The following is a 70,928-nucleotide window of genomic DNA, read 5'->3' on the forward strand; positions in this document are numbered from 1 at the left end:
ATAGAGGTTCGCAGTGCTCCTTCAGAATTATGTTACTCTTGCTTGCTTGTGTTTCTATTTATGCTTATATTTGCTTCCCTGTTAAACAGAGTCTATACCACACCATGGCCCTCTGCGCCACTGCTGAAGCTCAATCCCTCTCCATCAAGAAGTTGGAAAAGGATCTTGACAATGCAGAGAAGAGAGCCACTACTGCCTCTACCAATCTGAAGATAGCTTCTGAAGCCAAGGATGCGTATAAGAGGCAGTTGTCAGCCTCTGAGGCTAAGGTGGATTCTCTTCAGGCCGAGGTTCAACGCCTGACCGAGGCTCTTACTACTTGCTTCAAGGCGGGGAAGCAAATGCAGGGGCGCTACTCCTGTCTGGCGCACCTGGCTAGTGCTAAAGCGTTCCGATCTGGCTATAATCAGGGCTCAGGCCCTAAGACGATGGATCCGGACGCCTTTGACAAGCAGGTGGGGGTGCATTTCCCATACGATGAAGGGCCAGAGGCTTTGGAAGCTGAAATCCGCTTTGCAGAGATGGTGAAGGCACACCTGAAGGGTACTCCTAGCTCCCCTGCTCCTGCGGCTTCAACTCCTCCTACCTCAAGTCCTAATGTAGTGGATGCTTTTGAATCTACTCCCTTCGATCCGAAGAGGAAGTAGAACCATGTATTTTGTTTTTAAGAACAGCCTGTTTTGGGATAATGAATATAACTTTTTGTTTTAGGCTTGCCTGACTTGTTTTTACTGTATGTTTTTGATACTGTTCATATTTCTCTGACTGGTAATGTGTTTAAACACTAAACATTGTCTTTATGTTTCGGATTTATGCTATCCGTGAAAATGCAAGGATTGTGGGAAGAAGGAGATCCTTTTAACAGTTTAGTTGATATCGCAGGATGATTCATATGGACAATGATTTAACTGTTAAATGAACCCTCCTTGCCTTTTACTTGCCTGCAGTAGACGTATACATACTCTTTCCTTCTCGTGTGTTCCTGATGTGGGGTGGAGTATGATGAACTTATGATATATCCGCATCCACTGGGTATTAAACACTTGGAGTCCGGAGGAAAGAGTTCTAATCCGGGTACCAGAGGTCTAAAGCGAATTACTCCTCGGCACTGAGTGTGGAGGAATATTGCTGAATAAGACACTTAGGGTCCAAATCTTTCTCGGATACTTAGGATTCGAGGCGAATTATCCCTCGGCACTGAGTCGTGGAGGACTAGTGCTGAATAGGACACTGAGGGTCCGAAGCTGTCTCGGATACTTAGGATCCGAGGCGAATTATACATTCCCTGGCGTGGTGCCGGAAGGGGGTTTTGCCAAGCCGAACACTTAGGGTCCGAGGCGAGATTTTCGCCGAGCCGAACACTTAGGGTCCGAGGCGAGATTTTTGTCGAGCCGAACACTTAGGGTCCGAGGCGAGATTTTTGCCGAGCCGAACACTTAGGGTCCGAGGCGAGATTTTTGCCGAGCCAGACACCTAGGGTCTGAGGCGAAATTTTTGCCGAGCCAGACACCTAAGGTCTGTGGCGAATGACCTACTCTCCGGCGCTGAGCCTGAGGGGAGGTTTAAATGAATCACTCCTCGGCGCTGAGCCAGAGGGAAGGTTTTGCCGAGCCGAACACTTAGGGTCCGAGGCGAAAGAACTACTCCCAGGCGCTGAGCCTGAGGGGAGGTTAAATGAATTACTCCCCGGCACACCTAGGGTCTGTGGCGAATGACCTACTCTCCGGCGCTGAGCCTAAAGGGAGGTTTAAATGAATCACTCCCCGGCGCTGAGCCAGAGGGGAGGTTTTGCCGAGCCGGACACTTAGGGTCCGAGGCGAGAGAACTACTCCCCGGCGCTGAGCCTAAGGGGAGGTAAAATGAATTACTCCCCGGCGCTGAGCCTGAGGGGAGGTTGTGCCGAACCGGACACTTAAGGTCCGAGGCGAATGAATTACTCCCCGGCGCTGAGCCTGAGGGGAGGTTTGTTTTATATTTTTCCTCAAACCACTTATCATGAGGCCGAGGACTCAAAAATGATAGGAGGCCAAGAAAGCGAGTAACAGTGGCTGTGAAGTTTTCCATTTGTTGACTTTAGAGACCTGCCTCCACTGATACTCCCTTCTTGGCAACCAAATATTGTGGACCACGCATATATGAACCGCATTTCTTTTCTATTTTTATCCGATGTGGGACATAGACTAAATTTTGTCAAAAAGGTCGGTGTAAGGAATGCCTCTGGTATTGAGCTTGACAGCCTTAAATACCAGTGGGCCCTCCTTACACCGTGATTAACTATTTGAATATTTCCATATATAACAGAATGTGGCACATACTTTTTTGTCGATGTGGGATAGACAGGTTTAAGCACAGGCCATAACTCATGTTTTGTTGCTTTTTGCTTTTTTTTTTGTTTTGTTTTTGTGAAAAAATCAGACGAATGCCATGCATAGTATGGCCCCCCATTTTTATAAAAAGAAACAAAAATAGAGGAAAGTGGTACTGAATATAGAAGCAAAATAAAGAAAAGCTTGGCTGACTGTGGACATACGCAGCTTTATTTGTGAAGAAGTTGTAGCAAAATGGACAAACTTAACTAATGGAAATACCTTTTCAGGTGTATTGCGTTCCAAGTACGCGCAATGGGACGTCCGCCAGCTTCGGCCAAACGATATGCTCCTTTCCCCACTACTTCGATAACCCTGTAGGGTCCGGTCCAATTAGGTTCCAGTTTCTTTACATGAGCTGTCTCCTGCTTCAAAACCCAATCGCCTACCACAAAGCTCCTGAATCTGACGCGTTTGTTATAACTGTTACACACCTGCTGTTGGTATGCCGCGAGACGAATTGCTGCTGCATCTCTCCTTTCGTCCACCAAATTAAGGCTATGTTCGAGTTGTTGCTCATTGTTCCCCTCCAGTACCAAGGATGTCCGAAGGGTTGGGATTATGGACTCGGTAGGAATGACAGCTTCGGATCCATATGCCATAGCAAATGGGCTTTCTCCCGTGGGACGTCTTGGAGTGGTTCGATAGGCCCAAAGCACTTGAGGGAGATTCTCGTACCACTTTGTCTTCAATTTCTCCAATTTTTTCTTTAAGCACCCGAATATCGTGCGATTAGTTATTTCAGCTTGCCCATTACCTTGTGGATGACTAACTGCAGCCAATTTTTGCAGGATTCCATGTTCGCTAAAGAATTTCCTTGTACTTCTGTTATCGAGGTTCTTACTATTGTCCATTACGATGACTTTTGGTACCCCAAACCGGCAAATAATATTGCTCCAAATGAAATGCTTTACTTCTTCGTGGGTGACGCTAGAGAAGGCTTCAGCTTTCACCCACTTGGTGAAGTAATCCGTAGCCAGAAGCACATGTTCCTTTTTTTCCATGGTTTTGGGTAATGGTCCTACTATATCAATCCCCCATTGGGCGAATGGCCATGGATTAGCCATGGCGTGCAAACCTTCGGCAGGTTGGTACTTTATTGGACCATGGCACTGACACTTGTCACATCGTCTTGAGTATTCCTCGGCATTCCGAGCCAAGTATGGCCAGAAATAACCTTGGGTTAGAATTTTGTGTGCAAGGGATCTTCCTCCGGAGTGGTTTCCACAATCTCCTTCATGAACTTGTTTTAGAATTGTGAGAGCCTCAGTAGGGGTTAAACACTTGAGATAGGGACCGGAGAATGGCCTTCGGTACAACTGGTTATTGATGATTGCGTACTTAGCCGCGGTAAGCCTAAGCTTCCTTGCCTCATCTTTCTGATTCGGGAGAACCCCTTCCTTGAGGTAGGCCTCGATTGGATCAATCCAGCAGGGCTCGCGTGGTACTTCCGGGATCACCATCACCTCTTGCGGGGATTAATGCTGGGTTCTTCGAGAACATCGATTGGAACAAGCCGAATCAACTATTCATCTGAAGATGATGCGGCTGCGGCCAATCGATCTGCTTCGGCATTTTCATCTCGTGGTACCTGATGGAACTCGATTTGATCGAACTCCCGAATAGCACTCTCTACAGCATCTTTGTACGACTTCATACGTTCCTCCTGTAGCTGTTTAGCTAGCCAAAGTCCGGCGAGCATCGCCTCATACTCGGCCTCGTTATTAGTAGATGGGAAATCTAGCAAAATTGACTGCTGCAGCTTGGTACCCTCGGGTGTTGTGATGTCAATCCCGGCCCCTGCCCTTTTCCGGTTGGAAGAGCCATCAACTCGTAACTCCCAGTATGGCTCTTGAAGTGTCGGTTCCTCAGGTTGATCTTCGTACTCTAGTAGGAAATCCGCTACCGACTGCCCCTTGTGAGATACCTTCGGTGCATAGGTGATGTCAAAAGAGCTAAGTTCAATAGCCCATTTTGTAATTCGACCAGACAGGTCTGGTTTAGCTAGGATAGCCCGTATAGGGTGATTTGCAAGTACTACTATGCTGTGAGACTCGAAGTAATGTCGAAGTTTCCTCTTGGCATAAATTAACGCTAGGATTACCTTTTCTGTCTTGCTGTACCGTGTCTCGGCATCCGTCATCGTTTTGCTTGTGTAAAAGATTGGGTGTTGAACCTTGCCTCCTTCTTTGATCAACACTGCGCTTGTTGCTACAACTGATACTGCCAGGTACAGGATGAGAGTGTCTCTGGGCGTTGGAGCAGAAAGGATTGGGGGTTTTGTCATGTAGCTTTTCAATTGATTAAGAGCTTCCTGCTGCTGAGGTCCCCACATATCTTTGTTTTTAGATCGAATAGCATCAAAGAAAGGTTTATACTTATCAGATAATCGGGATATGAACCGGCTGAGAGCCGCAATTCGGCCGGTTAGAACTTGCACTTCCCTGCGGGTTTTCGGCTCCTGGTTCTGTATGAGTGCCTTTGCCTGAGCTGGGCTTACTTCTATTCCTCTTTTATTTACGACGTACCCAAGGAACTGTCCTGACGAGACGGCGAAGGAGCACTTGGTGGGGTTCAGCTTCATATTGTATCTCTTGAGAGTATCAAAGACCTCCTGGAGGTGCTTCGGGTGGTCATCTTTCCGTATACTTTTGACCACCATATCATCGATATAGGCTTCAACTGTATTTCCCAGCAGGTTATTGAAAATTTTATTGACAAGTCGCTGGTAGGTGGCTCTGGCATTCTTTAGATCGAAGGGCATCACTCTGTAGTAGTAAGTGCCCGTTTCTGTGATGAAAGCGGTTTTCTCCTCATCTTCAGGATTCATGGGAATCTGATTATAGCAGGAATATGCATCGAGGAATGTGAGCATTTCATAACCCGTCGTAGCATCCACCATTTGATCAATCTTGGGCAGAGGAAAGCTATCTTTTGGGCAAGCTTTGTTAAGGTTGGTATAATCTACGCATACCCTCCATTTCCCATTCTTCTTTTGAACGACTACTACATTTGAGAGCCATTGTGGGTATTGCACCTCTCGAATGAATCCTGCTTGTAATAGTTTATTTACTTCCTCGGCTATTATGCGATTCCGTTCTGGTGCGAACCGTCGGTGCCTCTGCTTGACTGGCCTGAACTCTGGGTTAACCCTCAGACTATGGCATGAGACTGTAGGATCGATCCCCACCATGTCCGAGTGATCCTAGGCAAAGACATCCGAATTGCACCGAATGACCCTGATCAATGCTTCCTTCTCTTCGGCTGTGCAAGATGAGCCAATGTAGGTGATCTTCTGAGGGTCTCCGAGGACTACCTCTATAGCTTCGAGGGACTCCTCGGTAGGTGCTTCAGCTTCGGCTTCTTCCTCTGCCTTGAGATACTTGGGCAGAAGATACTGTAACTGCTATTTGATTGCGTCTTTGGGATTCGCCTCTGACTGAGGTGATTTCGACGCTTTCTTTGCTTCATGTAGCGTTAGCATGTAACATTCTTTTACAGCAACCTGGTCTCCCCAGAGGTCGATGACCTCCCTGCCATCCGGGGATAAACACCTCATTACTTGATGATGTATAGAGGGGACTCCGTTCATACGATGGATCCAACCTCTCCCCATAATGAGGTTATAAGATGGATGAATCTCTGTCACGACGAAGTTTTCCTTCAGAGTCCTCTTTGCTGCAGTAACGGATAGATCGATCACCCCAAGCGGATTCACCTTAGTACCATCAAATCCCATTAGGGGGCTGGAAGTTGGCCTGATGGACGATGGTGAAACCCTCAACTGATCAAAAGCTATTTTTGTAATGATGTTGGCGTTACTTCCCGGATCTATCAGCACTCTCCTGATCATATAATTCGCTACCAGGAGGCTGATGACCAAGGGGTCCTCATGCGGGCGCTGGACTCTAGAAAGATCATTGTTACCGAATCCAATGTTGATGTTGCCTGGTGCAACCGTGTTTACCGAAGACAATCTTCGTAACTTATGAGCCTCTCTCAGCCTGGATCTGTACAACTCTTCAGACTTTTCATCATCCTCTGACCTTCCGTGTATAGCATGGATAACCTTTACCTGACCGCCCTCTACCCGTCGAGGGTTAACCTCCCGAGGTTTTACGTGCTCCTTCGTGGCGAGATACTCCACCAATTCTCCTCTCGCTATCATGCTTTCTACCTGTCGCTGTAGGGACCTGCAGTCATTGGTGGTATGCCCATAATCTCTATGGTAGGCACAATGTTTGCTTTTGTCCCTCTGCTCCAAGGGTTATTTCATGGGCTGAGGAGTCGCGAACCTCGTCTTATTCTCTTGGAATAGGCGCGCCAAGGTAGTACGGAGAGGGGTAAGCCTGTCCTCTATCCTTCGCTTTTTCTCAGACGCTTGGGTGACTTGTGTGGCGGTATGAGGAACCTTCTGCATCCTTGTGCTCACAGCTTTCTCTCGAGACTTGTTTTCCACTGTGACGAGGGTAGCGTGCTGTGCACGGTGGGCTACGTTTTCCTCCAACCGAATGTAGATTTGTGCCCTAGTGTTCAAAGTCTGCATATCGGGGGAGGGGGGGGAATATTTGACTAAGGATGTGTGAAACTTGGTTCCCTGGATCATTGCCAACTTAAATGTTTCGATTGCCGTGGCAGGGTGGCAATCTGCTATCTCCGAGGCCTCCATGTTAAACCTGGATAAAAAATCTTGCAGAGTTTCTCCCTTCCTTTGCCTTATGGTGAAAAGGCTGGCGATACTTTTCTTCTGCTTCTTATTTCCACAATACTGGGCTAAGAACATAGTGCACAAGGTCTCATAGTCAGGGATAGACTTGTGTGGCCTATTCCTGAACCATTCTAACGCTGCTCCGGTTAAACTGGTAGGAAAAACCTTACACATCCACGGATTGTTATGATCGTCCAGTGCCATCTTTTGCGCATAATGATCGAGATGCCGAGAGGGGTCTCCTGCCCCATCAAACTGGGTGAAGGATGGCATAGTGAACTTCTTCGGCCTCTCCACAAGGTACACCTCGTCAGTAAAGGGGGTCTTGACCAAGGAGTTTTTGTGCTCTCTAGCTATCTCGGCTGGTGTCTGGACTCTCAAGAGCTTCTTTTCGTCAAAGGCATCTTGTACGCGTGCGCCATCTGGAACGCCATTGGACCATACTGTAAGCCTATGGCTGGACTCGGCCTGTTCGTCCTGTGTGCGATGCGAGAGATTATCCGAAGCAACCGCCTCGGACCTCGTCCCTTGCTTTTGCTGAACCTCACTAGGTCGAGCCCCGTTGGGTGGTGTCTCGTTGGCTGGAGGCTCGTGAACCGGAGGTAAATTCCGGGTGGGGGGTGGTGCCGCAGCATCGCCTGGTGGTGGTTGTGGCGTTAGCCTGGCCATGGCCGTGTGCAGCGTATAAGTCTGCTGCTGAAGCGCAGCTATCTGGGCGACACTCGTATCGTTTGCTTGCCGGAGTGTCTCAAATTGGTGCAAGAACTCTTCTCGCATCTTTTGCATCAATTCTATCTGTTGATTCATTGCTGACTCTCTGTTTGACATTCCAGACACGACTAAAGGATTTAATTTGAAGAACAAGTGGGAGTATATTTTTATACGATTCCCACAGACAGCGCCAAAGTGTAGGTGCAAAATTTCGCTCAACCAATAATGATTGAAAAAAATAAAACAACTCACTCAAAAACAATAAAAATAAATAAGAACAGTGTATAGAGAAGCGTAGAATTGCTTGATCCTTTATTGGAGGTCTTAGCCTCTATTTATATACAAAAGATTGCAAAATTATGGTAGGACTCGCGTTGCTTACCCTCCAATTCTTTCTATATAACCATTCTTTTCTAATAGAGTTCTTTCCATTGTCGAATTTTCCATACATAGAACTTGCCTTGTACAGAACTTCCTATCAGAATTTTCCTTCTACAGTAAATCCTTCAAATGGTAGGACTTGTGCATTCTTGGGCTGAATATATTTTGATCCGACTGGGCTTGAGTAACAGGCCGGATGTTAAATACTCATAAGCTGGGCTGATGACTTCTTGATTCGGCCTTGATGGAAGTTGGAGGACAAATAACAATAGTCTTGGGCTGTAAATACCCTCAACTTGGGCTTGAGCATGATGGGCCTTATATGTCCTTGGAATGTAGATATGGGTAGTGGTGACGTGTGCGCTTTTTATTGGAGGGAGTTTTTTTCCCTCCACAGTGACCTTGTGGGCATGTACAAGACCCTAACATGCTACCATGTTACAAATGCATCAATGCACAATTACACTGCGTGAGTAAGGTTGGTGTCATAATAAGATATGTGGTATAAAAATAGAGGATCTATTCTGGTAATTTTTTTTTTTTTTTAATCCAAAAAATTATTTGGATATTGTGTAATGCCTACTCTCAAACTCTTTATTTACACAATAGTGATATTCTTTGTTTCTCTTTTCATTTTTGAATTCCTATCTAATGATTCGTAATCCTGGAAGTGAAGAATAAAATAAAAGGACTTTTTGTTTTCCTTACTTTATTATTTTTTTTTTCCCAAAAAATGACTTGGAGATTGTGTAATGCTTACTCTCAAACTCTTTATTCATACAATAGTGATATTCTTTGTTTCTCTTTTCATTTTTGGATTCCTATCTAATGATTCTGGACATAATCCTGAATGTGAAAGAATAAAATAAAAATGCCTTTATCGTTTTCCCTACTTAATTTTTCAAATTTCATAGGAATTTTATCTATTCCACGCTTAACCAAGGGTTGGGGAAATTGGACGGTGAAAGTGATGTACTTATATGTACTAAGGGTTGGAGAAATTGGACTGTGAAAGTGATGTACTTACTTGTACTAATGATATCTCAAAATGGTAGGAGGTCTTTTGAGTTAAAACTAAACTAAAGAATAAAAACTGTGCTAGCTAAGCTTAAAACTGACAATATAATACCATGTGGTGGAGTGAGTTGTTACAAATTAGTATTGGAATCGAAACTCGGTCTAAAGTGCGGCCAACAAGGACGTAGGGCCTATAAGAGGGGTAATTGTAGAGACCACTGTTGGCAAGTGTAAGAGACTGACATTTTAGAGGCTCCAAACCCAACTGAAATTGTGGTCAACAAAAACATTAGAGAGCACATTGGGTCCCTGAGAGGGTAATTGTGAACAAACATTTGTGAGTGGGTAAAAGACACTGGCATGCTGAGTGCTGGAACTAGAATGTGACCAGCGACGACATTGGAGGCATGCATGGGCGGATTGGAACTTTTATTTAATTTTTTTTTATTTGCTAATTATTATTATTATCCGTTTCCTAAGAAAAAAAAATTGAAATTCAAAACTAGTCTTGGGTCAAACAGATTTAATTCAAGCCAAAAGGGTAATATAGAAAATTTAAGCATAAAACGTGAAGAGAAATACGAAGACAAAGCGAATATCGAAGCTTTGTTGCTCTTGTTTGCAGGTGAGAACTCGAAAGAGGAAAACACGAGAAAGAGCGACCCTCACTCAGTCTACTCCTTCAACCATCTCGTACACAGCTATTCTTCACTCTTTCATGCACAGAGTACGATCCTTCTTTACATTTATTGCTTTATTTTTTTTCCAACAAATTTATATTCGTTTTTCAATCTGTACGCTGTGTCATTCGTTATTGATCTGGGTCTTCCTACCATTTATGGTAATTCCCAAACCTTGATAACAACTGGGTTTTTGTAAATTGAAATGGTTTAGTTACACAAAGATCGTGCGTGATCTCCTTTCGTGCTATTGGGTTGAGATCTTGAACGTATTTTGGTTGCTAGATTTGATTTGATTCTTCTTTTTTATCTATTTTTGAAATTTGATTGTGGTCTGCATTTTTTGTTTGTTTAGCATCAATGAATTGACAACTAGATTTTTATGTGTGATTAGTTGTTCTGAAAGATCATCTGAAACACATCTGATTATAAAGCCATTGATTGGGAAGTGAATAGATGTTATTTGGTTGAATTGTCAAGCTCATGGAGGCAACAAAATTGGTTTTGATGGCAAATAGATCGCACTGCCCCATTGTGAAATATGCAAATTCTGTAGTTTTATCAGGAAGAACTAAGAAGTAGGATGCAGATGTATAATTTTGTTGTTTAATAGAATCCTATTTTCTGTTTTAGTAATAATGATTCAAGCTGATAAGATGATACCCAATAAAGTATGGCGCACCCTGCAGTGTTGCCTTACCAGACTACTAGAAGATGTGGCTTTAGAAGACGGACAGGAGAACATTTTGTTTTGCCAGTTCCTTACAGTTGGGATGGATTTCAATGGTGATGATATTTTGATGATAATCATGAGTTTCATAGCCCAAATTAGTTTATAAACGCATTGATTATGTTGTGTAGTAGATGCAAGTCAGTAAGTGTTCTTATTTGGCAGATTCTTTGCCACCCCGTGATGTTAGTATGTACTTTTTAGTACCATCCTTATATATGTTACTTCTCTAATTCAGTTTTGATGACAAAATATCTTCAAGCAAAAAATTTGTGTCATGTATCATGGCATAATCATCCTTTTAAAAATCTGAAGTCAGAGATCAAGAAAGATGTTGCCACAAATTGAACTGGTGCCGAAGTTTTGATCTATGTATGTGGTTGTACCATATTACCATGCTTATATATCTTAATTAAACTAAGGGTAGAAAATTAGAAAAGGTAACAGGATCTATACATAGGCAACTAAATCGTAGCAGCAAGGAAAGGTCATAATTATCATATGAGGTGTAGTTTGATGCTGGTTGCATTATGCCATTTCATGATGAAAGCAGTGCACTGTATAGTATAGTCGTTGCATACTTTTTGTGTTAATATATGAATGTAGTTCTGGCAATATAAATGTCTCCCTTAATGTGCTGCAGTTGGGGAGTGTTTTGAAGTTAATAAATCTGCTTTTACCATCATCAGTAAGTGTTTATTGTCCTTACCAATTGCTTGTAACAACTTATATCAGTGTTGAAATATTCAATTGAAATAAATGAGTGAATTTTGAAGCACTTCAACTTCAATTACAACTCATCATGGATTTCGTTTACTCTTTTGGTCGGAGTGCATCTAAAAGAATACATTAGTCAGTTGTGAAATGGGATGATAGAGTGGATTTCAACGAGACTGAACCTTGAAAATTATAGTGGTGTTGTGTTATAAAAATTAAAGTATTTGATTTCAAACTTAATTGCAGTCTTTGTTTCTTTTTCCTTTTTTTTCCCTTCGCAATGTCCATGTCATCTTTTAGCTTTGAAATTTTGATCACTCATTTGTGTGTTTCAGGATTTTAACACCATGAGCGCAAGAGAGATAAGGTTAGAAATATGAGGCCTTTCTCTTTTTCCTTTTGAAGGTTACAGAGGACAAATAATAGAAAAGACAAAACAATACAAAGATGTTTTCATTGTTTTATGGACTTTGGAAATACATCTTTAGTAAGACGGAGCTTCATGTTCTTATTCTTGGCATCGACAAGGCTGGGAAAACGGTAATGCTTTCATTAATCGTCTTTTTAATTATTTCATTTTTTGAGGTAGTTTCTGAGGTTTTATCACTGACTCTATTTCATACTGAATTCATTTCAGTTCATTTCATGATCTGCGATCTGCTTGTGCCTATATATCTATCTCCTTCTGTTACACTGTTAGAAACGTTGATTTTAATATTGATTCCAAAATTCATTGATATAACTATAACATACGTTGAACCATAGCCCATCTATTGGTCCTTTAATTTAACCAACTCAATGAACTCATTTCTTTTTTTTTTTAAAATCTTAATCTTCACCATGGTTTCCTAATAATTCTTATTAAATTACTCGTGTATCGCTCTTTTATTGGCAAGAAGAAGGCAAAGTTGCTAATAACTTATTTGTTATTGTGGCGCATTTGATGGATGAAAGTTGGGAGGGATGGACTTGCTAGTCATCACTCACTCATTGACACCACTCTTCCTTTTGCAATTATACTTCATTATGTTGTACCTTATGCTTCAGTGAAATGTTTTAAGGAATGTTTGATGCCTTCCAATTAATCAGGGTTGGTAAGGAGAAAGAGTGACCTTCTAATTTCCAAACACGTTTAACTTCACTGATGATGATCATGGCAATCACGTTTTTTTTGGGAGCATCTGATCTTTCTGAGACAGTAGGTTTGTGACGTTAAGATTACATACCTTCATTTAATATTTCAAATCCACTGAAGTAGGTAGCGCTTGTGAGGGTGGCTAAATCAAACTAAATAGAACGAAAATACCTGCTACTCTTCTAGTTACTTGATCAATGTTAGTATACAAGAATCTCTGTGATCACCTTGAACAATACAAGAATCTCTGAGATCTATGTGCCAAAAGCCAAGGGCTTGATCAGTTCAAGAAAGGAAACGATATACTAAATTCCAAATGTACTGTATGAATCTTGGTGAGAAATAGCTGATTAAATGCCTTTTTCTAGTCTCAATTCATGATGTATTGAGATGCAAAATTCAATGACACATTGATTTAGGAACCTTTCTATTAATGTGTTTCTCATAGACAATATGAAAATATCAACTTAAGTACAGTTTTAGGTACTCAAAAAATATGTCCACCAAGTAGTAGTAGTAGGTGAATGTATTTTTAAAATTCAAATTCACTGGGCATGTCAATGACGAGAGCTATGTTTTTTTTTTCCTTCTCTTTCTATTTTTATGATAGGTAAATATATCATAGAAAGGCGCTCAAAATGACAAGAGCTATGTTAAGTGAAACCATATAATCTTTAATGATATATGAGAGGTTCTGGTTTGGTCTGCTTTGGTGGTTATGACCACACTCAGGACCACGAGACAAATTTTGGTCAGTGGAGAATTGAAGTTGATAGTGGGGAATAACCATCGACTACACCTTTAGGCCTAATCTTAGGCCTTGATTCACCCTCCGTAGACGAACCTTGTGGAGGAACCCTTAGGTTTTTAGGGCACTGGATTCTCAAGCCGACATTCTCACTTCCGCTTCGTCCACCGCTGCTCGCGCAGGTGCTTCCCTGTAGGCGGAACGCTCCCCTACTGATGTATTTTTACATCCCACAGCTTCGGCAGATCGCTTAGCCGTGTTCATCTTCGGCTCAAGAGCGCTCGATCAGTGAGCTATTACGCACTCTTTCAGGGGTGGCTGCTTCTAGGCAAGCCTCCTGGCTGTCTCTGAATGGAGAGGAGGGATAGATTACTTGTATGGAGCACACATGTAGCACATCAACTCTTGTAGTTACCTGTTGAAAGATATACATTTCTTCAACTTGAAAAAGATATTTTGCGTAGTTGATAAATATTGTATAACATGGCTTTATACTTTTTCATAATTATTCCATGGCTGCATCATTTGGTTTGGAGAAGGTTGAATTTGACGTTTGGTGATTTGTTTGCTTCTTTAACAAGTTACTGCAACAAGAAAAAATATGTTGAACAGTTGAAGTGAAATCTTATAGAAAAAACTTGTGGATGTGTTCGATGGTCACAATCTTGTGAATCCTTCTCATGAATCCAAACATTTACAAATGATAATTATTATTCTTTGTGGGAGTCAACTTCTTGTGATTGTATAGAGGACCAACGGGAAATTAACACTGTTCGGTGTAGGTCTTCACCATCAACTATCAAGTGGAAACCTAACACATTTAGAGTTTTATGTAAGCAGCATAGATATTCCATTTTGGTCAGTTCCATTGAAGAGATGAAGCTTGTTGTTAACACCCTTGGTCAGGTTTGTTAAGAAGCTAAGGCCAAGTTTGCACATGCTTTGTTTTGTTTTGTTACAAAACATGGAAATGGCAACAAAAATATGTTTGGATACACCTTTTTGTTTTGTTTTGGTCCAAAACAACCCAAAACACATTCAAAACACATAGGCTAAAACTAAGTAAAAAAAAAGAAGATGTTTTCTGGTGTTTTTAGGCACACCTCCAAAACACGGAGCGAGGTTTGTTTGCGGTTACTGTACACTTAAAGAGTGGCGGTATATAAACCTTTTATCCGTCAAATTCACCTCGCATATTTTGTTTTCGGCAACCCTCTCTCTCTCTACGTCCAACGACAAAGGTGACGGATTGGAGGAGCTTGTGCCGGTGACTTTCTAAAGACCTTCTGGAGCCCAACGGACGGTCTCTCTGGTGAACTTCCACCACAGAGTAAGATATTTCTCACATAGAATCGTTGGATCTACGATCTCTATGGCGAGGAGGCCCTCAAGTTCGGTCAGGTCCCACTGCCACCCACCTCCGCCGGAATGAGTCTCAAGAATGGGTATTTTAGGACCTTGAATGGGGAATTCAGTGATTCACCATCTGTGGCAGCACAGACGAAGGCCCTGCTGTGGAGATTTTGTAGTCGTGTAGTGTCGAGGAGCTCTATAAAGGGGCGATTAATAAAATGAAGATTTCGTTGTGGATGACTGGTTATAATTGGACGACTTTTCTTGAGTTGTTTCATTTTAAAATTTTTTATTTATTTTTGTTTGATAATGGGTTCATTCTTGTAGATTGTAATGCAATTATGAACTTTTTTTTATTGCAATTTCTGTGATTCAATGTGAAATGAATTAATTAACAGTAATATTGATAAGTAGAATTACAATGAGTCAGTAGAATATTTAACTTGATGTCTTTGATAAAATGGTGAACTATTCAAGTATATTCTACTAAGGTAATGTATAGCTAACCAAATGGGGGCTTTTCAGTTTTTCCTTAGAATTTTTCCTAAAATTATTATTGGTACTTTTTCTTAATTCCTTTTCTTTAATAAAATTGAGAACATTTTTGGAGCATACCATTTTTGAGTCAAAAATCACTAAAGAAAATTTTGTGCTCAATATTTATAGAACGCCAAACCTATTTTGTTTTGTTTTGTATTGTTATTTTGTGCAACATTTGTACATCGTCAAACATTTTTTTTTTTTTTCTCGATAGCAAATCAACACAACACGTTTTTCTCAAACAATTTTATGAAAACAACTCCGCCACCAAACAAGGCCTAAGCTTAACTGTAGACATACCAAGCTCAATTTGAGTATCAAGCTCAAATGCTTAAGAACAGAAATTTGTGAAACACCAGGCTAGGCTCATTCAGCTCATAAATAATTGAGATAGGTATCATGCCATTGTGACAACACAATCCCATTCCTAAAGAGAACATGTAAAAAGAAATGTTGGAAGTAATCTAATTCGTGTGAGGTATGATGGAAAATCTATTAAGCTTCTGGAGTGTGTTGTAATATTTAAAGGCAAAGGGAGCATAGTTAGTACGCCAATCACTACTACTGCCACCATGACCTAGGACACTATGCTTTTTTCTGCATGCCAATGCCACAGGACAACTACCATTGCCACACCCCACCCCCACCTCAAGTTGTACGATCACTTATATTTGTTTTGGGCAAACATATGGCATTTATCCCTGTAGCTTGTATTATTTGTGTGATAGAGTAATAACTAATAGACATTAAATTATAAACATATTATATCATTTCATCATATTTTCTGAACTGTGAAGTTGCTTATACTCAGAAGTGATAGAAAGCTTGCTTTCATCACTAATTAATAACCACTGTTCAGTTGTCCTGGTGGCATTGGATACATGGGAGTTGGGATTGCCCCTGGTATAGTTGGTTATATGTAATGGATATTGTGCATACTTAAAAAGGAATTGTAGAACTAATGTCTGGTTTGTGTTAAAGAAACACTTTTCCTGGTTTAATCCAATGTTATAAATTCGTTTTGTATATTAGTAGTGTTTCTATGGACTACAATTTCTCTCAGCTTTAGTATTGTTTCTATTGACTACAATTTCCCCCCAAGCATATATTTGGGTTCCACCTATATTATAAACACAAATGCACATATGTACACATACATTGTGCATATGACAATGTTGGAGACATCTTCAGAAAGTCTTATCTATACTCATTTTTGTATCTATAAATTTGTAGAGTCTGCTGGAGAAGTTGAAGGCACAATACTTAAACTTGGAGGGCCTATCTCCCGATAGAATTGTTCCAACTGTGGGACTCAATATTGGTCGTATTGAAGTGTCAAATACGAAGCTTGTGTTCTGGGACCTTGGAGGCCAGGTTTGTGAACTGCACCTACAACTGGTGATTGAATTGATAGTTATATGGGTTGATATTCTCCTTTTACTTTGATGAATTTTCTAATGCTGTGCTCTTGCCTGTTTTAACAGTTCTGAGAGTTGTAAGAGCATTATCTGATTCCGTCTGTCTTTTGTCCCCCTTTTTTTTTAAACTTGTATATACTAATTTATTAGAGAAAAGATAATATTTAAATATTTGACCTAAGAGAGATTGTTTGATAATATAAATATAATATTAACATGTGATAGATGCCATTAGTTGTACTGGTTCTACGAATGGAGGGTGCTAGGAGGCTAAGAAGAGTAGACTATATGCTTACCTGGTTTCTGGGATTATTTTCACTATGACTTGGTAGCCCAGGCTGGGAGGGAGGGAGGGACTCAGATATTTACAATTATTTTTGGTGGCTCCAGTTTGGACTTCCTGAATGTGATCCCTCTGTTTAGCAGATCTTATCTGAATCCTTCTGTTTTTCCTTTATCATACTGAACTTATGTGCTTAAGTGCGACATTAGGTACTATTCACCTGAGAGTTTAGAAGTTAAGAAGGGGAGGCAATTGCTGTCAATTAGTACATGGGAATTCAAGTGCTCATGTTGTGTAGCTAAATTTTGCTAACATGAAAAGAGGGGATAGGATCAATTACATGAGTGGTCAATAGATCTTCTAGAAATTCCATTTATTTTGATCTATCAATCAAGGCTGGGGAACGCTGGTTATTCATCCCCATTCATAACACACTTTGGCATTACTCAAAATGTGCTTTCCCGTTGCTGAAAAAATAATTGCTGAATAGATTAATCTGAAGTACCTTTCAGTTTTCTGATTAAAACTCTTTTAACGTAACTATGGAAATGGTCTTTCATGTAGTATCAATTCTTTACTCTGGGCTGCATAAGCTCTCTTTACCATTTAAGTGTTAAAAAGTTTGCAAGTCAAAAAGAGGATTCAGCTATATTCGAGCTGCCAGATTTGACTTTTGAGGTGCTTGAATACCCAAGGAAAAACCATAATATCAAATACAAGCTCATTCATCAGTCATGTCACTCATGTTTAATATGTTCTGAAATAGTCTTACGAAGTTGTCACTAATTCAAGATCTATATTCTGTCAGCCTGGCCTTCGTTCAATTTGGGAGAAATACTATGAAGAGGCACATGCTGTAATATATGTAGTTGATGCTGCCAGCCCATCGCGCTTTGAAGATTCAAAATCTGCCCTTGGTAAGTCATGTTTCAATCATTTGAATTTGTGGAATAGATAACAATATCATGATGCCCAATGTTATTATTGGTGAAGAGTTTTGAATTTATATTAGAATGTTTCACTAACACTACCAATTTGTTGTCAGAAAAGGTTCTTCGGCATGAGGATCTGCAAGGAGCCCCTCTTTTGATATTGGCAAACAAGCAGGTGAGTAAAGGTGTTACTTCTTTTACTCAGGAGAGAGGAGAGGGCACCTCGATCAGATCAGCAACCAAATCATAAATGAAACATATTGTTTATGTTCAGAGAGTTATAATAGTTTCCCCCTTTTGGCTGTTGAAAAGTTATTTCTTTCACAGATGCATCAGCTTTGTGCATTTTCTTGGTAGACCTATCTCTCTCTCCATCATTTTCTATGAAAAATGGTTATTATGGGACTTTGGAGTGTCTCCATTTCAAGCTGACTTGGAAATGGGATTGAGTTACTCAATGTGACCCATAACTAAATTAATGGGATAGAAAGTTCTGAAATTTGGACACCCCAATCTTTAACTACTGTATTATGCAGTCTCATTTTCGTATTGAATTTTAAGTATACATCTTTCTTATTTTTCCTCGTTCTTTTGAATTTTAAGTGTATATCTTTTGAATCACTTCATTATTGTTTATCACTTTGATGGCAGGATCTTGCTGAGGCTGTCTCAGCTGAAGAACTCGCTCGGTACCTAGATCTTAAAAAGTTGGATGAAAGGGTTTACACATTTGAAGCTGTTTCGTCATATGACGGGTGAGTTGAAAGCTTATGAATTTCAACCCTTGCCAAGAAAATGAAGATACAGAGAAGTAAATTTGGAATCCTACAGCCATTTAGATTGAATTGGTTTTTGTAAGATCCAGATTTTCTTCTTCTTCTTCTTCTTTTTCTTCTTCATAAATGGACTTATTATGCGAACACAAAAACATTATAGTTTGGAATTGCTTGCAGGATGGGAATTAAAGAAAGTGTAGAATGGCTTGTGGAGGTTATGCATAGAAGTAAAAGAACTGAAATGTTGAGAGTTCGTGCGGGTTTAATGAACCCTGGTTCAGCTTAGAAGAGATTATATCAATTTACATTTTATTGTGCACCACATTTGCTTGTAACTTTTGTAAGTAAATCAGGGTTCAACTGTGATCCTACGCAATGTAACTTTGATCAATTGATTACATCTTCAGCCAAGTAATTTTGAGAAATTTATTTGAATAATAATTACATATTAGTCACTTGAAAAAGAAGATTTGGTAATATTTACAGTAGTGGTGCAATAATAGAATGAAGAAAAGTGTAAATGGAGAGCCTAGCTCCTCCACTAGAGAGAATTTGTTTCTTGAAGGGTGCTTATTATGATCTTTTAATGCGGAGGAGGAATGTATCTCGGCTTTCTTTTGGCGGTTGTTGCTTGAATTGGTACACCCCCTCCTCCGTGTTTGTGGAAAGATCGGGAGGATAGAAATGAATTCTTGTTCATATGGGATCATAGTTTTCCTCTTCTGCTAAACACTACAGGGCAAAGATTGAAGATTTAGCATGGAAATCCAGAAATAACTGTGACATATGGTTATTATGAAAAATAAAGAACCAATACATATTTTTGTGAAGTCAATCCGATCTGAGCTTAGCAGCCTTGGCCCATTTCTCAGGTAGGTTGTTTGGGAAATGCTGCAGTTTTGCATACAACATTGACACTGAGCATATGAAATTAGTGGCCATTGTTTTGGACAAGTGATTTTACCAGATTTTATTGTAAAATTCTATCCGTATATATAACCTCTACTTTTGAAAATGGAGGTTGAGGGTTCAAGATTTTCAAAGGAGCATAGTGGGTGTTACGTCATTTGCAAACCCCATCAACCTTCTAAGAGAGGATTAGTAGATGAATTCATGGCATCATAAACTGTATGTCAAGTCATTCTTGCATATTTTACGCACCTCTCTTTATCTGTATTATAAAAACAGGTTTAGTAAGGGGGTGTACTTGAACAAAACTGAAACTGTATTGTAATTGTCACAAAGTACATGAAGCCGTGACCACTATTTTTGCATTTGAAGTGGGGAAAGACTCAAAAGAGTAAAAAACTTAACCGGTGTTCACAAGAACCTTCACGAAATGCTCGACTATTATTTCAAATCAGATGGCCAAAGTACTATGGTCCATTTGGCTACTTAGGAAAATGAAAATCAAACCAGAATGACTTTACTGGTATTTCTCTGTTTTCTGCCACAGTGAACCACCAGACTACGGCAATTAGTTAGGTACGTTGGGCATTCTTCAAATCATTTAACAAGAAATGGTTGAAAGAAGCATGTTTGTGTATTCAAAACACAATTAGTAACTAACAAAAAAATAAAATAAAATAAAATAAAATACAGGAAACAAGAATAGAGCCTTCAACAATGCAGAGGTCCAAACTGCCACTTGCAATAATCTTTAATGATATGTACAAAACCTGAAATTTCAAGCTCCCGTGTACATCATTCAGACAATAAAGAAGTAGCAGTTACTTTTGGCAAATATCACAGAAACAAAGGTGACTAGAACACAACAATGGAATCCAAGTTTGCTGGCTAAGAATTCAACTCCAACACTCAGAAAGCCCCAAAGTTGAGTTTCATCCTATTTGATTGGGAAAAATGGAGCCTGGCACGCTGACTCTCTCCTTCATTATTGGTTGTGGTCCTGCAAAGAGAGGAAAAAAAGAAAGAAGAGAGTACATGTTTACAAGTTTATTTCCATCGGGAAAGGCATAGATCGATGAGGATGAATACGATCTTCAACACCAACAAAATGAAAAGCTACGGGCAATGAAAAGATTAGACTATGACAAATAAAGATTATAATCTTTATACTAACAATAGCAAAAATTACAGAATTAAGACGGAATCATATGAATGAGAAAGAACAGTTACAATAAATTCTTCAATTTTGAATTTACTTTGTAAAAATTCTGTTCTCCATAGGCAAGGCAGGTGCGGCGAACTAGAGCAATAAAAGAAATTACATCTTTCATAACCAAAATTAAAGCTTCAGACTTCATTTTTATTTTTGTTTATTTAATATTCAAGTTGCATGGCTTCACTGAAAGCAGCAGATTCACAAAGTAGTAAATCCCGTAAGCTCCTCTTTGGGGCAGATTCTGAAAACAAAGAAAGGTGGTGACTCCCTCTACAGACAGTATCTCCAAAACTACTAACTGGTTATATTACCATTTTTATTTTTTTATTATTATTTTTACAAAAAAGGACTAACTGGATGCATCTCCTCTGTTCATGCGGAGTTGTGCTCCAATTATTGACAAGGCAGTGGTGATCCATGATTTTTGTTTACCAACAAAAGTAGGGAAAAGAAAAAGAATAGCTTTCCACAATACATTTCACATCCTTTTCAATAAAATTGACAATAATAATAATAATAATAATAATAAAAACATATACAAATTTCTTATGATTTCCCCTATAAGTCAAAAGCATTGCATGACAGCCACATTTAAATGCTATTAAGCAACATTGTCCCTAACAAGTTTTCATATTTTGGTTAAGCGTTAACTCTTCCAATACTTTGAATTCTTTTCTGAAAACTTACCATTACTGATTCAAATCCATAAAGTTAAATTCATACAAGTATTCTTATAAAGACTAAAATTGAGTGCTTATATGACAAGTATTAAACTATAGACACTTGAACAAAATTTTATATTAACTTACAAATTTTATACGAAGTTTTCAGGAAAAAAATTAAAGTTAAATTCATAGAAGTATTCTTATAAACTAAAATTGAGTGCTTAAATGACAAATATTAAACTATTGACACCTGAACGAAATTTTATAAGAACTTACCCAAGCACAAACATCATTGACCATCATATCAACAATGTACTTAACATCATACAATGTACGTATAATGTACTTAACATCATAGACCACCTTTCTTTTTCTACTTATAGGCAAAAGGGTCACAAAGGTGTTAAAGGTGTGAAATTTGCACACACAATTCTAGAACAAGCTCCAAAAAGCTTGACCAGCTGAATAAGCACACAACCTCCATAATATATGAACTCAATAACAACTTGCATAACCAGAAACAAGAGAATGCAACGACCAGCAAGCTCCTCTTTCTCGGCTCTCTTCTCAATTTCTAGATAAAAGTCGCACCCACTTGTCTTGATAAACATTTTGCCACTAAAACATAATTTATTAATTGCACTATGTATTAATAGCACTACACTGAATAAATTATTTACTCATGCTGGTTATAATTTCTCCAATACACACTTTGCAAACAAAGTATCATTATATGGATGGCATGTCTTTAACTCCAATTAATTCTTTTGAGTGCGGATCCAGAAGCTTCATAAAAATCAAATAAAACTTACTGGATATTAGCGCCTTTGGTCTGGTCTTGAATAAAATCCGGTGCCGAATGATTCCAATGACTTCCAATTCTACCCTCGACGACTCATGTTCATTGTTCCCTTTAGCACCTAAATCTTTCATTTTTTTCAATACCAACAATGGCTTCTTCAGGGGCACTTTTGACCCCATCAATTCGTGATACCCAACAGTAAAAGTGTAGATTTCCTGAACAAGAAAAAGAAAGATAAAACACACACACAGCTCTAAAACTTGTTAGATACCCTAAAGAAACACTCTTTATAAACAATGACTAACTACTTGGACAGACTTATTATATGATCTTTTACCATATCATTAAAAACTGAAATTGCACCTCAAAAAGCATAAAACTTAGCTTGAAATCAATGCCAAACCTAAGAGCATCAAAATTAAGTGCCCAACTCCAAAATGATCAAATCCACTTGAGCTAGAAGCTTAATGTTCAAATCCCTCAAATTTCATTTATTATCAAACACAAGAACACAAGTCTAATTTATTATACAGAAGCTTTTTAACTATAATTTTCTAGTGGGAATCCAAACCTGAGAAGAAGGGCGACAAAGTTGTCCGATTTCGAGGTTTTGCAAGCGATCTTGGAAGGCAGACTGAGCTTCAACGACGCCCTGCAATTCTACAATTGCCCATTCTGGGCAATTCTCTTCTCCGCAACTACACTTAACTTGAATCTGCATTTTTCTGTTTTCTCTCTGCAAAAACAAAAGAAAGAAAATGCAGGACCAAATTCACCTTTTTAATTTGTTTTCCCAGAAACGCTCAGAATTCTGAGACGATCAGATGACATTTGAGAGCTGTAGATGAATGTATGTGTCAGTGTTTATATGTATATATACATATCTATATAGGATGGTACATAGGGTTTCTAAAGATTAGGGCTTTATATTTGCCTAATCGAATTGGAAGTGAATTTTTGTGTTGAAGTCTTGAACAAAAATCGCAAGATGTACAATTCGTGTTCATACCGATTAATTAGGGCATAAGCGTTGAATTTGGCGGCAAAGCCGATTGCACTTCCAAGCTTGCAAGTCCTGGGGGCGATCGTATGAGCCCCCCATTGAACGAAGCTAAACTTTACGGAGTAGTGAGTACACTTCAGACGCTGTCGTTTTGGGCATCTAAATACAAGGACCAAAAATAGAAAAATAATATATATATATATATATATATATATATATATTTTTTTTTTTCTTCTCTCAAAAGTTATTGATAGAGAGAAATAAACTTCATTCCATTAAAAATATTAGCATATTGAAAATCTATATTATTATTTAATTTTTTTTCTTGTTTCTAAGAGGAGTGAACATTTAACAATGTGATTTACTCAAAAAAAAAACACATTTATCATTGTTTAATTTTTTTCTTGTTTCCAAGAGAAGTGAACATTTATCTATGTGATTTACCCAAAAATAAAAATAAAAATTTATTAACCTGACGTAAATAAACCAAAGTGATTTCACAATATCAATTGTGAACTCACCATAAACCCACGAGAACCCAAGATTGATGTTGTGCAGTCACGAACATAACGCTGCAGACGGAAAACCCCTTCATCGAACCAATTTAATTAAAACTACAGGTACGTAATAAGATGGTGTGAAATGCCAAGCCAACTAGGAATTTACTTAGAATACTGTGTGTGTTCTAGTATATGTTACATCTAGCCTTAAGGTTACAATTAGCTGCTCGGAAACAAGAGGGAAAAAAAGGGGAAAAGGTCATAATACCTAAATAACTTCATAGTTCATACAGTAGCTCTTCTAATTGTACAGACTTCATAGTTCATACGTTAGTTCTTCTAATTGTACATAGATATTTCTACTAAAGCATTGTCTGTCTTGAGCATTGCTCACTTCTCCCTTCAACGTGTTGGTGACGACCACCACCACCTGAATTCTGTAAGCTAACATTTCCTGAGTTTGTTAAATTACTCGTCACCGACTCCTGTTGTTTAAGTAAAGGCTTCTCTGATTGTTGGCACAAAATATCAGCGTCACGGAAATCTAAGCCAACATTTTGTAATTTCAAGCCATTGGCTCCTTGGGTTTCTGATGAGCTGGGTTGCTGAAAGTAATTCTGAACACACAGATCATCCCCTACTGGAATCGCGCCAATGAGAGTTTTTACTGCAAATTCTATGCAAGGGTCTGTACACAAATCTCCATAAGACAACTCCATATTATCTTCAGCCTTATTCTCGTGCCCTATTGGAATTGCACCTGTGTGTATCTTTCTAGCAAATTCGATGCATGGGTCCATCCATGAATCCACCCTGCAACCAGGATTCTCATCAGCCTTATTCTCATCCCCTATCGGATTAGGGCATGGGTTCCCGTCAGCCTTATTCTCATCCTCTATTGGAATTGCACCCGTAAGAGTTTTTATTGCAAAGTCAATGCATGGGTCTGAATATAAGTAAGTAGGGGATCCTGGTTTCTCATTAGCATTGTCATCAGTTTCAAGTAGTCCAACATGTTCTTCTGGAATAGATGGGTTCTTGGGAGGCAAAACAAGAGGGCATTCTCGCTCTTTGTCAGGCTTATTATCTGCTTCTTCCTTTCCAGCATGCTCTTCTTGGGTGGTCACCTTTCCCAAGTTCTCACTAGTACTAGGGTCTGCCTCATCTGACCTTCTGGCTGCAACCTGACGAGCTCGTTTATTCGTTATTAAGTCTGCTGGTGGATCGACTACAATCCCAGCAAGTCGTTTTGAAGCCCGGCGAGGTAACTGAGGCTCTTTCATTTTGTTTAACCCAAGTAGCTTCTTTCTACTTCGATGCCTTCCTATGCCATCTTCCCGTTGTTGCTTTTCTGGAAGGGCCCCAACTACATCAGCTGAAACACTGCTTATAGTAGAATCACTACTCGCTCCTCCTTGCTTCAAATCCTTGGATCCTGGCAAGTCAACACTGTTCACTGCAGCCCCTTCCCTACCTACAGCATGCAGTAATTGAAATCAAAAGTAATGCCATGAGATAACACCCTCAATCCAGCTTTTCATTTCAATATCCAGTTGATAACCCAGGATGAAATGACTTGATTGCATTGAGGTTTGTAACATGACTCTGCTAAGCAACTTTTTTTTCAATATATATATATATTTTTCTTTTGAGAAATAAGCAGTTTTATATCAACTAAAACAAGGCAAAAAAAAATTCGATGCTTTTCTTGACCAATAGAGATGGTCTACACCATCGTAAAGGGAACTTTCAATGTAATTGTATGTGTATGGTGTTCTATCATAGAAATTTGTGGAGTTCTCATATGTCAGTTTCAAACTACACAGAACACCAAAAGACAAACAGAAGAAGATAATGACAAATTGAATGACAAAAAAACAAGAAAGAGTACTTAGTTATAGATTCATGTGAAGTTGCAAGTATAAAGCTTTACACTGATCAGATGTATGTTCAGAGAGAGGTATGCAATCTCCAGTACATGTGGATTCAAGATTTTGTTCCTCCTTTACTACAACCGGCTTCAAGCTCTGATTTTGTTCCTCCTTTACTACTCCAACCGGCTTCAAGCTCCGATTTTGTTCCTCCTTTACTACTCCAACCGGCTTCTGTTCCTCCTTTACTACTCCAACCGGCTTCAAACTTTGATGTTGTTCCTCCTTTACTACTCCAACCGGCTTCAAGCTCTGATTTTGTTCCTCCTTTACTACTCCAACCGGCTTCAAGCTCTGATTCTCAATAATCTGTCTATTTATTCCACTTTCTGCTAAATTCTGGTCTTCAGCTACAACCGGTGACTAAAAGAGAAAGAAAAGAAAAGACAAAAGAACGATGTTTAACCTCAATAAAATTTTTAACTGACAGTACACAACCAATGGCAAATGTTCTACAAGAAAGGAAAACTGATTATGAGGGCCCCCAAAGCTCACCAAATTCAGATGAAAATACATGCCATAAATAACGCAAAACTTTTTCAAAGGGGAAAAGAATTAAAGGAAATGTCAGCTCAGGTGAATTATAGAATGAATCGAGTATCAGGAGTTTTAGAATTTGAAGTGTCGGCATATCCGCATCGTATCATGTTCGTGTCTATATTTGTGCTTCTTAGATCTCTGGTAATCTGCCAAATACACACCGTGTAGGAGCAAAATTGGTGCAATGCAGAAAGGATAATCTATATGCATGGAACAAAAATGATCCAATTTTAGAAACATTATTATTATTATTATTATTATTATTATTTTTTTTTTTTGTTCTGGGAGTTTGGAAACTTTACCAAGGTTGTAAGCTATCACAGGATTACAGATATCAATTTCTTCAGTCCTTTTCTAATGCTGACATAACCAAAGGAAAGAATTTGCAGCAGATAATTAAAACTTGACAAGTAAAAGAAAAAGGGAAAAGCTTTGAGAATTTAATGATGAGCACACTAACAGATAATTTATCATCTTCCAACTCCATATGACTGTTGCCCTTGTCCTTTGGTTTGGATGCAAGCCTTCCCAGCTCTCCAGTTTTAACATAGCGAAGAACATCCTTCATAGAGCGGAATACATATCCACTAACAGGATCATTATAGTACTGCAGAAAATATAAATGACTTACATTCTGCACTGAATTTTGCCCTAGTAGGGAAACTATAGAAATTTAGAGTACTAAATCAGAAATAGAAGATAATGTAGTCAAGGAAAGATAAAATAAAAAGTACACATGGAAACAAGAAAAACTTGAGATGAACCGTGAGCATTACAACTACAGGTTGTCATGACAAGCATGTAGACAATGAAACAAGACCATAAAAAAAACTAGGGATTCAGTACCAGGTCTTATGACCTTTGTTTTTTAACTCACGGTTTCTTAATCCATTCTGGAGATAATTCTTCTGCTATGACCTTCTCAACCACAAACTAGATTGGTTGAATAATTAATATTTTATCTCAAAATTAGTAGAATACTCATAAATTATATATGAATCGAGTTACGATAACAAACTTTTGTTGCTGTGAGTTTTCTGTTTCAATTTTTTTCTTTCTTTCTTAGATTTATAATGGTCCGACTTCTATGTTGTCAAGCTAGTGAAACACCTCCGACTTGGAGTAGAATTTGAGTCCAATTGAGTGATCAACATAACACAACAACATAGATAAACGGTGAAACATTACAACATTAATATTCCACTTGGTTGCTAAGAAAACAGAAGGAAGTAATTTTTATAATTTTATACAGGTTTCCAAATCTGACATATACTAGAACAAATATTATATTATTAACAAGGGTGGAATTTCAATATCGGAAAGTTAATGTTGCAAGGTCATTTGATATCTAGCTAAAAAGTGCCACAATAAAAATCCTCCTTATGTCCCAAAACCTTTAGAAAGGTCTTATATCCACAAAAAACATATGAAATTTGTAAACTGTGACTCCACAACAAAGTTTACAATACAATGTAACTCATTGATATTAAGGATCCTTTTAAAGAACACAACTTCTCCAGACAATATGTGCATATATTATCCAGATCAAGTGGGGAACTCACCAGTGGCAGAGCTAAAGGAGAAACTCATTCTTTTATATATATATATATTAGTTTTGTATACATGATTTGCAATACTTCTAAAGTTGCCCATTTATTTTTTGTCCCCTCAAAATTCTCCCACCTGTTTACTATCAATTCCTGGCTCTATCATTGGAACTCAACTTGTTCTAGAACATAATAAAATTTTAGTGAAGAATCAAGTTCAGCTCTTTGATGTGATAAAAAAACTATAATAGTTCTGGTCATTGAATAGGGCAGTTCAGTGCAACCAAAATTCTCATTTTTTTTTCCCCTCTCAGAACCAATAAGCACATACGCTCATGTATAGCATCCATTTTCAGATTGAAAGAAAAGAGAAGACACTGTTAGTATGTTTCTGGAATGTTTTCAACAAATCTCAACCCTTTTTCCAGACAGGTCATATCCATTAACTACATTTCCATTCTGAGCATAGTTTTCTTTAAACAGACATTTTGTCAAATTTCATGCCATTTTAAATCTCAAAATTTTGGTACCTCAAAGTTGTGAGAGCAATACCATATTTAAAAGAAATTTTGACTTTCTATGAATAATGAGGTGCTTCATCTAGCAACTGTTGTTTTAGCGCGATTCTAATCATTTTGCATTCCAATTTAAAAAATGTGCCACAGACATGTCTTTTGCCATATCATCACCATATGATAGTTCTGTTTGTAAAATGTGTAGGACAAAATTTGACACCTCTGAGATTGCAACACGCGGCTGTGCATATATAACACTCATAATTATCATTTTGCATTTATTGTCTACCTGACATATGAGTAGATCATGTAAAACTCACCAAAGCTCCTATCCAAACTACTCCACATGTCAAAGAATAAGTTATTGAAATTAATGAGTTACAGTATCACCACCGCATTTAATTGAATCAACCCCAAGGGGTTGGCCCAAGTGACTTACCCACTTGGCCCTGGTGCCTCAGGAAACATCAAGTCTAAGGGTCGACTCCTCTTGGATGCAAACAATTCCTTGGAGGGGGTGTGTGAGTACCACCAACCAAGAAAAAAAAAAGAGACATTAACTCCAGTCTAAATACTGTGTTCAACTTCAATTTTACATCTGTTACCTATATACAACCACTGGCATCGTAGGCGAATATGCATTCCTAAACAGTAATATAGGACACAACTCTTTTGCTATCCCTCTGACCTTCAAACCGTTGACTTAAGAATCAGAACGCGTTGACTGTTACCAAGGTTCTCACCCTTGCAGGAATATAATTGTATTGAAGGACATGAAGTCTACTTGACAATGGGGGAATATTACATTCCATATAAACCATTTCCTTTGAGAAGACTACTTAACCAAAATAAAGGCCCCACTATGGTGTTCCATCTTCTTCTTCTAATACAGAACTAGTTAAGATGTATTATCTTCAACAGAGTTATTATAAGTTGTAACAGCTAATTTTCAGTTCTCTTCTTCACTTATGAAAAAACCAGCAAAAGAAACAAAATCAGAGTCATGCATATAACACTAAAGAAAACACAAAAAAGTTACACTTTTTTTCTCCTAAATCCAAGCAACAAGTGGAATATGTTAGAAAGCCCAATAATGGAGCTTAGGTTTCTTTTTCTCTCTTGGTTATATGATCAAAAGCTTAGATATCAATTCTAGCAACACAATCAAGAATAAAATGCAAGTATCATGTGAAAGATCTAAAATTTATTAACCTAAATAGTTCAAAAACAACAAATATGAGTTTTAACAGGTTCAATTACCTTGTCTTTTCTCCCATCCCTCCGAACTTTGAGCTCCATGGTCCAACCTGACGGAAGCCAGTCCGGCGACTTCTGGTCAGCCATTTCACCGGAATCTGACGTACTCCGGTGATCTTGCACCGAAAATTTGCGAATTTCTCCGTCGATTGACCTCCCAAGTGCTTCTCTCTTTTCTCTCTCTAAAACCCCTAAAATGGAGAATCTATGAGTATAAAAGGTCCACTGTTTCTCTCTCTGACTCCAATCTTTCTCACTCTACATAAAATAGAGTAGCGGACAAAAAGGCGTCCCAAACCACGTGTTGCCAAACTTTCTGAGTGTGTAATTCGAGAAACCCAAAACGTGTCCGAGATGCTGATACACTCCTATTACCTACATCATGATGATATATAATAATACTATTTCCTAACTCCACTTCTCCATTTTTGTTGAATTTGCTTCATTATGGTCTCTTTTGACCAAATCATAATGAAACATGATCGGTAAATGGTAAAGTCTGTGTGACGGAATAGAGTTAAAATTGACCTGAATTTGACAATGGGACTAATTTGACTGATGGGAGAGGGAGGACTGATGTATGTTGAATTTTTTATTTTTTTTATAATTTTTTTTCTAATGAGAAGAATCTAAAGAGTAGGTGGTTAGAGGAAAGGACGGTTTTAGGTTCAAATACGACTTGTAAATAAAAATATAACTCAACCATCTGAACATCATCCGTGCCATTGAATATATGCACCCAATATAACGTTTAATATATGCAGTATGAACTAGCCTTTGAGTAATGTGCTTCCTAGAAGGAGGAGTCAAGGTTTCATGAATTGCGTATGAATTTTAATATAATTATGTGTATATACAATATAGTCACCAAAATTGTCCACCTTGGACTTTTGAGAACCTATATATATATATATATATATATAGATATATGTATGTATGTATGTATGTATGGCTGGCCAATTCTGAGTGTAATATGCACAAAAGCCTGATGGGTCAAACTGCCTCACTGCTACGGTCCTTGTGCAGTCTAAATAGTCTGGAAAATTAGGGTGTCCAGGTGCATAATTTTCAAATAGCCTCAACTATCATTCAAAAACATAAATTTGGATGCTACTGCAAATATGTGCAAGAAATGATAAATGGTACTTATTTGGTCGAGACTTGCAGTTGTCTTTGACAGAAGAGCCACCAGAAAACAAACAAGAACATATTTTGAAAAAAAAAAATATTTCACATTCGATATGAAAAAATATCAATCAATATTGACATTCTCTTTAAAATGTATGCTTCTTCAACTTTGTGTTTAGCATTTTAGCTTGAAATTTGAGAATAAATTTTGCTACATATATGTTTTGTTTGCTCTGATGTGGTTTATTATATTCTGCAAATGCTGCCAAAATGCATTGCTTAATCATCCAAAGAGAGAGAAACAAAGCCTACACTATAAGTCTATAGCATAATTAACAGTTTCTTAATCTTCCTATTTTTATTTTTATTTTCTAAGAGAAAAGCCAAAACCATGCGCATGCCGTCACCATGCAGGCTTCAACAATTTAATAACTTGGAAATGGCATAGAGATGAAGAGCACTCCGTTGTCTCTCTAGTTGTTTATCATTTTACTTAAATACTTTTCTATGGTTTAATCCCCGATTAATGGTTTTTATTATTATTATTATTATTAACTCCAGGTTTTAATTAAGCCGGCCAACAAAAAAAGGGACTTGGCCATTTAGACTAGTGTAGATTTTTTAAAAAAGGAACCTGTTTTTGGATAACTGAGTGTTATGGTGATCAAGAACTCATGATGTAAAACAATTTTCAAAAAATATATTTTTTTGGTATTTGGTTGTCGTAAAATATTTACGAAAAATCTTAGAACTTAACAAAAATAAGTTACAACCTCAATCTCCACCTAAACCTTCATCAACATCGAAAATATATACCTAAAAAAGATAAATCTCTTCCAACGAAAATAATTTACAAGCTTAAATGTGTGAAAAAAAGTTGGGAGAAACTTGGTTTTAGTACCCTTACCCCTGATTGATTGCTGAGAAACCAAAGGAAAAAAGAAGGATCAAATTACTCTTTTCATCTATTAAGAAGAAGAACTCAACTATTCCACAAAGAACTACTTGGTTCAGTTTAGTCATCATAGCTAGAGTTCTTCATTTATTAAGAATCAAACAGTAACAAGAAATATCAAATTGCTCTTTTCATCAGTTTGATATATAGAATTGGATCATAAAACCTTTAAAAAGTCTCGGATTTTCTACACAAAGGTATATTATATATCAAAACGGGTAGGTGAAAATTTCATAATTCTTATAAATGGAGTAAAGAACACTTCAAGTACATGAATTAGAAAACTTTTGCAGTTTTCTATAGATAAATAAAAAAATACACTCAAAAAAAAAAAAAAAACACAGAACTTACATTACCTTGAACCCCAATTTATATAATACATCTCCTTTCATAATCTTTGTAAAGTATTTTACTCTACAAACCAAAACGATTCTACCGCTGCCTTCAAATTGAATCATCTGGAGGCAAGAACCTGATCAGTTGTGAAGTGGATTTGGTCCACAAGGGACTTTTCGGTGTGAAACTGCATGCACTGGCTTGCTCTCGCCATTCTCAAAGTCTGCTTGGCGGGGAATGGTAGAGAAGGACCGCGACAATGTAGAAAAGTATTTCATTCTTAATTCTTCATCCGTTCGACCAATGTGCCTGCAACTGGATACATGAACTAATGCAAGCATGATTATGAAAATGATGAATGGGATCAAAGAATTTCGGATTCTCATGATCCAAACGGAGGGAGAAGACAGCTGAAATGAAGATTGGAAACGAAGGAAGCTAGTGTTTTTGAGTTGTTGTTATGTACATGCAGGATGGAAGTCTATTTATAAGGGAATAAGCAGCATGTTGTGGGAAAGTCAGAGCTACAGCTGACTTTCGAAACATTTTCTAAACAGTGTTGATTTGTTGCGCAGGCACATCTTAAATTTCTCTAAAAATGAAGGGCAGTTGGCATTTTCATTTTGGTACTGGGCAAAACCTCTTAGCATAATATTAAATATTATCTATAAGAAATTAAATAATGGCAACAAATTATGATCTCGGCAGATAAAAATTGATTCTTAAAAAATGTTACTTATTATTATAGATAAATAAAAATCCATGGTCGTCTCCTAACTTGCCGTACTGATCCTTTCTTTAAGAGTGTATCTGGTGCTGATACATCCCCTAAAATTATATCAAACAAAGTATAAAATATAAAAGCATGGTAGAATGCTTTTTCAAAGAAAATTTTAAAATGTTGTCGTTGTTGTTCTATTGTTTTTACTTGTGAAGACATCATGGAATGCTCCAAGTTGCGGAATGAAGAATTTAATAACTTATGTTTTTGTCAAACCCTAAGAATAGCCAAACTGAGGTCACCTTGCAGGCTTCTCCAATATATATACTTCGAAATAACACATGGATGCATAGGAAAACAACAAATAGAATTATTGTTTTTTTGTTGGCCTTAGATTTGACTTACTCATAATTTACTTATTTTTAATAATTAATTTCAATCTCAAACTATTGAGTAACCCTAAATTGGTTAGTCAACTTTTCTGATGGTAAAGGACTTTTGAATTCTCATGATTTAAACGACTTGGGAAGATGAGTTTTGAACTGAGGGAATGGGCTTTGTTTGGGTTGTTTTTAAGTGTTTTCGGGTTGGTTGGAACTTGGAAGCCTACATATAAGGATGATACAAGAATTGAAGGTGAAAGAAACTAATTCTCATGACTTAAAGAACTCGGAAGAAGAGTTCTAAAGCAGTGGCTTTGTTTGGTTTATTTGCATGTTTTTGCAGATCAGTTGGAACTTGAAAGTCTATATAAAAGGATCGCCGTAAAATCTGTCCTCTCGTTTAGGTCGCGTAGGCCTAATTAGAACTTAGGATTGAGTGTTCTAATAAAAGTTTAAGATACTCTCTGTATAAAACTATAAATATGTGCGTCAATTATAATTATTATGGTGCCTGAGTTCAGGAACTTGCCTACTTTTCAAGCTTTTACATGAGACGTTTCTAAACGGATCACGCGACCTTTGACGATTATGGAGCCAAAATTCAGAACCAACTATATGGCATAGGCATAGACACACCATTAATATCTATTCTTTGATTGCAGCACCTAATTTAGCCCTATCTCTTTTCTTTCTTTTTTTCCTAGTTGAGACTCACACACACTGCCTCCACTGACGTTCGAACCCCTGACCTCTCTTTGAGAAGTATGAGAAGTAGGAGCTTTGTACCGCTAGGCCACAGGTCTGTTGGTAAATTAGCCCTATCTCATACTATCATGAATTGATCATCACGTATCCTAGACAGAATTGAGAGAACAGGGGAAGGGTAAACACTCTTTTATGTCTATAAATAAGAAAATGCGACAAAGAAAAACAAACTTTAAAAGATTTTAGACCTAAATGGGGATTGAAATGCCATTATGCTACAAGCCTACAACTGTAAATTTGTGAGGGTTGAAGTTGAACAGTGCAACTGGACATGGCATTTATTTGGTGTACTCCGTGGCAGGTGCATTGGGTAGATGTCTCAATCTACAATTTCAATTGCCAGCAGAAAAGGCCAAATGCATAGCCCAAGAACCTACCTTGTGAGTTGTGGTGCAATAACACAGAAGGCTATGTTCACATCTTAATCCACCGTGGTTTGCCAAAATAAACTGTGCAGAAATTCATACAACTTTTTGCGTAAGTTGGCCGACAATGAATCAGTCTTTTCATTGTTACCCAGTGCAAATAAACTTAATACATAGACAGAAGATGCTACATCCTAAACAGTGAGTCATTAGTTTCCTACCACATAATAGGATAGATGAGATTGGATGGTTGGAAATGACATTACCCTTTTCAAGTCCTCTACCTGCACTGATCATGCTTTCCAAGTGGTAATGCAAGAAAATAAGTCAATGGGGAAGGGAAATTTTATGGCATGATTTTACAATGATTTCATTAATGAAGTGGCCACAGAGTAAATAAAATACAGGCAGCTTTAACAGGTGAAGGTAAACAGTACCTGAAACAATACCCTCCAACCTCTGTGTGAGTTTGTAGGCTAAAACAAGCATGATCCATGGAAGTAGATTCGGAGTTGTAAAGACAACATAATATCTTGAAGAAGACGAGCTCTTTCCTTTCGTTTTCCACCAGTTGAAGCAACCCAAACCCCCTTATCTCAAACCTCAGTTTTTGAACCTCTACCTGAGGCTCTCAAGGTTCATCCTGTGCTGTTTGATCAGATCATTAGTAGCAACTAGCAAGTCATTTAAGCAAGTTCCAGATTCAACCCATAGGTCTATATGGGTCATAAGTACTAGGTTGTGAAGAAATCCCAGGATCACAAGCAGGAGTTGCACATACGGCTTACCAAAAATTTTATATTTTTTTTCCATACAACTGCGCTCAATTGGAATTGGGGTTAAAAAAAAAGAGGTGGTGCATATAATCCAGGTAGAGCTGATATGTGCATGATTAAAGGCCAAACTCACTAAAAAAAGAGAGACTAAGCTGTTCAAAGGAGCTCGAGAAGCAATTACAGTATCCCAAATATATAATTTTACTTCAAAAGGTAACCCTTATGTCCTTACATAATACAGTGAAACTGCAGGTCAAACCCCAAAAGTTTAACATCATTGAGTCATTATTTATTACTTCAACCAACTAAAATTCAAGCAAGTTTGTTGTGACTAGGGTAGTATAAAGTTAATAAACTTGAATGTGAAACAAGTATGAAAAGCAGGCACCCGATTATCACTCTTCCTCGGCTTCTCCATAATAAGTCCCCATAGTATCCTATTGTGGTTGAATGAACATTACTGATTACTCTTTCTCGGCATTGCCACCAGATGTAGCTTCTGTAGTTCCAACGTCTGCGGTCTCTGATGCAACATCTTCTGTAGGCTTAGCAACATCTTGGTTGGTAGCTTCGGTAGGTTCTTCAGTGGATGACCCATCTGTTACTGGCACCATCTTCTTAATAGTTCCAACTTTAACATACTTGCTCATAAACTTGTATTCCCAATCTTGCAAGGCCTCGAGTTCGAACGGACCAAGACCAGAGGTATCACCCGTAAGGTCTTTTTCTTCAAAGGACATCTTAGCAAGAGCTCTGCTAGCATCCTTCCCGGCAAACAGAGCATAAGGCCCTCCAGGCCCATAAAACATCCTGCAAGAAGGATGAGCTTAAATTGAAACAAATTGGCAGTTTATGTTTGGGTTAGTTAAAACACCACACAAGAAAGGCTGATTTCCTATCAAAACAAATTAGAAGTTGCAGCATGGATCAATATAATTGAAAATATACTACTGGGTAAGAACTTTAATTTAATCCACCTATTTTTGTTGCAGAATACTCATGCAGACATTGCAAGGTAGAAAGATACAACATATTCTCAGAAATAATTGCTTTATGGGGTGTTAGAGAAAACAAAAGGAAATGAATTGATTCAAGTTACATGGTTACTCCCTGTGTAGTTATGTATGATGTAGGAAATTAAAATCCTGAAATGGCCCTTCTAAGTGAGTATGGCAAGTAGCAAGTTGTTTGCCATAACTACTACCAAATACAAAATGGATTTGTTTAACTAGGTCCCTAATTACTCACTTAGATCCAGTAGGGACTCATTCTTCATCACCTTAGATAATATATCATATGAGATAGCCATTTAGTGAACTACCTTCAAGACTTCATCTTAAGAGCATACATAAACTGCCCAAATATTTATGTTACCATCTTATATACATACTATATATAAGGCCATTATCCAGTGTTACGGGGTGCTTGAAGGGGAAGACTTAATAGTTGATATAAACCTAACCCTTGTTATTACTTTTTGCACATCATGGTTGCTCTTAGGCTCAAACATTCTTCCACATAATTGTCAGCCCACTAGGTTATAGGCTATATATGCTAACAGTAAATGCAGCACATTGTGGGAGACTAACTTCAGTGAAAAAGAACAAATGAAACAACCAAATCTAGAAAAATATAGCAAAGGGTAGAGGGGATATGGACAGGCAATGGAAGGTTTACCATAAACAACATTACCAAAACTAACCACATTCAAAGAAGAAAAGTGAGAATAGAATAGACAGAAGAGCCAGTTACAAACAATTCTGCATAAAAAGCCATGATAACAAAATGCCACCTAATATTAATAGTAAACAATTTCAATATACATTGCTTTGGTCTCTTGTTTGCATTTTTCAAATTTTAATAGCAGGTACAATTGTTTTGTCAATGAAAGTCATGTGTCACAATTCAAGTAATAGCAATCCCAGATCATGGAACTCCCATCCTATGGTTTAACCACAGTAGGCACACCTTCATATCATCACTACAGCCATGCATCGAAACAATTGTGGAGAAACACACATCATATTGGAACATCAAACAGCATTCAGTTCGCCAACAAACAGATGATAAAAAAAATTAAAAATTAAAAAAAAAAATTAAAAAAGAAAGCTTGTGTTCCTGAAACTAAAAACCCCAATTGTGCACAAGCATAAGCTAGATCCTACGAAGAATCCCATGAAAATCCTCCAAAAGTTATGCTAAAATATCTAAAATCCGAGACAGAAATAATTATCCTCAAGCATTGCACGACTTATGATAAAAACAAGAACTATCATATGCTAAAAACCTCAGAATCCAAGAAAGGTATATACTTTAGCAAGCAGTGAATCAATGCAAGAATGCAAGTCGGGATAATCAATAAATAGGCAACCAAAAAAAAAAAAAAAAAAAAAAACAAAACAAAACAAAATTCATTCCTAGAATCATTTGAACCCCACAAAGGGTTACTTTTCAGACTTAGAAAAGAAAGAGAGAGTGCAGAAGATAAAATATCAAAATATTAAATTAAAAAAAAAAAAAATACAGAAATCCTGAAAAATCACTCTAATTGCACAAAACCTCCAAATATCTTCATACCCAGAAGCTAAATTATCCAGAAAATATATAATCCACATAGGGAGAAGCAAACAGACACATAATTTTATACAAACAGACACATATGTGTGTAAATATCTTCATACCCGAAGCTAAATTATCCAGACAATATGTGTGTGTATATCTGTGCTATACCTGCTCTGTGATACATCATAGATTTGACCCTTGATCGCCATAAGCAAAGGCTTCTTGGAATCCTTGCCATCATAGGCCTTCAACTCCTCTTCAGTGATCTCTCCAAGCTGAACTGGAGGAGGCAGAGGCTCCATCTGTTCTTCGGAAGCCCTAGAACTCTGATGGTGATTATCAGACCGTCCAAACAGCCCTGAGATGACATAGTAGATGGCAAGCGCCAAAGCAAGGAAAGTAAAGAATGTCGCCGGAGAGAGTCCGGTGTACACTGTGATTGATTCCTTCAGAGTCTCCCATAGTTGCAGGGCCATTATTTTCTGTGATGGCTACAGAGAGAAAAAAAAAACAAAAATATTCTCAGGGCAGGGCAGAGCAGAGGTGATAGAAACAAGGAAGAGTACAGATTTCGTGAACTGATGGGCTCTTGTATCTTGTACAGCTATCAACCCATTAATAACTGGCTTTGGTCTTAGCTTTATATATAATAATAATTAATAAGTCACACAAAGCTAGCGTAGAAATGAGTGTGAGAGCGCTTTATATTCCTGCTATTTGCTTATTTTCATAATCATATATTTAATTAGGTAATAATAAAATAATAATAATCTTTTGAATTTTTTTTTTTTAATAATACTAAATCACACAAAGTAAAAGTATAAAAGAAAATCTAAATGCACTAAATGGAGTGAAAATGAATAAAATGAAAGAGGTCGAGCAGAAAATGATAACATTAGATTAAATAACCATTGGAATCAATATTGTTTATTTATTTTAACAGATATATTTATTTTCAACTTCCATTTATGCCACAAAATTGGATGGAAATATATGGGTCACATCACTGAAAAGCTGTGTTTGGTTAATGGTTATGCTAGTAATAGGAAAAAAAAACAAAAACAAAAAAAAAAAATTAACTCTCTTTATCACCCTCCATCCATTTCACTTCACTTTTAAATGTATAAGAAAATTACTGTGCAACACCCTCCTCCCTCCAAACACTCTCCTAGTTATTTGCTTTCTTTTCCTCTGATTTCCATCAGAACAAACTAATCGTACATGAAGCCTCTATTAAATTCAGACCAAGTATAAACCAATGAATTGAGTTTTAAACAATCTCTAATTCAACTCAATTTATTTAGCATTCTAAATACATAACTGTAGAAATCATGAAAAGAATGGTTGTAACGCTCTCCACATGACATAAAATGAATGGTAAGAGCAGCCAAGTCTCTCCAGTATCAGTACTATCTAATTAACTATATGTATTTTTTTTTTTTGCAAAATTAACTACTCCTTCTGTCGAAATTGTTGATTGTATACCAAAACATATATATATATATATATATGAATGAAACTTCGATTTAAGCCTCTTATGGTCATGTGATACAGTGATATTTAGTCCCATCATTGAGGGGTAGATTGGTCATTTAATCTAGACGCCAGGTTGTCAGACGGTAGGTGAGCATACCACACAAATGTAGTAAAAGGAAACTAAATTTTAGAAATCTGAAATTTTTCTTCCAATTATTATGTATAATGGAAAAACAGGTATTTCTTTTGCCAACATACAAAGTTATCAAGATTTTTTTTAATTTTTTTTTTTTTTACCTTGACGAGAGATAGTTTACCTATAACCCCTGTTTCATCATAGCGATTGCTTAATGGTTAGTAAGATTTTTAAAACATTGTATTGGTATCAGGGGCGAATCTAAGAATTCATACGAAGAGAGACAAATTTATATAGAGGAGTTCTTTTATAATTTCAGAGGAATTAATTTCAAAATTTTATTAGTATAAATATAAAAAAAATATAAATTTAGATATATAAAATGAAATAATAAAAAATGTAAGTGTGCCCTACTGAGCCTTTCACATATCCGTGCTTGATTGGTATCCGGTAAATGGCACTTCACCAAGCAAAATTTAGTAAGATTTTTAAAACAATATGTTACCAAATGATTTTATTTAGAAATGTTACCAAGTTTATGAAATGCACGAGAATCACGATCCAAATACTTAAATGCCCAAGAAAAACACGTGCTTGTGCTTGTGCTTTTTGTATCGACTATTTCGGCTTTACCCAAAAGATGAAGGAACCACAAACATACCCAACGCTCTGTTTGGATGGCAGAGTAAGTCATATAAATTTCATTAATAAGAATAAGAAGTTCAATCCAATAATGACACTCCCACCTCATTTTGTTCAAGTGTTTGGACAGAACATATTATATACAGATATTAGTCTCAATTTTATTGTCGTGATTACTTAACTTTCCTATATGATATTTATTTTTATGATTTCTTGTGTCATGAATATATCATATATTAATGAGAAATAAAAGATGTTTATGCTTTGTTGTCACAGTCAAGCAGAGCAAATTTGATTATCTGAAATTTTACAGTAAGTTTTGACAATTTGGTATTAAATAGAAAGAGAGCAATAAGATTAGTCGAGTCAAGTCAAGTAGCCCAATAACAAATAATTCAATTCTCGAGATAGACCTTGGAGAGTGTGATTTCTTTATTCAAAATTTCTAACGTGCTACAAAAGTTTGGAGTCTAGCCACATATAATCAACAAATGAATGCGGATGTTCAAACCAGCAATTCATATCACCAGAAAATTGATAACTATTCAAATCAAATCACCTCATAAATAAAATTGACAAACCAATTACATCATATTAATGCTACCCATCAAACCAGAAAAAACCATTACTCAGGTCCCACTTATGTGGAGTACTTGTGTTCAATACAAATTAAAGAACTCTGGTTTTATCCTGTGCCAGCTCAACAACTTCGTATCAACTATTTTAAATTGTCCACGCAACTTTACATGATTAATTCGTAAGCAATGTATTGTGTTGCGTAAACAGTACAGAACACGAATACAGATCCTGAATCAAAACAAGGATACGAGACTTGTGATGTTATATTACATGAAGTGACTACTCCTAAATTCAAACATACATTAACTTACTCGTCAATCCAAGTTTTTATCCCTTCAAATAATGCAAATTAGAAAAGCATCCATACAATGAGTTCAAGATTACCACCTTGCCTCTTTCTCAATAGACATAGTGAGTAACAATTAGATTTTAATAGACCAACAGGTCAGTGGCTTAGCGGTATCGGGCCCTTACTTCCCAAAGGGAAGTCAGGGGTTCAAGCCTCCAAATAAGCATATGTGCGTGAGTATCAACTATGAAAAAAAAAAAAAAAAAAAAAAAACTAACTAGATTTTAATGCGTAAATAATATTAATTTCTAATGCAAATTGAACAATAAAGGAGAATCCAATCAAAAATCACAAATTTAAGATCCTTGCGGATGCCAGTAATCGTGCCTCTTATTTGTTTATCCATAAAAAGTTGCGCCTTCCCAAACCACCACACACCAAAAAGAAATTCAGACTTTTCTGGTAACAACAGGGAAAGGAGAATTCACTATGTACAACAACAATACAGGCATAACAGCTCTCCCCTAAGAAGCAGCTGCCAGTCCATGACTCCATGGATAAAGTTTAACAAGGAATACAGAACCAACTATATTCACCTGGAAAATAAATATATAGAGAAACAACTATGTTTACAATTCGATAAAGTTTTATTCTGTTTCTTGTGCATGAGTTATACATTCCAATCGGTAAAATGTAATTTACTCCACTAGTACTCTCTCATGATGCAACAGTCAAAGTGCAAGAGATCTCACCTCATCTGCTTTCCAAAATAACTCTCCATATCTGTACCACCTCAAGAGCCCTTCGTCATTTCTAGTACGTTGGCATGCCATGCACGAGTCATCATTGCAAGTTAAAAACTGACGTAAGCGAGAAGCCCTCCTAAGAATAGATTCATCAAGCTCCTTGAAAACTTTTTTGGGTGCAGGAGGTGGAGGGACTTCAATAAGAAGACAATGTGATATGTTGAGCACCTCTAAGTGTTGTAAGCCATCTAAGATTATTATTAGAGCATCTTTCAAGAGCATTGAGCACCGGAGGCTTAAAACCTTCAAGTTCGGCAAGAACGCAGTTAGTGTAGATGCAAATAAAATGTCACAAGGGCCCATGATCTTAAGTTCAGAAAATTTCTTGCAGTTCTTTGAAATTTCTTCCATGAGATATGGAGGATTTGCTATGCTGGGCATTGTTAAAGACTCAAGATCTTCCCACACGCGGATAGCCTTGCATATTCCAGTCTTCTTTATTCGGTTCCAAGCTGGCATAACAAGTCGTTTGAGACGCGGGCACCTGCAACAAAAACAAATAGCAGGTCACTCCTCATGATGCCTACCATTGCATATCTAATAAAGATGCAAAATATATCTGATTCTTTTCTAATCAAAGTGAAGCAAGAAACAGGTTTTTGGTGGTGGTGGTGGTGGTGTTGGTTGTGCGTTTGAGGGATACTCAAATCTATAAACATATATAGAAAGCAGCATATTGCATCTGAGCAGATTCTAGCAGATGCAAAATTTAACTAGTAGGAAATGAATAGAATTAACAAAAGGCCATGACAAATGCCACATCTTAAAAACAGAACCACGTGTTTTCCCAATGGCTGAAATTCCACCTCATCGTATATGAGAACATGTGTAGCAAAGCCGATCCAATTTACAGCCCACCCCATCCTCAATGACTTAATATAAGACAACAGAGAAAAGGCAATTCAGCCCTCTGAAATTTAACATAACTCGGACTTTGACACGGACATCAGAGGTAGACAGTCTTTCAATTAATTCAAAGAGATAATTAAGTCACCTAGGAAAGGCAAACAACATTGACGTCAACCTCAGAAAAGCTCAGTGATTCTTTTTGGAAACACGAGGAGATTGGCAAGATAATCAGAAATCCTGGGAGAATTCATATACATTTAACTTAAAAAATGGGTAACTTATTTAGTGTACCTTTCAGCAGTGTAAGTCAACTGATCGTCGTTGATGTAGAGATTGAAATGTAAGATCAAGGTAAGTATGTTCCCCCTGCTAAGATTTAAAGCAATCTTTAACACCCGGGTTAATGTTTTATCAGACCGACCATCCACATAAACATATGGCTCTAATGGGATCTTAATGAAGTTTGATCTCAACATTGTTAAGTCAAGGGTTTTCCACAGCAGCGGATCACAGCAAGCCAAACGCCATGTGCTACAAACTTGAGCAATGCCAGAAGTCAACTCAAAGATGTCAAAAGACTGGAATATTTTCACCAGAATGTCGATGTCCAGGTCCCCCCATTTCTTACCTATAGTGTCAATATCTTCCATTTCACAAGCTTGACAAAAATCTCCAGTGATTTACTGCCTACATAGATGAGGAAGGCAATCAATATGAAAGTCAACCCACTAATTTCATTACTCAATGTTGAATTTTTGTCATTTAAATTGAGAAACAATAGAAGCTAGCATTTGTAAATAATCTCAGTGTGACTGGATATTTCCAGATTCAGCTTCTTGTCACATAATTAATATGCAAAATTACAAGTAAATTTTTCAATGCTGTTATAAAACGACGACGACATAAATGGTACCTGAAGCCTACACCGGGATCTTATGTATAAATACAAATAAATAAATAAAAATAATTGCCCAAAAGAAAGTATTTTAAAGAATATATATCTATACAAATAAATAAATATAGGTGAATAATCCAACAAAGCTGTTAGCCAGAATGATACAGAAAGTTGGTTGCACACCATCTAATTATCTATTTCCTGAAATTCTGCCGGAAGAATGAGTGAAAATATGCTGCTGGAATTTGCGGGCTTGACCCGAATCATCTCTAACCTAATCAGGTACTAGAAAAGAGTGTGCATGCTTGCACTGTATCAAATTTTTGTCAATTTGATGGTACATAGCTCATTTACATGTCATTCGGACCAACAGACTTTCCTAGACACAACTCTTAATAGATTCCACTAATAAAAAATAACCAAAACTCCACTATGCATAACCCTGTTTATACAAGTAACTTTTTAACTTTACGATCCTAAAACCAGAAACATCACTAGCTCGTGATTTAGATATCCTGTCAAAGTACTCTGCAAAGCTTGAAAGTTGACACCTGTAATGCTTCTTGTCCCCCCGCCATACGGAACAGGATCAGCATATGTGTCCCACAAGAACAAGAATACCCATTACAATAATGCTCCAACGTATATAATATAAAATTTCAAGGATGGAAGGACAAATTATAATGGTTCGATAGTTCTGATGACCTACTCTAAACCAACAGTAAACATTAACATCTTTCAGAAAAATGCAGTTGCTCCAAAATATTCCTTCATCACCATCACCACCACCACCATCATCCTTGCCTTAAGCCCATATGAACGAATTGACCACATGAATTCTCTTTTACTATTCTTTTCTATTACAAGCCATCTTATAAATTATATTTAATTTTTAAAAATCATTTCTATAGGTCTTATATGCGTCCATATCACTTAAGTCTACTTTCTCTTATTTTATCAATAACAGGCATTACTCACAATTTTTCTCTCACTTTCATTAGTAACCCTATCTCTTCTACTCACTTCAAAGTTCAACCATCCAACTTAATATCCTCATTTTATTCTTTTGTTGCACAAAATACTATTAGTCTGTCTCCATTTTGTTCAATCTGATCCAAGTCTACTAACTATATCAATATCTGTCTCTCCATACTTTTGTGTATTGATCTAAATATCAAAAATAGTTAATTTGGATAGTCCTTTGGTTTGAAGCATGATCGTTATATTATTATATCTGGCTCTTTGCTAAATTTCCATTCCAGATATTCTGCTTAATCCTACTAATTTTTAATCCTTTTGATTCTAATCTTTTCTCCACATTTTTTATTAAGTTTTCATTAAAAGTATCCAATAGACTTATCAAAAAAAAAAAGTATCCAATAGCACTATGCCTTTCGCAAATAATATGCACCATGGGAAATCTCTTTGTAAGTTTTTTGTTATTTCAACTAAAACTATTGTAAATGGATATTGGCTAAGTATTAATCTTTGGTACAATCCTATGTTTATAGAAAACTCACTAGTCTACCCTCACCACCTACAGACTCTGGTTTTTGTGTACGCAGGCATATCCTACATAATATTTATCAGCTCTCTATGGATTTGTTTTCGTTGTAGAGTCCACCAAGTTCTATCTCTCAAGACCATATCATATGCTTTTTTCTAATCATAAGGCACCTAAACAAGATCCCCCTTCTTATGATCCCTTATTGTTATCGCGTTGAGCCTTGAGCCCATACCGATTGAGTGGAGCCACCCATTAATCAGTCATTAATTCTGTTTTTATTCTAGGAAATCTATAAGTCACTGAAAAAGTCCATAGAGACAGTAGTAGTTCTAAATTATTTGCATTAGAAGTCATTCTAAATGCATGAAAAAAGTTTTCAAATTAAATGCAAGCACGGGAATTTAGATTTAGTAATAACTACGAAACTGCATTCTATAAGCCTATAAATTATATATATATCAACTATATTCCAATGTTTAAGATTTACATGTGGAATTTTGGAAGTGCAATTTGGCAGATTAGGGAAGTGTGCAAGTGTCTGAAGGAATAATTAATTGCTTTAAGAAGACGCCATGCTTTGAAATCTGTAATTAAATTATGCAAAATTAGTCGTTACACTTTCACTCTCCCCCCTCCCTCCTGCCCTGTATAATACACTCCAAATGCTTCTAACTCACAGTGAGATAGAAGACAACTGAATAATTCCTTGTAAAAATTCTCAATGAAAATACATATACATAAGAAAGCTGCATGGGGAATTGAAATTCAATGTGAATGTTAATCGGGGTTTCGGCTCTGCACTGACGTGGCAAGAAGCAAGAAATATAAAGGAACATGGAACTTTTTCTCTAAGATGAGGTCTAAGTTTCAGCAAAGGAGACAAGAGTAGTGTTTTATTGTTAAGAAAGACTGATAAAGAAAATAATTCAGTGAGATGACAAAAACCTGCTCACATTAAGATTCTTAATTCATTTATTTTAAAAAGTATCACACACTCCACTTTAAGCCTTAATCTTGTACCTTCAACAATCACTAATCAATTTAAGTCACCATTTCTCCTTGATGCCAAATGAATTAACTTGGTCATGCTCCCTCATTATATAAATCAATAAGGGCCATTTTCAGGTTCCCCCAATGTTTCCATTAATATTTTTGGTATATATTCTAGGGCAAATTGCATACCCTCCCCCGCCCCCCCCCCCCTCTTCCTTTGGCACAATACCTCCCTATAAAAAATAAAAATAAAAAAAGGACCTAAAACCCCCCTAAACTATACCCAGGGGGTCTGGCCCTTATGGCAAATGAGATGCCGTTAATGTCTATTTGAAAGTACTAAAATACCCTTATCTGCTGATTTTTAAGAAAATACAAATGACCATCACACCCCACTACTGGATATACTAGCAATTCCATGAGTTGCCTAAACAGATATATTGGAACCCCATCTTCTCTGCCATCGCGAACCCATCTTCTCTCTCATCTCTCATCAACTAGGGCTTGAAGATTTTAGTTACAAAATGGAATAGGGTTTCGCTAAAAAATTTTGATCTCATATGTGACTGTTCTACAAATTGCTCTCTTTTGTTCTCGTTGGAAGACTGAAATTTCCGGCAATTTCACCGGCTTTCAGTCACAAAAATGTCTTCAATCGACTATATGGATCTCATTCTTTGAACCATATACCATATCCTCTGTTCAAATTTTTTATTTTATTTTTTTGATCTGAATTAGTTTTCCTTAAACCAAACTAATTTTAAAAAATAAAAAAGAGTTGTTTTTTGTGCAAATTTCTGTTTTGAATGGAGATATACACACACACACACACACACACACACACATGCATACTGTTTGATGCTAATTTTGTTGATTGTACGAAAACAGATGCAAAAGACTAAACAGTTTAGGCCTCAATTCTCTTGTATTATCCAAAGCTTTTTATAAAAACGTTCGATGTTAAAGATAAGAACTAGCCCGAGTCCACTCACCGATTCTTGAAACAGTGTGCCGATTCCGGCAAAGATGAAGGTTGCTACACTCTTGGCATGGTCAGTATGTAAATAAATCACATACATGCATAGACACACATACACACCCATATATATATATATATATATATATACACATACATATACATTTATACATATACATATAGAAATCTATAAATGCACTCAACCATTCCCTAACACTCCATTTTTTATTGCCATTAAATAAATGAATTAACTGACTCATTAAGCACGAGTTGTACAAATTCATTTATACTACTTACAAAACCGAGGTAGTGGAGGTTAGCTAATGGCAAAGGCCGTGATTAGCTCTCACGCGCCGGCTCTGTACTCGCTTACCGTGATTCAGTTCAATGGCAAATGGGTTTACATATATATATCTATATATACCCAGTGTTTGTGGTGCCAACGGTTGGAAGCGCTTTTTAGCCGTTAGATTGATGATGACTAATTAAAAAAGAGGCATTGTTGCAACAAATCAAATGGTTTAGGGGGCTTTCAGTCTTTTTTTTTGTTTTTGTTTTGTAGGGAGGTACTGTGCCAAAAATTGAAAGTGAATGGTGGGTTTTATGCAATTTGCCCTCTATTCTACCATTCTCAATATATTTAAACATTCTGTTGGAATTGAACATTCCATAGATGAGAATAGATAATCCGTTATGTACTGTACATAAATTTCAGTGGATATAGAATACGACACTGTATTGATACCAAATACCATAGCCCTAGAAAAGCACCATGTCTTCCTGATCAATGCATTCAAGCCCCTTAAGCAAACCATGCTTCCTTAGTCCAGATGCCATGGGCGTCTTAAATAAAATCTGTTTCCCGATTCAAGTACGAGTCTTTCAACTTAGCCACACTTCGGTCCATTCTTTCGTCTCTTACGACAATCTCTACAAACCCTATGAGGAAAAAAGAAAAAAAAAAAAAAAAAAAAAATGTAGACAAAACCCATCTCTCACAAGACTACATATTTTCTAAATTTTTCATTCTCACAAGTCTCAACCAATCACCCCACTAGCTACCTACCTATAAGTCATAGCATACGTTTCTTGTTGGAAAAGAAAACTATACCCCAAGCAATACACTCAAAAAAAGAACTTTTCTAAAGAAAACAACTCTAAAATGGAAACTAAACCACAACAGGAATTTCAAACAATTCCAAAAAGGCTCCACCTTGACTTAAATTACATCAAGCTAAGAACTTGTTTTCATATTATGATTAACCTTGTTGTGCCAGAACTAAATTAGATCAGGCAAAATTTACTCTTAAAAGCAGCTGCAAGCGACAAATGTAATAGATGGCATGTATGGTTAGATATTTGACCTAATAAACTCCCATATCTATATACTATGTACAAAATCAAAGTTTCAAACAAGCTTAAGAATGGCCGCCAAATGTGCAATCTTCTGAGAGTTTCAAATAAAGGAAAATTGGCAAGCAGAAATGCGTGTCTATGCACAATTTTTGTGTGTGGACAGGTCCGAAGAAGAAAGAAACTCGTTTAAAATAGCCATCTATTTGCCATATCATGACCAAGACAATACTTCAACAATGGCCCCAAGAATCAATACATTATTTTATAATTGAGACAAAAGAGATCAAATGAGAAAAAATAAAAATAAAAACTCACAAATGCATAAAGAATACAAGACTTTGTGTGTATGTGCGAATGCGTGCGAAGGAAAGAACCAATGATGGTACAAGAAACCAGAATGATTTTGGTTCGAGTAAAAGAATTATCTTCTCATCTGAGGGAAAACAGAAATGATTTAACTAAGTACTTGCATCATTGCATTTCACATACATTTCTAAGAAAAACATCGACATCCACGCTCAAAGATGTTCTTATTGGCTAACATATACGTAATTGTCAATGTCAGATGAATATAAATTGAAACCACCACCGTGCCCAACTCGAATAAATTATTGAGAAATATCTGAAAATCTGAAATTCAAAATAAACTTTGAAGACCCAATATTTTCTGGGTTTCATTCATTTTAATCATAAATCTATTTTCCGTCCTTTCCGTAACATTCTCAATAGAAATTCGCCTCGATCTGGTCTTCGCTTTCACTCACAAAGACAGAGAGAGACGAACATGTATGTATATATATGTAATTGTACAGAGATACATATATGTGTGTGTGTGTAAGGATTATATACATACCTTGAAGCAGTTCTGGTTGTGGTTCTTTCTTGATCGTTACCTCGATGTGATCTATGAATTCTACGATGGATTTCCCTTTCTAACCGAACTTGTAGTAACTGAGATGAGGAGAGAGAATTGGAATCCAGGAAATTGTAATTTGACTAAAAACCCAATATTTGTTAACGAACTACCTACTAAACCATCACTTTTTAAATTACGTTATTGCCCCAAGTGGACCCCACTGAAGTCTCTCTATTTGCGTTTTTGGTAATGTCTCTTTCAAGTATTTTTCACTTATTTAACCAAAAACAGGAATAAAATTTTGATTTTTATAAAAACAGGAATAATATTTATATGCCTATGTGTCTCATCATACATGCATAACAGGTATATCAGTATTTAATGTATTACTATAACTTTATATAATAATTATTTTAATTAAATGTTGATACAACTCAATTTGTAAATACACCTTTATCGGTTTGCATATGCATATGTCTTATAGGGTGAAAATCACTCCAGTGAAATAGTGAGCTATTTACTCCATTTTGAAATGAGTGGTCCAGAAACGACCACGTCACTCATATTTGTGATGCATAGGAAAATACTGGGATGCACAGTAAGAAAATGTTGGGGTGCAACTTACGAAAAATGTTGGAATGTACTTTTACTTACAAAAATGAAAGAAATGAATTACTGTGTAACTGGAGCTGATCCTTATCCATGTCTTATGATGATAGCTGCATGCGATGAATCTAGAGAACTATGTACAAGTTTACGAAACTTTACACAAGTGTCGAGAGTTATACAATGTCTTGCTATGACAACTATTTATGTAACTATTAGTTTGCGTGCTTACGTGACATGACATACTGTCATTATAAGCTATGCACTTTTATGACATTTGTGTTATATAACCTCTCAAAGCGGGACGTTAGGTTATACATGTTCATATGTTTATATATAGTAGGCATGTGAATTAATATATCCCTTCAATAAAGTAGCATAATCTTTATTTTTCTTTCTTTTTATTATGTTAATTAGCTTTAAATTTTTAATATGCAATAATATCATATATTTATCGAATTATTAGAGATAAAATTTAAAGCAATAAATATCATTTGTTCACACTTTTTAAGTATACAAGGAATTAGTAATAAAGTTTAAAGTATCATTTGGATGGTACAAATAAATTACTTTGAAAAGAAGCAAAGGGGTTACTACTTTATTTTCTTGAAAGCAAACAAATTCTTACTTTTCATACTAAAAAACTTGCTATCTACTTTATTCCTGGTGTGTGATCCTCGATGAATTCGGATCTCCTTGCGTTGAGAGAATTTTGTGCGCATTTTGCGCACATATGTATAGGGCACAGGATTCGAAGGCTATTCTCAATCGCCACCATTCATGTGTGTTTATACAATAATTTATCGTATTTAATACGTAACATATCAGTCGATATGTGATTTTTTTTTTCACGTTCGATATGTGACTCGTATTGATAAATTTACACTAACTTTGTTCGACCGCGATCGTAACTGGTGCTGCGAATTATGATTTGCACATATATATACAAAAATATGTAGAAATGTATACATACATATGTATATTTGTGCACCTATATCACATATTAACTCTTACATATATGTCTCTTTAAAACCTCCCCCAAATATACATACATATGTATGTTTGTGCACCTATATCACATATTAATTCTATTTTCAATTGCATGCACTTGCAAAATGTTTTATGCATGCAGCATGTCTATACATATTCGTACAATTTTATACAATTATATCTTCACTTATATAGTTATACTCACATGTACTTTTACATGTTCATATACATCATTATATGCAATTATGTATACTTTTTGTATATATACACATATAAAAAATACATACCTATAAAATATCAATTTCAAGAATAAATTCACTTTTAAAAGATGGTTGCTAACTGGTACCTTAAGTTTTATCCGGGCAAGGTGTACCTTATTACAAGAATAAATGAGAACAATGTCTTTAGAAATTTGTTCGTTATTTCCAAAAATGAGCAAGTCCAACTTGTATCCATAATTTTCTCTTCAAATTTTGAAAATGTCATGATCCTAAATAAAAGATTGTGGTCTTTTGGCAAAGTCCATCTCAGAATTATTTAAAATGTTTTTTTTTTTTTTTTTTTTTAGAATTCTACAAAAGTTAGTTATGGAGAAAATCAAGGAAGTGCTAAGAATTATACTCACAATGACCAAGAGCTTAAGAAGAAAAAAAAAATTTAAAATAACTCTCTGGACCGCATATAAAATAGTAATTTTTTAAAACCCAATATTTGGTAACACCCGTGGAATAAAGTTTTGCTAGGAGTAATAACTGAACACTAGCATTTTCAGAACTTTAAATTTTTTGGGCAGGAACAGATTCAAACATGTTGATTTTTACCAATATAGTATAAAAAAAAAGAAAAAAACAGATTTTCACACAATATTTAGTTTTATGATTCCTTAATCGAGAGGACGGATGCGTTTAGCCCCAACTATGAATAGATATTTAGTGTGCCTAGTATATTGTGTACCGTACTCATCCGAATCGTAAATATTATATATATTCTTAGACATATATTATATACGTATGATTCAAATAAACTTGATGCACCATAGACCGGACACAAATCCGTTATCACACACCTACAGAGGGCTGAAATGTGTTTTTTGGGTAGGGGGGGTTTTGGGTTCAATGGTTCAATAGCCTGCCCATGTGGGCCATGTTTGAAAGGTAAGGGCATTTCCGTCATTTAAACCAGTTAACAAAACTGTTGGGGTGCGAGAAGCTTTATTGGGAGTGCAAGTAGCGTATCCTTTCAAAAAAAAATCAGAAGAAAAATGAAGAATTTCGATCTTCCTCACCGAAAATTTCCCCCTCGTCTCACTTGAAACTTTTCAACGTCTCTGTCTTGGACTGTGGCTAATGAGCAAAAAAAGGCAGAGATGGGAGTGAAAAACCTATGGGATATATTAGAACCCTGCAAGAAAATTCTCCCTCTTCACCATCTCCAGTAAGTTCGTTGTACCATTTGCTAATTTCTCACATACACAGACTGACACACACACCCACACCCACACCCACACCCATTTTTCTCTCTCTTTTACTGTTCAAATTTCAAACCTATACTTTGTGTATTATTTATACAAAACCCATAAACACTGTATAGACACACACACAATATTGTACATAATTTGTTTGTTTTTCATTACCGGGTACAAGGAACAAGAGGGTGTGCATAGATCTGTCATGTTGGATTGTCCAACTTCAAAATGTCAACAAGTCACACTGTTCCATGAAGGACAAGCTTTATCTCAGGGGTCTCTTCCACCGCATCAGAGCCCTCATTGCTTTGAATTGTAGCATCATCTTTGTCACAGGTATCATGGCTTTACCCTTTTTACTCACATTTTATTATTTTTTTCTCATTTGCTGACAAGTTTTTATCTTTTTGTTGCAATTGCAAATGGGTATTGTGTGATTGTGGAAATTCTTATTCGTTCTTTATTAAATTCCTTGCATTTCAAGTTATGGTACCTGGACTTGTGTAGTGTATCCGGTGCGGGTGTGTATCCTGGTGTCAGACATAACAAATCCCCAAACGAAGGCTAAATATTCATCTTATATAATTTTTTTATTTAATTTTATAGAGAATTAATTTCTTTATGTGACAGTGCTTGATATAGGCATTTCACTCGTTTTGAAACAATAATATAATAAAATTAAATCATTGGGTATTCTTTTAAGGTGCATGTCCATTGTCCCCAAAAGTATCAGGCACGTGTCCCATTCCCATGTCCGAGTATAAGTGTCCAACATGGATAGTTGAACTACTTTTGAAAATTCCATGTAACATAGGTTAGTGTCCAACACGGGTACTTGAACTGCTTTTGAAGATTCCATGTAACATAGGTTTCAAGTGATAATTGTGCTGATTTTAGCTTATCAAACTTCAGCTTCAGTTGTTATATATTGTAATTTGGGTTATTAGGGACAAGAGGGATGGTTTTTTAGCTCAATATATCAATCCATGACATTTATTATCTTTGTTTTAGTCTTCTTGATATTCTATAATAATAGATGACAAAAATTTGATAATTTGGGCAATCCTCGCGGAGTGACAGATGGATCCATTCCAGCTATAAAAATATCTGCCTATAGACAGCGCTTAAAATCGAGAAGTGAGGTGAGATTCTTATAACTCAATCTTCACATTGTTTTCCATCTTTGTGTTCCCATTTTTATTTCACATCATGCCTTGCTAACCTTAGTCACTCTTTCAAGACAGGTCACTCGAGATGAAACAAATTCTCAAAATGTGACTTCACTTCGAAGAAATATGGGATCTGAGTTTTCTTGTATGGTAAAAGAGGCGAAAGTCCTAGGCATGGCACTTGGTATTCCGTGCTTAGATGGGTAATCACGATGATAGTGGTAGAATTTTCATTTAATTTTCACTTAAATAATTCTGGTTAACAGTGGTTCTTATCTTTTATAGGGATATATTATTTTTGTTTGTCATTGAAATAATGCGCATGCTACGTGCTACACTGGACAGTGACAAATCTTATTGTATCTTTTCTCTTTTGTTTTTAATTAAAAAATTGACATTTTCTTTTGCTTTATATAGGGGAGAACAAAACAAAACAAAGAGTAAATATAAGATGAAATGTTGCATATGAAATGGAAATATTCAATTATAGACCTTTGGTCCATTGCATTAACTTGAAAGTTCTGGAGTATGAACTTTTTGATTCCTGAGTTTATTGGCTATTCCCCTCCTTGTGTAAGGTCTTTTCAGGTTAGTGGTTCAAATTTTGAGCTGGACAAGTTGATTTTTTTAGAGGGCTTCTTCACTTCTCCCATGGCGGTGTATTTAGGTAGACGGGAAGAGTGGAATGTTTGAAAATTTATACTATGAAGGAAGTTTTTGGCTTTGGTGTCAATTGATTTTACAGGAATGTCTTTGTTGGGCTTTTTGTACGATGTAGCTCCTTGTGGCTCCAATTGTTTCTACATTTTTGTCTACCTCATGTGCATGTTTGAGCTTGCCTCTAAATCTTTTGAATGCAAAATTGATTATTATATAAAAGGAAATGCAACACTGTGGACAAGGTATCATCATGATATGCAGTCAGGCACACCATTGGAAAAACGTTCTTGCTAGAATGATTTATTAGAAGTTTGTGTTAGCTTATGATCTGATGGTTGAAAAAACTACAAAGAGCGCATCCAAAGGGATGAAATATGGGCATCCTAAATTGTATTTATTTCTCTCATCATTTTCTCTGTCTTTGGCACATTTATTGGGACACCTGCTTGACAATTTTTGGACATCATTTCTGGGCTTACAATCTTTTAGTTCCAAGTAAGGGTCAAATCTTTTTACTTTCTTCTATGACCCAGTTGTTCATGCACATTGGTAGTCATTGACCCTTGTACTGCTGGCGTTAGAGCTTAAATTTGCTTTTTTGGGAGCTTGTTTGGCACATCTTGGTGGCGTGGTTGAGATGTAAGTAATGGCAGATGCTATAAGTTTATAACTAGCATATAAGTGCTGTCCTTTATAAAATGCTCTTAATTGATAGAAGTTTTTCACTCCGATGGCTTTTTCTCTCAAGAAGTGTAGTAAATTTCATTTCGATTTTTATTCTTACAATCACTTCATTGAACTCATTTCAGTCAAAAGTCAAGCTTCACTATTTCTCCAACAGAAATTAAAAGAGCACAAGCATCTCGAAACAGTAGATGAAATCTGTTTGGCGGTCCCTTGAACTGGTCATCTATGTGGTGTTATACTTGTCTTCTTTTTCCCCATGTGCACTGTAAAATAGCACCAGTCGTGGAACTAATTTCCTGCTTTTCATAAGATTTATAGCAAAAACTTGTTAGGTGACATATGGACAAAATATTTATGGCTGTAAATTAATTAATAAATTTTCAAATATTTGCAGTTCTTTCAGGAGTTTGAGCAAAAAGTTGATTTTACAATATATCGTTTGCAATGTTTTGAGGCTATAATATTCCTATGCCTTTCATGCTTTAACAACCCCTTAATGTTCCAAAATTTTGAACGAATGCATTGGCACCAAATGCCTTTTTTCTGCTTTACAACATAGGAAGTTTCTAATTTTGTGTTCTTTTGGAGTAACAAGCACTTGTGAAAACAAAATTTTGCTTTAACTTTGATGCTATGAAGATCTGAATTTGACTAGACTTTCACCAATGTTGTTTGAGTAATCATCTTAATTAGAGAATGATGACTAATAAAAAATCAATATCATAGAATAACAATCTAAAGTAATTTCTGAAATAGTTTTTTTATCCCCTTGGAACAATATTCAGGATTGAGGAAGGCGAAGCTCAGTGTGCCTTACTAAACTCAGAATCATTATGTGTAAGTAGAAGCCGTCATCTTCAAATTTTGTTGGGATTATCTTAATATAATTGGCACCATCTTATTAATATTGTTACTTTTCTTATCTTATGATCGTCAGGATGGATGTTTCTCTTTAGATTCCGATGTCTTCCTGTTTGGTGCAAGGACAGTATATAGAGATATTTGCCTTGGTGAGTAGATGGGGTTCTCTCTGGCTTTTTCTCTCTTAGATCAGAATATTTGTCTATATTTGACTCCTTTTTCTGGTTTACTTATGATGCTGTCTACTTGCGTATGATTTAGGGGAGGGTGGTTATGTTGTTTGCTATGAAATGGCCGACATTGAGAAAAAACTTGGCTTTGGAAGGAACTCCTTGGTAATTTTCGTTTTGACTTGGAAAATTACTGATAAAATGATCTGTATAAAAATTAATCACTTCAATACATCAGACATTTTTCCTTCTGTTATTTTTTAAAAGATGATTTATTAACAAAATTTTAATCCTGATTATTTGGGGGAGAGAATGTGGGATTCACCAACAAAGCAAATTTATCTTGTTTAATTGTGTTAATTTTCTCTCAATGAGCTCTCTTTGTGTACTGCATTGTTTCAGTGCATTTCAAGATTAGAAAATAGACTGATTTCTAGGAATTACTGCTCCTTGAAGCTACTACGATAGCTTTAAATTATCATGCACATATGTCATGTTTCATTCGTGTGTCTATCTTCTGTATTACGTGGTACGACAGGAAATATTACTTGTGAGTTGTGGCATCTGAACAGCACATTTTCTCCCCTTGTATTATGCTTTCAACTAGATGGGGTCTACCTAAAATAAATCCTAAGTTTCAGTTTGTAAATGTATACCACAGGATTGTGGGTTGTTTCTCAATTAACTAGTCTGCTAACTTCCTAAATGATTTACAGATTACTCTGGCCATCCTTCTTGGCAGTGATTACTCTCAGGGGCTTCATAGGCTTGGCCCGGTACGTTTGGATATCCTGTTACTTCTCAGATTGGCTGGAAAGCCTGGAATACTTTTTATTCTTTAATTGAACAATCCTTTCTGATCTGAAATGGGTTGGGGTCGTTGATGCTTATGCTGTAGCATATATATATATATATATATATATTTCCATGACTGCAGGAGTCGGCATGCCAGATTGTTAAATCAGTTGGTGACAACGTCGTTCTTCAAAAAATGGCATCACAGGGATTGTCATTTGCAAAGAAGTCAAAGGGATCAAGGAAACAGGGGCCTGCTTCCAGATGCAATAACAAAGAGAACTGTTTGGATTATGAAATGAATAATAACAGTGAGTCAAACAAAAGTTCAGACCAGTAAATATTATAATGTGGCTTGCATTTACTTCGATCTGTTGGTTTTTCAAAGAACTTTGTGAATTCACTTGACGTTATTATGTCTAGATTATATATATTTTTTTGATTGGTAAATTTTTTTGAAAGACCGCTCAAAAAGGGGAGCGAAGCCCTAGGACAAAGCAAGGCCAAAAAAGCCTTAAGCCTTCAAAGAGGCCAAGAAAACAACCAACTCCTCTACAGATCGAAAATCCCTCCCTGAAACCCAACAAAAAAAAGTGGAAAGAATAAGGAACTTGAGCATAGAGATAGGCTTTTCCTTTCCATCGAAATATCTTTGATTTCTCTCAATCCAAATACACCACCAAACACAAAGAGACGTAACCCTCCAAGCGTCCCGATTGAGAGCCCCCATAGAAAAATCTCTCCAAGCCTCAATCAAACCTCTAGTGGATCTAGGCATAACCCACGGGATCCCAAACAGCCCAATCACCAAATCCCAACAGTCCCTAGCCATGCTGCAATGAAGCAGAAGGTGATCAATAGTTTCCTCATCACGCAAACACAAATAACATCTATTAATCACCACCTGATTCCTCCTCCTCAAATTATCCTGGGTTAAAATCCTACCCAAGATAGAAGTCCATGCAAAGAACGCCACCTTGAGGGGGGCCTTGGATCGCCAAATAGACTTCCAAGGGAAAAGGCCTCCAACGCCAACTGTAAGACATCTTGGAACGCCATCTTGGATGCTTGATTTTTTTTTTTTTTTTTTTGATAAGTAATCTTGGATGCTTGATTTAGTATTAACATATTTAATGAAATGAATTATAAAAGAGTCATAAATCCAGTGAAGTATTGCAATTAAGTTTAGTAACTATTTTGTGGAGGCTGACAGGGCTGAGAGTGTGAGTTTGAGGTTTAGAGTTGTCACTTCATGCAAAATAATGCCAAAAAGGTTAGACAATTGGGTTTGTCTCTAAGCAAGCCTCTCAACACCTTATGTAACTGGGATATAGCTTTTTTGGAACTATTTCATTGAATGCTTGTAATTCATTAGAAGCTGCAATCCTTATACCTCAATGTCTTATCTTGATCTTAATATTAAGGGGAGAAAGATGTGATATTGATACGTTCTTAATTTTTTCATGAGAGTAGTTTTATTTATTTATTTAGTTTTTGGTTCAAACATACAACATAAGAACCTGTCTACCATTTAAAAATATATATATATAAAACGGAGAAGTCAAGGATTTAGAAAGCTCATTCAAGCCAAAGCAGATGTGTATGGAACAACCATGAAGTCGAACTCTTTTTGTCTATAGGTCTTTTATGCATATGGAAATCCACTTAATTTAATAACAAAATAAGTATCTGATAAGTATAGGATCGTAACCCTAGACATAGATGTAGAGTTACTGAGAGGTCCGTGATCTAGACCTAGAGAGGAGGGGAATAGATCTTGATAGCAAAATTAACCAACTTTAACTACTTTTTGAGTCTTATCTAAATTACCAACCATTTAAAAACTAAAGTAACTCAATAATAATAATCTTACTCATCCCATCATGCAATTAAACATGTCATCAACCAAACACACAAAATATAAGCTGTGAAATAAAAGCACAATGGATACAAAGATTCTTTACATGGAAATCCCAAGGGGAAAAATTACAGGATCTAGTCCAGTCTAAACAAATCCACTATGAGTAAGAGATTTACATTAGGTTAAAAGTTCCAAAACCTTAGAGCCCCTTGTTATCTCTTGACATAGGCTGATCCACCAAACTCTTCACTCGAGTCTCCAATAACACAGTTCGCTCTGCCAACGGATCTTCTCCACAGGATCTGTTTCTCCTCAAGAACTCTGACCTTTGGTCCAGTCGTTCAATCCAATCTCGATTGAGTAATAGACTAGTGTTGAACTTTGAGTAAGACAACAACAATAGATGATCCAGACATATATGCTCGCTCACCAATCTAGGATGAATGATAAATGAAAAAAAAAAATCCTTGCTAGAAAAACACTCTGAAAGAAATTATATGACAACTATATGATGCATGCATTCTCAGAATACATCACTATGTGTATTAGGTTTTCTGAACACTAGATGTATTCATAGAGAATATAAGTCATATAAGATTTTGAGAATTTTTATCTCAATTTCTGCCAGGCTCGATCAATCAAGCAGAGTGTAAATCTAACCAGTCCAGAGAGCTCCGACTCATCCTTCAACTGATTGGAAGCTGCCTGCACTTTATACTTGTATGTTCTGATGGTCAGCTAAGATTTTTCTGGATCAAACATGAAATCTGTGAAACCCTAGATGATGAGTGCATGAACTGAATTGGTGAGCGCATATACAAGTGTCAATATTTCCTTTATACCCTTGATCACATAGATTACCTTTTCATCCTTGTATTTAGCTTCAATCTCAATTCTGTCCCTGGACAAGAGGTAACTAACTTGACACTAAAGTTCTTCCAAAATTTAACTAAAAACAAAAATAAAGCTTACAAGCTGAGTCTTGGACATGGAATTTGCCAACCTAAATCCTATTGGCACAATAGTAAAAATATGAACATTAAATTTACATCAAATTGACTAGAAAATATGCCATTACCTCTAGTCAGGTAAGAGTCCAATTCATGCACATGTTTTATGATGAGTTCTGGTTACATAACTGCAATGCTTTAGTGATAGCTTAGCGTTGCCAGAAAAGGATTGAAAGAAGAAAGCTAGCATTTATATGTTCTGATGGTCAGCTCCGATCTTTGGTTGTCTGAGATGAACTAGTGCAGCTAACTAGTATTTTATGGTTGTTTTGCTAGCAATTGTACATAATTCACAAAGGAACAATCAGTTCCTGCAAGTGATTGACGCATATTTGAAGCCCAAGTGCCACTCAGCAGACTCTAATGCTGTGAACAGGTAGAGTAAAATGCTTCAGATTTTTATTTTTATTTTTATTTATTTATTTATTTTTTTGGTACTTTCGCTATTTTCCACAATATGAGAGGGCTATAGGATTGTAAGTTTACTCATAGAGAGGGAGGGAGTATGAGAGTTTTATTTTAACTAAATTAAATCTTGTAGGGTTCTTGCTCTGTATCCATTTCAACGCTCCAAAGTTCAGCAGCTATGTGCTCAGTTTTTTGAGTGGCCTCCTGAGAAAACAGGTCCGTTCTTCCTCTGCTCTCGATCTTAAATATGGATTTATCATATTTTTACAGAAAAGGGTAAAGTACAGCCACACTCCCTGAGGTTTGGCAGAAGGACACATAGAGGAAACTTATCAGTTTTTAGGACAATGACACCCCCTTGAAAAAACTCCATCCAAACAAAGCCTTAAGTCATATGAAAAGACAAAATTGCCCCTTACTATAAAATTTTAATTTTTTTTAAAATATCAGACCTATCAAAATGATGCAATTACCCCTAAAAGTTTAGGGCCACCGACTGAACAATGAGGCCTTTCTCAGATTAGGAAATAGATCCCATGCCCTTGTCTGGTTGCCTTACAAGCCATGAAAACACACATTCGGGATTAGTAAACTTGGCCGCATAGAGGCTGTTGGGTAGGGGCGGGGAGCGAGGGGTGCTAGCCAGGGGGACACTGGCCGGAAGAGGTTTAGAAACCAAGCAACCAGAGACCGACAAGCAGAAACGATCCGGCGAGGACCAAGCTCCGACGACGACAAGGTTCAGATGAGCACAGTCCGGCGAGTACCAAGCTCCGATGACGACAAAGGTGGAGGCCGGGGCGGGGGCGCTGCCGCCCGCAAGCACAACATCCACTCCACATTCAACCCGCCGCTCCCGGAAGTCGTCTCTTGGTCGGTAGCGCTGGCCCTCACAATCGCTGAGAACATAGAAATGCACAGCGGTGTTTGCTCTGGTGAGCACAAAGATCCGACGAGAATAAGGCTGTGAACTGGTGAAAGCAAATACAGCACATGGCTAGCACCGGCTGTGATGTGCTTCGGTGAGCACAACGAACTTCACGCCTTGGCGATGCTCCAGTGAGCACAGTCTGTCTTAATCTTTTGAAAGGAGGAAAGTTGGCCCTCTGATTTGCGTTTTTGAATTTATGATGCCTACAACTCAGTTCGTTCTTTCCACTGATGTACCCTGCCATAGTTTTGTTGCCTTTTAGTGATCTATGCAAAATAATGGAGAAAGGACAAAAATGAAGTGAAAATATCAGAATATATATATTACTCCGTATATATGCAGTAGTAATGTGATTGTTTACTTTCCAAAAAAAAAAAATAATGTGATTGCTTTAATCAACATGAAGAAAGTTTTATTTTATATTTTTAATTTTTTTTTTTACTGGAAAGTTGAACAAAACAGAAGCACACAAATATTTTTATGAACTAGCATATAATTGGACTCCAATGGGAGTAATTTGTCAGGGAACTGTAAGTTTCATGAACTAGCATATAATTGGAAATGGTCCTTTGCTTGGTTTTATTTATCCTGGATATTGAAATTGAGGTCTTAATTTGATGCATAGTTTGGTTTTGTACTTAGTTTTGTTTCTAGATTGATTTTCCCGGCATTAATACAATGATGAATTTGCATTTTTATTGCAAACTAGGGTTCATATATTGAGAATTTTTGTGGGATATACACATATATATATATATATATATACACACATATATTCTATATTGGCTGTAGGTATAAATTGTTCATAAGGGTAGTTTTGTCCAATTTATTAACTTATAAAAGTTAAAAAGGTCAATTAAATGGTCAAAGGGCAATTTGGTCAATTTTCTATACCAGTTGGCTTCAAGGGGTGTCTCTGTCCACTTTTCAATCTTCAAGGGGTGTGTCCCAAAATCAGCTAAGTTTCATTTGTCTGTCTTTTTGGCAAACCTCAGGGGGTGTTGCTGTACTTTACCCTACAGAAAATATAAGACATTCATTAAAATGTATCCGAATTCATGGATTTTGTTTGACTTAAATATCTTTAATGCTATATCCTAGTTTTTTATCTGGTTTATTGACACATCGATATATAAAGTAGTCCCTGATTATAATGCTTCTAGTCTTGGGGACTGTGATAGCAGCATGGACAAATTTTGTTTTGGACTATTATAACCACTGTTAATATTTTTTCCTCTTGTTAAGTGATTAAATGGAACATATAGGTGCAAGGTAAAAGGTAAGAGGTAATTGATCAGGAGTGCAATTGACGAGTCAATACGGTAGAGGCATGTTTATTTCGGTCTTGCACTGTTATTGCTCTTGATGGAAACTGAAACAGAATGTTGAAATCAAGTCTTTAATTTTAGGTCTGTTGTCATCATTGAGATTTCAGAGTTCCAAGACCAAGCAAAAACATATACATAATAATATTATTCTGAAATTTAAAACCATGGGCGAGTAGGGAAATCTTATCTATCAAAGATTTGAATTTGAAGCACCATAGTATGTCCCACTTGATACATCATAATCCTGTTAATGGGAAGTATGTTATGTCATTTTCATATTTGGTAGCTTGTTATGATATGTGGTCCAGATGAATATATCCTTCCTAAGATTGCTGAAAGAGACTTGAGGCGATTTTCCAATTTACGTGCTACTTCATCGGAACTAGGACTTCGGCTTCCTCTGGATAAGGTACTACTCTGTTGACAGATATTTGATCCTGGAATTTCTTTAAGTATGATTTATTAAACTTGTATCTTTTCTGATATAATTTAGTTGTTTCATTTCTAAAAGTTAAAACTTGTTTTGCAAGCTTTTCTAGAGTTCAGTGCTTGATTGGACATTCCAAAAAAATTTGAAAATGGGTTCAAAATGGATGTTTCTCTTTTGGTATGGAGCCAGAACAACCTTCTTTCCCTACCCATTTTTTTTTTTTTCTTTCTAAATAGATAATGGAAATTGCTGAACTTAGCTAATGATCCGTCCATCTATAAAACCAAACATTAACTTCAGATATTTGAGGGTACAAGTAAAAGAGAGGATATCTTGGTCAAATGTCACGGGACTAGTTGATTATAGCTCGATCTAATGGCACTAGTGTGAGGCATGTAAACCTATGAACTAGTAAGGGATGAAGTTTATACATAATGAGATACGATTTCTTGTATTGTTGCAAATTGAATGTATATGATTAACAAGCTGGACCTAATGACCTATATAATTTCTACAAATATCCGCTCATATTTTCTAAGATATGCTGTCTATATATTTTTCTTGATATATCAATTATATGCAGACATAATTTATTCAAATGAACTCATTTTTGTTCTGGTATGTCATTTTCTGATAGCAAGTTTCTTAACCTTGATATGGACTGCAACTTTTTTGCAAGTACAGATGCCGGTTAATTGTCCTATATCCGGAATTATCAAACAAAGAAAACTTCAGGGAAGAGAATGCTTCGAGGTTTCATGGGAAGAAATTGATGGACTTAAAACTTCTGTAGTTCCTGCTGATCTCATTGAAAGGTAATTATACTATCAATATTTGCCTAGCTGCTACTTTTATAGTAGTAACACGGAATTAATTTTATTTTCTTTTAAAGGAGTTTATAGGCACATTAAACAATTTCTAGTAGGTAAATGCTCCCTCTTCATTAATTCGTGATTTCTGGTTTCACGGTGTCATTATATTTTTATAATTACCATTCAAGTATATGATCTCTCTGCCACCTCAAATTGGAATTTATATGATGCTGTTTTGTTTTGCTTTTCTCAGGATGAAAATCCCATAGAAGCTTTTTCCATTTTATTTGTCATTTTGAAGCGGTGAAAAACACAGCTTATCGCTAATAAAGCCTAGGATTTATAATCTGCAAACAATTTTCTCATACTTGGTTGAACAAATATAATTGTGTAGTAAGTTAGCTCTCATTTTTAGTACTGTTTAATGACTGCTTGGAATATGGTACCCCATAAACAGTAGCTGGCCTAGGAGTTTCCTTCAATTCGATGGGTATTTATCTATCACTCAACACTGCTGAAGTAGTTTTCTCCACTTGTATATCTGAATGCCACAGATGGTTCAATGACAAGTAGCTCCTTTAGTGGTTCCAGATGTTGGAGCAACTTTCAGATGATCTTTTTTAATGTGCCTGGTGAAATAGGAATGCGAAACAAAACATAACTTATAAATCTAAATGATAGTGGTTTCATCCATCTGCTCTTATAAAACATATCTCTCACACTTGCACTAGAAGATGTAAAAAAGGGCTAGCCCAGTGCATGGCTCCCGCCAGTGTATGGTCTGAGGAGGGTCAGATGTACGCAGTCTTACCTTTGTACGGAGAGACTGTTTTTGGTTTCGAACCTGTGACCTCCAGGTCACAATGGAGCAACCTTAATCATTGACATTGAGGAATATCCAGAAAAGCTTTTCGGGATTCGGTCTGATTCTATCTCTGTTAGTGGTAGGTTATTTTTTATATTGACAGGATGGAACCATAATTTTCAATAATAATAATTTTACCTTCCCCCTTCCACCAGTGCTTGTCCCGAAAGAATTCTGGAGTTTGAGGAGAGGAGAGCTCAAGGGAAGAAACCAAAACCAAGACGGAAAAAAACAGAGGACAGAACATCCATGAAAGACATTGATCTAAAGCTCCAAGAGTTGTTGCTTGACATCGAACAAGGAAGCAGGATCACTCATAAAGCTTCTTTATTGACTGGAGCAATACCAGCAAAAGAACATGCTGTCGCTGCAGTTGATCTAATGAATCAGGAGCTGTTGCATGGTACAGAGTCAAAAGGCAGCATCAAAAGAAATGATTCCATCAGTTACTACCCAGCAAGTTCAAGTGTTGCTGAAACTGAGGTCATCGATCTCCTGAGTCCGCTTCCCCCTAATATTACAAAATGTGAAAAACCTACTGTACAATGTATTGATGTGATTGACTTGGGCGACTCAGAAATTGAAACATCACCGGAACATGCAAGGAAGGCGAGAGAGCTTAGATTGTTCTTAGCCAGCATCGAAAAGGCATCTCTTGACTGACTATGAAAGAAGAATATGTAAATTAGGTCTTTCAATATTACACAAGCATGCAAAGCTGTTCATTTTCTACGAAGGATGGCTAGAATAAAATGGCTGCTCTAGTGTAACAAAGAAGCCATTTAAACCTATTGTATGGTATTTGAATCGAGTCAACTAAGATTATTTATTTGCACTCATGCAAAGTCGATTGATAGAATGGGTTTTTCATAGAGTTGATTATATCAACCAAGCTCTGGGTTGAAATGTAGTTTTTTCAAACCACCAAAACAACATAAGTTCAAAGAATTTCAACAGATTGCTTAATTAAAAAGTAAATTGGTGAAATCAGCTATCTATCAATTTTTTTTTTTAAACCGCAAGTTGGAGATGCAGGATATGCTAAAGGTACAAAAACACATAATACACTTGCATTTGCTCAAAAGTGTATTTGGATCTATCCAATTTCCTGTTATGAGTTCATATAGAAGAAAACTACATACTAGCATTTGTGAAATCACAAGAGCATATCATTTTTATAGAAGTTGACCACTATCACAAGTGTAATTTTAATCCGGAAAGAATAGTGTCTCTACCAACGTACAGCAAATGCAAATGACAAATGGGAAAGGAGATTCTAACATTGTTTACACATTTCTCGCAGAGAATAACCCTTTGATGTTGCGGGAAGGGACATTAAAGGTTTTACCACTTTAAGCCACATCAAGGAAGATGGGAGGTCATACGAGAAATGGGATCAGGTCATCTGTGGCTCTGACTAAAATGGGATGGTTGCGGTGGTCTAAAAGTTGGTGTGGTAAAAGAGAACTGGGATTGGGAACTACGGTAGTCTGGATCACCGGGAAATTTTTCAAGTGAACCAAGATTCAAGGACTGGGTTCGGTTAGAATATTCATAAGATGAATGAAAGCCGCTCACACCCTTTGAATCAGTGACACTTGAGACAACAGGAGGGGTAAAATTTAGGACCTCACTTTTAGGAAGGTGATTGCAATGCCCCAAGTAGAGGGAGGAAGGAGACAAACCCACACCCTCACTTTTCGGAAAGGAGGCCTCAGCTCCCGGCAGCATCAGCCCAGGTGTGGCAAAATATGACTGGAATCCAGAACTTGGGTAGTCCGGATCACCAGGAAATTGTTTAAGAGAACCAGAGTCCAAGGATTGGATTTGGTTAGGTTGTTTGCCAGATGAATTAAAGCTGCTTACATTCTTTGAATCACGGAGGCTTGAGACAACAGGAGGGGGGAAATCTGGGGCCTCACTTTTATGAATGTAACTATAACACCCCGCATAGATGGAGGAAGAAGGCAAGCCTAAGCCCTCACTTCTAGGGAAGGAGGTTTGAGCTCCTGGTAACATCAACCCTGGTGGACCTAGCAAACCTGTCTGACTCAGTACAGTTAAAGGAACTGCTGCGGGGCCAGTGTACATTGGAAGGCCCGAGCCCTCACTTATAGGGAAGGAGGCTTGAGCTCCCGGTAACATCAACCTGGGTGGACCTAGCAAACCCGTCTGAGTCGGTACAGTTGAAGGAACTGCTGCGGGACCAGAGTACATTGGAAGGCCCGAGCCCTCACTTATAAGGAAGGAGGCTTGAGCTACTGGTAACATCAACCTGGGTGGACCTAGCAAACCCGTCTGAGTCGGTACAGTTGAAGGAACTGCTGTGGGACCAGAGTACATTGGAAGGCCTGCGCCCTCACTTCTAGGGAAGGAGACTTGAGCTCCCCGTAACTTCAACCCAGCTGGACCTAGCAAACCCGTCTGACTCAGTACAGTTGAAGGAACTGCTATCAACCCGGGTGGACCTAGCAAACCCGTCTGACTCGGTACAGTTGAAGGAACTGCTGAGGGACCAGAGTACATTGGAAGGCCGAGGACCGAGGAAGCTGTGGCAGGTGGGACCCCAGCAACCCTTACTGCCAGCATCTTTCCATCCACTTTGTATCCATTCATGTGTCTCACAGCCAAAGCGGCATCAATAGGATTTTCAAAATGAACAAAACCATAGCCTTTACCAAAACCAGTAGTTCGGTCCCTAATTACTTTCGCTTCAGTAAGCTTACCAAATGGAGAAAACAGCTCTGTCAACCGTGTTTCATCCATATTTTGAGGAATATAGCCAACATAGAGGCGTGCATCTCTGATTTCTTTGTTGGGCTTGCTTTTCGTGCTAGGAGTTGAACCAATGCCAAGCCCAGAAGAACCCGACAAAGAGTTGCTAATCTGAGGTGACACAGTCGAGGGACAATTGGATGTGGGATGGCAAAAGCTTCCACATGTTGCACAAGCATTTGCTGTTTTAAAAGTCGATTGCTGCCGAGGGCAGGCATAATGCTTGTGCCCTTGTTCCTTGCACACGCTGCATACGTTTTCATCTCTAAAATTTCCATTCAGTTTTGCAAGCTCTTTTAGTTGTGCTCGTTTGTGGTCATTCATTCCCTCATCTATCGGAATTAACAGTTTCTCAACCATCGGTACAGCTGCATCCAGTGATTCTTGGTTATCTGCCTCTATACAGACATGCAAGTCTTCTTCGCAAGAGGGATCATAATGCTGATGAGATGTTTTATCGGCGCCTTTACCCCTCAAAAGAATCTTAGCCCCAGTTTCCATTTGCATTCTCTTTATTGTGTTTCCCCTTGGTCCAATTATAAGACCAATAAAATTATACGAAGGATATTCTTTCACCGGTATGTAAAGTTTCTTAAAGAGCTTCGGGGGCTTGTAATCAGGAGGAGTTTTAAAGGAGGGGCTCTTCTCAATTAACTTTGAAATAACAAGTTGGCGTTCTTGAATAAGTTTCTCGCGAAGCCTCACCTCACGAGTATTTATTCTTATACCAAGGTTATTGTACACCGGTTCGGGAGAAGGAGATCTTTCCCCCTCGGGCCTCCCAAAATGAAGCTCTGAACGTTGCAGCTTTCTGTTTATCTCCAAAAGTTTCACATTCAACTCCTGAATCTCGGGATCCGACCCAGATCCAACAAAATCTTCCATGAAGTCGGGTAGCTGAATCGGGCCAAGCATTTTTAACTGTGCATCATCATTAGTCCACCTCGTTTTCCTTCTTTTACTAGTCTTATCACCTTCACTTGCTTCCCCAACTTGTTCACACCGTGGTTCCCATCTACTACGTCTTCTTTTTCCAGAACTGCCCGCATGCTCCTTTTGTTCAGAAGCACATTCATCATCACACGCAGACTCAGAAACTAAAGATTGACAACGGACATCTGTAACGGTGGATCCGACAGCTGATTCTGGTTTACATGCTTCATCTTGCCTGCACTTCTTTTGTGACTGAGAAACTTGCAGTGAAGCTGGCTCAATTGCTGCTACATCCAATGACCTCTTCTTTTCATTTGAATCCCTGTGACCAGCATCTGATTGGTGATCAGTTTCTGTGGTATCACTCTCAGAAGATGCCTCAGATACATATTCTTCTGAAGGATCCTCATCTGGATCCTCAATTACCTGTTCAGAGTCATCATTATTGTGGTATGACTGTGACAAAGAAGTATGATTTAAAGGTTCTGGTTCCGCTTCTAGATTCTCTGTAGGTTCCTCTTCTGAATCCTCTTCAGGGTCCGCTTCAGGGTCTTCTTCGGGTTCCTCACTCTCACCGTCATCACTCTTTGGAGAAGACTTTGGAACACATTCTTCAGTTGGCCCCTCCATTAGCTCTTTCTCTGATTCCTCACTCAGTACATCCTTTGATTCATTCACTTCAATGCTATCCTTCTTCTTAGTCCTTGAATTATATAAAGCTTTCTGTCTCCTCAAGACCTCACCTGCATTATGAAGGCAATGAATGATGGTATCTCAAAAACTGGGATCACCAAACACGCTAACATTTGAAAGTTACAAGGAAAATACTTAGAGAGACAGAGAGAGATCCATTGAAAATTTCATGAATATAATTCATGACGTCAGAGAAGGCAACAAAATGAGATCAGCACAGTTGCAAACTCGCCGAAAACACTGCCAATTACAAAGGAGAAAATATCTATACAAGTGGAAAAAATAACATATTCACAGAAGATTTATTGATTTCATTTTTGTCAATAAGATCACCTATTGAGTTTCCTATCACATAGACAGAGAGAGATTTATTGAGTTATTTGACCTAAGATTTATCTTAGCTCACATGAAATTTTTTTCAAACATTTAGTGGTCAAATAACTATGCCAACTATTTTTAATACACAGAGAGTAGAAAGATATAGGAAGGTACAACACATTTTAAGCCTCTCGTTCAAAGAAATGGAGAGAGAGGGAGAGAGAGAGAGAGAGAGAGAGAGAGAGAGAGAGAGAGAGAAGAAAAGAAAAATATAAGCAAAAAGAGAGGGAGGATGCAACAGGGTACTGTGCATCTCAAATACAAGAGAAAAAGAGACGTAGACAGACATAAGAGAAGGGAAGAGGAAGAAGGGGTGGGTGGAGATAGGTAAAAGTTAATTCAAATGTTTTCTTCAAATATTATTTACCTCTGAGGACTAGAACCCTCTTCAATCAATAGATCCCCTAAGAACTCATAATAAACCTTCTACACATATAGTACCGAACATAATAACCTAACAAAATCAAAATTTTGAACCTAAAACCACTAAAAAGTCCTAAAGGGAAGTACATAAATATTATCTAAGATTCCTAACAAGACTAATCATCAAAATATACTAGTTTAAATATCATCATGTGGATCAGGTGTCAACTAGAATGCATCAACCTCAGATCCTAAATGCAAAGGAATATAATATAAAAGCATTTCTTCCAGCCATTACAATATAAAAAAGAAAGGAGAAGAAAAAAGACACCACCAGTTAGAAGCATTTCAAAGGTCAGTCCTGCTGGATCAACCTGAAGCAGAGTCTTCACTTCCCGTGGGGGTTGATTCAATAAATAAAGGAATATTGCAAAACACTAGCGACTTGATTTCACATGCCTAGTGAGTAGGCATTTCAAAGTGTCAAGTGAATTCCATGATTCAATACAATGTATACTATCAACTCTCCCATATACAAACACCAAATAGAAGGGCAGCAAACAGAATAATCACACCATTGCAAAAACAACTATAAATTGCATACTTATTCAAAAAATAAAAACCAAAACCCAAGTGACAATGGTTCAATCTTAGAGGAGACTCGAAGAGCCAACAAAGGCAATCATAACTGCTAAACATCATATAACTAATGCACCCCATGTCAGATAAGGTTCTATAAGGGAATCAGGCAGTGGTAAGTCACCTAAGGATGTTACCTCTGCACGGATATTTGTCCAAGTTGTTGAGTATTCCACACACAACCAAAAGGGATATCCTATGAGTACTGTAATCCTAGTTAAATAATATTTCGCTATGATATATTCTCGTACTTTCCTTCATTACATGGATGGTAAGAAAAATAGGTGAAGTTATCCATGCTGAAAAATCTATGTAACACAAACTCCATTTCAACCAACATTTAACCCTATCGTAGTGCAATTGAAAACAATCTCACATTTGACTAATTCAGCCAGCGTCTTTGAGGACTAAGATCTAAACATGAATACAACACTAGACCAATAAAATATTGGTTCAACCACACCACATACATCTTCTCATGAATTATAATCTTTTAAATTTAGTGGCAGAGTAAATTATCGTTACAATTAGGAATGGTAATGGGTTGGGTTTTGGAGAGGGAGGGGGGGAGGACTTCCCCATCCCCGTTTAGCATTGCATCCCCCATTCTCGCCCACAAAACTGTTTAGCAAGGGACCCCCCATCCCCGTCCCTGCCCAACCTCAATCAATAATTTTTTTTTTTTAAATTATGTTTAATATTTTGTTAATTTATTAATGAAAGAAAATCCAACATGGGAAAACACTGAGAATCAAGAAACTCTATAACTTAATTTGATAAGAAACCCAATAAGTATAGTTTTTAATAAAGTACAGAATAAAATGGTAATTTTGAAACATAAATGAAGCAGGGCGGGGGTACCTTTCCCATACACGCCCAAAACCCACATGGGTTATTACTCCCTCATCCGTCCCCAGTTAAACCACCCAACAAAGCTGGGACGGAACAAGGTAATTTGCCACTCCCTAATTACAATGACAAAACTAAAAGCTTCAAGAAGCAACCTAATACATTTAAAAGGTCAGCAAGAACTCAATTCCACATGGTTGCTAAACACTTCTATTTGCTAAAATTTGCCATTGAACTCAATTCAGTAAACAGTAGCAAGAACTCAACTGCACATGCTTCACTAGTAATTAAATTTGACCAAAATTGTTAATCATGTCAAACACACCCTCAACTTTTGCCACCCCCTAATTACAATGACAAAACTAAAAGCTTCAAGAAGCAACCTAATACATTTAAAAGGTCAGCAAGAACTCAATTCCACATGGTTGCAAAAGACTTCTATTTGCTAAAATTTGCCATTGAACTCAATTCAGTAAACAGTAGCAAGAACTCAACTGCACATGCTTCACGAGTAATTAA

General features: G+C 37.1%; 7 protein-coding genes across 12 annotated transcripts in view; 2 read left to right on the forward strand and 5 right to left on the reverse strand.

The window, feature by feature from the left end:
- Positions 1–9,750: 9,750 nt before the first annotated feature.
- LOC132312630 (uncharacterized) lies at positions 9,751–18,936 on the forward strand. Of its 2 annotated transcripts, XM_059811072.1 has the most exons (8): positions 9,751–9,910; positions 11,237–11,281; positions 11,646–11,850; positions 16,320–16,460; positions 17,596–17,704; positions 17,833–17,894; positions 18,371–18,474; positions 18,673–18,936. In XM_059811072.1, exons 3-8 carry the CDS (start codon positions 11,758–11,760, stop codon positions 18,779–18,781), a joined length of 618 nt encoding a protein of 205 aa, XP_059667055.1. In that variant the 5' UTR covers positions 9,751–9,910; positions 11,237–11,281; positions 11,646–11,757; the 3' UTR covers positions 18,782–18,936. The 2 variants fall into 2 exon arrangements, with proteins under 2 accessions (XP_059667055.1, XP_059667054.1); XM_059811071.1 differs by lacking the exon at positions 11,237–11,281 and having other exon boundaries at positions 9,752–9,910.
- Positions 18,937–20,033: 1,097 nt separating this feature from the next.
- On the reverse strand, positions 20,034–23,209 carry LOC132312631 (uncharacterized). The gene is made up of 4 exons (XM_059811074.1): positions 23,097–23,209; positions 22,659–22,823; positions 22,098–22,302; positions 20,034–20,404 (listed from the first exon to the last, which is right to left on the reverse strand). The coding sequence occupies exons 2-4, from the start codon at positions 22,806–22,808 to the stop codon at positions 20,337–20,339; spliced, it is 423 nt and encodes a 140-aa protein (XP_059667057.1). The 5' UTR covers positions 22,809–22,823; positions 23,097–23,209; the 3' UTR covers positions 20,034–20,336.
- A 627-nt stretch (positions 23,210–23,836) lies between these two features.
- On the reverse strand, positions 23,837–30,058 carry LOC132312632 (methyl-CpG-binding domain-containing protein 13). The gene is made up of 4 exons (XM_059811075.1): positions 29,384–30,058; positions 26,522–26,668; positions 25,524–25,884; positions 23,837–25,064 (listed from the first exon to the last, which is right to left on the reverse strand). The coding sequence occupies exons 1-4, from the start codon at positions 29,465–29,467 to the stop codon at positions 23,953–23,955; spliced, it is 1,704 nt and encodes a 567-aa protein (XP_059667058.1). The 5' UTR covers positions 29,468–30,058; the 3' UTR covers positions 23,837–23,952.
- A 4,934-nt stretch (positions 30,059–34,992) lies between these two features.
- LOC132312633 (membrane steroid-binding protein 2-like) lies at positions 34,993–38,009 on the reverse strand. Its single transcript, XM_059811076.1, has 2 exons — positions 37,540–38,009; positions 34,993–35,619 (listed from the first exon to the last, which is right to left on the reverse strand). The coding sequence occupies exons 1-2, from the start codon at positions 37,845–37,847 to the stop codon at positions 35,274–35,276; spliced, it is 654 nt and encodes a 217-aa protein (XP_059667059.1). The 5' UTR covers positions 37,848–38,009; the 3' UTR covers positions 34,993–35,273.
- Positions 38,010–40,848: 2,839 nt separating this feature from the next.
- On the reverse strand, positions 40,849–48,860 carry LOC132312634 (F-box/LRR-repeat protein At3g48880). Its single transcript, XM_059811077.1, has 3 exons — positions 48,729–48,860; positions 42,440–42,835; positions 40,849–41,783 (listed from the first exon to the last, which is right to left on the reverse strand). Exons 2-3 carry the CDS (start codon positions 42,796–42,798, stop codon positions 41,225–41,227), a joined length of 918 nt encoding a protein of 305 aa, XP_059667060.1. The 5' UTR covers positions 42,799–42,835; positions 48,729–48,860; the 3' UTR covers positions 40,849–41,224.
- A 2,710-nt stretch (positions 48,861–51,570) lies between these two features.
- LOC132312637 (single-strand DNA endonuclease 1) lies at positions 51,571–64,618 on the forward strand. The gene is made up of 14 exons (XM_059811083.1): positions 51,571–51,761; positions 51,971–52,128; positions 52,873–52,934; positions 53,037–53,164; positions 55,094–55,145; positions 55,246–55,318; positions 55,431–55,504; positions 56,056–56,115; positions 56,277–56,445; positions 59,282–59,381; positions 59,547–59,629; positions 61,981–62,081; positions 62,787–62,917; positions 63,935–64,618. The coding sequence occupies exons 1-14, from the start codon at positions 51,694–51,696 to the stop codon at positions 64,440–64,442; spliced, it is 1,767 nt and encodes a 588-aa protein (XP_059667066.1). The 5' UTR covers positions 51,571–51,693; the 3' UTR covers positions 64,443–64,618.
- A 308-nt stretch (positions 64,619–64,926) lies between these two features.
- Positions 64,927–70,928, reverse strand: part of LOC132312635 (splicing factor-like protein 1) — an 11,301-nt gene continuing 5,299 nt past the window's right edge. For all 5 annotated transcript variants that reach the window (XM_059811082.1, XM_059811079.1, XM_059811081.1 and 2 more), the window contains one exon: positions 64,927–68,230. In XM_059811082.1, coding sequence (XP_059667065.1) covers positions 65,181–68,117 — 2,937 coding nt within the window. In that variant the 5' untranslated portion in view covers positions 68,118–68,230 and the 3' untranslated portion in view covers positions 64,927–65,180. The remainder of the gene's footprint in view (positions 68,231–70,928) is intronic.

Source organism: Cornus florida, unplaced genomic scaffold, assembly GCF_030987335.1.
Source record: "Cornus florida cultivar Cherokee Brave unplaced genomic scaffold, ASM3098733v1 CherokeeBrave_3.0.0_Hap2_Chr06, whole genome shotgun sequence".
NCBI classification, from domain to species: domain Eukaryota; kingdom Viridiplantae; phylum Streptophyta; class Magnoliopsida; order Cornales; family Cornaceae; genus Cornus; species Cornus florida.

Bases quoted from the DNA above. Each gene is read 5' to 3' on its own strand.
- LOC132312633 (XM_059811076.1), bottom strand. From the start codon at position 37,847: ATGGCCCTGCAACTATGGGAGACTCTGAAGGAATCAATCACAGTGTAC. The intron at 35,620-37,539 runs GTATAGCACAGA...TCCTTCTTGCAG, and splicing joins TATGATGTATCACAGAGCAG to GATGTTTTATGGGCCTGGAG.
- LOC132312630 (XM_059811072.1), top strand. From the start codon at position 11,758: ATGTTTTCATTGTTTTATGGACTTTGGAAATACATCTTTAGTAAGACG. The intron at 11,851-16,319 runs GTAATGCTTTCA...ATAAATTTGTAG, and splicing joins TCGACAAGGCTGGGAAAACG to AGTCTGCTGGAGAAGTTGAA. The intron at 18,475-18,672 runs GTGAGTTGAAAG...AATTGCTTGCAG, and splicing joins GCTGTTTCGTCATATGACGG to GATGGGAATTAAAGAAAGTG.
- LOC132312631 (XM_059811074.1), bottom strand. From the start codon at position 22,808: ATGCAGATTCAAGTTAAGTGTAGTTGCGGAGAAGAGAATTGCCCAGAA. The intron at 22,303-22,658 runs GTTTGGATTCCC...TTTCTTGTTCAG, and splicing joins TTTGTCGCCCTTCTTCTCAG to GAAATCTACACTTTTACTGT. The intron at 20,405-22,097 runs GTAAGTTTTATT...CTCTCTTTGCAG, and splicing joins ACCAAAGGCGCTAATATCCA to GACCACAACCAATAATGAAG.
- LOC132312634 (XM_059811077.1), bottom strand. From the start codon at position 42,798: ATGGAAGATATTGACACTATAGGTAAGAAATGGGGGGACCTGGACATC. The intron at 41,784-42,439 runs GTACACTAAATA...TTTTTGTTGCAG, and splicing joins TTGACTTACACTGCTGAAAG to GTGCCCGCGTCTCAAACGAC.
- LOC132312637 (XM_059811083.1), top strand. From the start codon at position 51,694: ATGGGAGTGAAAAACCTATGGGATATATTAGAACCCTGCAAGAAAATT. The intron at 52,129-52,872 runs GTATCATGGCTT...GCGGAGTGACAG, and splicing joins TAGCATCATCTTTGTCACAG to ATGGATCCATTCCAGCTATA. The intron at 55,319-55,430 runs GTGAGTAGATGG...CGTATGATTTAG, and splicing joins ATATAGAGATATTTGCCTTG to GGGAGGGTGGTTATGTTGTT.
- LOC132312632 (XM_059811075.1), bottom strand. From the start codon at position 29,467: ATGGCTGACCAGAAGTCGCCGGACTGGCTTCCGTCAGGTTGGACCATG. The intron at 26,669-29,383 runs GTAATTGAACCT...TATTTTCTGCAG, and splicing joins GGGATGGGAGAAAAGACAAG to TACTATAATGATCCTGTTAG. The intron at 25,885-26,521 runs GTTAGTGTGCTC...TTTCTCTTTTAG, and splicing joins TGGAAGATGATAAATTATCT to TCACCGGTTGTAGCTGAAGA.